At 37.0% G+C, this 72,089-nt stretch overlaps 3 protein-coding genes and 1 pseudogene across 5 annotated transcripts; 3 read left to right on the forward strand and 1 right to left on the reverse strand.

The window, feature by feature from the left end:
* Positions 1-6,356: 6,356 nt before the first annotated feature.
* On the forward strand, positions 6,357-7,641 carry LOC142525367 (aspartic proteinase CDR1-like). Its single transcript, XM_075629642.1, has one exon. The coding sequence runs from the start codon at positions 6,573-6,575 to the stop codon at positions 7,602-7,604; it is 1,032 nt and encodes a 343-aa protein (XP_075485757.1). The 5' UTR covers positions 6,357-6,572; the 3' UTR covers positions 7,605-7,641.
* A 759-nt stretch (positions 7,642-8,400) lies between these two features.
* LOC142525574 (LRR receptor-like serine/threonine-protein kinase FEI 1) lies at positions 8,401-23,923 on the reverse strand. Of its 3 annotated transcripts, none has more exons than XM_075629888.1 (15): positions 23,646-23,923; positions 23,471-23,558; positions 22,774-22,989; positions 22,208-22,343; positions 20,910-20,981; positions 20,768-20,839; positions 14,543-14,614; positions 13,266-13,337; positions 13,106-13,177; positions 12,083-12,174; positions 11,341-11,508; positions 10,896-11,225; positions 10,264-10,509; positions 9,756-9,889; positions 8,401-9,028 (listed from the first exon to the last, which is right to left on the reverse strand). In XM_075629888.1, the coding sequence occupies exons 3-15, from the start codon at positions 22,865-22,867 to the stop codon at positions 8,810-8,812; spliced, it is 1,779 nt and encodes a 592-aa protein (XP_075486003.1). In that variant the 5' UTR covers positions 22,868-22,989; positions 23,471-23,558; positions 23,646-23,923; the 3' UTR covers positions 8,401-8,809. The 3 variants fall into 3 exon arrangements, with proteins under 3 accessions (XP_075486003.1, XP_075486001.1, XP_075486002.1); XM_075629886.1 differs by having other exon boundaries at positions 10,896-11,228; positions 11,344-11,508; positions 23,646-23,920; XM_075629887.1 differs by having other exon boundaries at positions 10,896-11,228; positions 11,344-11,508; positions 22,774-23,005; positions 23,646-23,920.
* Positions 23,924-54,572: 30,649 nt separating this feature from the next.
* On the forward strand, positions 54,573-56,631 carry LOC142523671 (xyloglucan endotransglucosylase/hydrolase protein 3-like). The gene is made up of 4 exons (XM_075627394.1): positions 54,573-54,665; positions 55,313-55,413; positions 55,872-56,071; positions 56,170-56,631. The coding sequence occupies exons 1-4, from the start codon at positions 54,650-54,652 to the stop codon at positions 56,534-56,536; spliced, it is 684 nt and encodes a 227-aa protein (XP_075483509.1). The 5' UTR covers positions 54,573-54,649; the 3' UTR covers positions 56,537-56,631.
* A 13,570-nt stretch (positions 56,632-70,201) lies between these two features.
* On the forward strand, positions 70,202-71,643 carry LOC142525639 (xyloglucan endotransglucosylase/hydrolase protein 3-like; annotated as a pseudogene).
* The last annotated feature ends 446 nt before the right edge of the window (positions 71,644-72,089 follow it).

Here is a 72,089-nt window from a genome sequence, read left to right on the forward strand (position 1 = left end):
TCATTGACGTCGTTGCGAAATTCTGCATTGCTTTTACCACGGGTGTCCATGATGGGGACGTCGTGTAACCTGGCTCTGATACCAATTGATAAGCTAGAATTTGATATAGAAAGAAAAGAAACAATTTAGGAAGAGATGAGTGATTTTTTCTGAACAACCGATTCCCTTTCCTTAAAAACAAGTACAATTATTTATAGACATCAGGAATTCTAAATGATAATAACTACCCACTAAACCACTAAGCCAATTATAAAACTAATATAATTTGATCCTCAATTCCCACTACTCCAGTTGACCTATTCTTCAGCAAGTCACTACCATTACGTGTCTATGGCATGAGTTGTAATGTATGAAGATTGACACGTAACATCTTATCGTAGCTTGGGAGCTCAGAAGCCTTGCTAAAATTTTCATTCTCGATATCATTCAAGTTGGGGTTAACCACTTCAAACCCCCAAAAAAGAAGTGATAAAAATCAAGTAATCCAATGATGAATCAAGAAATTCATGTAATTATCACATAAAATGACAATGGAAAGTATATTATCAATTTCTTATTTACTAAATGTATAATTTTTAAATTGATTTATGTTAAAATATTTAAAATTATATAGGATCTAAATATGAAATTAATTTAACGTTAATTTATTTCTTGAAATTTAAATCATTATGAATCCCATTATAACCTCGTTATGTTTTCACTTTTCAATAGTTTCAGTAGTAAGACGAATCCCCATCAAAAGTCAAATTTTAACTTTTGACTAAGAACCCTTATTTTCAAATTAAACTCTAAGTTTGAGCACAGCATAAATAAGTGCTATACCTAAGGAAATTATATATATTTCCACTAAAATTATTTATTCAGTCTTAATTCACTGTTTTGCCTTATTTCTTGAAATTTTAGAAAATTCATTTGATGAAATAAAAGAATTCACACACGCCATTTTAGGTTAATTGTTAAATTGCTTCTACCTTTGTTCAAGTTTTGAAATTTTTGTTAGTATTTATGACCCTATGTATTACACCATTACAAATGATTAATTAAAATAATTAATAATAATTGATAGTGTTAGTCATGTTTTTAGGTGTTGGCTTGTTTTGATTTTCTTAGATTGTTGATAGGTTGATTAGTAGATATGGTTGTGGAGTTTTATTTGATATTATCTTTTGAATATTGATAAGATCGGTTGGTTTATCTTTTGGAAAGTGATAAAATATGATTGAGAGATATCATTCAAATTATATCGATATTGATAAAACTTATGAAAACTCTTATTGAAACGTCCACCGCTAATTTTTTTTAATATAAATCATAAACTCGAAAATTAACAAATAAAACCACTTAATCTTTCCATTAGTCAAACTAATTTAACAATTTGAATCTCAAGTGCATAACAATCCCTAAATCGTCAATTAACAAAAAATCCTACGTCGACCATTAAAAAGATCAAGTAAAAATAAACTAAAATAAAGCAATAAATGTCTCTAAGAAAATCATTAACAATAATCTTTTAAATCTTTTATCTATCAATCTAATGCAAAAAATAAATGTCCCTCGGGTGTGTATTGTCGCACTCGATTCACTCAATCGTTAGCGTCTCCTCATACCATCAAATCCTGCAACATTCAAACCTAGTGAGTCTAATGACTCAGCACGTTCTAAATATAAGTAGCAAATAATACATATACAATCACATGCATTAAGAATCATATTTTTATTTAAAATAATTTTTATGCATAAATAAATCGTAAATCGTAAAATCATTTGATCGTAAAGCTTTCAATCTTTTATCATTTTGGGCGAAGTTTGATAATTGAAAGTGACTAGCATTTTATCCTTTGGTCGACTGATCAGTCTTCAGCTCCACATGGCCCGTGGGGACGGGTACTAGGCATCGCCATGAAAATACGATCGGTGGGCTCCCTTTAGGGCCTTTTCCCGTAAACTGGCTCCCTCTGGAGCCATTTCACTCATGACATTCCCATAAAATTGTAAGTTTACCGTTCCTTATTAAAACGGATCCCCACATATCCTCTATCCTTTGTCACAGTCAATTCACATCTCTCAAAATATTTTTCATTTTCTTTTTAAAGTATAAAATATCATAACTTTCAAAAATAACATTTTTAACAGTAAAAATTGCACATCCTTACCATAAAATATCATATTTCCATAAAAGTCATCATAATAAATCATTTCGCATGCGTTATGACCCTTCGGGAAGGTGCCAACCTATTTCGTATTACCCACGTGTAAAATGATTGTTTTGCCAATAGACGTATAATTTCTCGATTTTGACATTTTCTTAATTTTATTGACATGGGCTTATCCCAAATAATTATTTAAGCCCAAATAATTATTTTAAATCTTTCTTAATTTTTACTGAACCAGACCCGAGCCGCGAGCCCCTTGGCTGCTGCTGCCTTACCCGAGCATTGGGGAAGAGTTCCAACTCACGTGGACTTCTTCCCATGCGCCTGAACTCGAGTCCTAGCCCTGCTAGGACTCTTCCCCACCCTTGACCACGTCCAGCTCAGCCACCTAACCGAGCCTTGTGCAGCCATGCACCGAGCCACCCCATTGAATCGTGTGTGAACCATCCCAAAACCCTAGGATTCTCCTTGCAACTCACGTACATCACTTAGCTTATTGTCCAGCCCTCTTTCCTTTTAAATAGTTCATATTCTATCCATCAATCATTCTATGTTGGCAGCATACTAGTTGGAAATCATATGACGTTCATATATACTTAAAAATATTCCAAAACTTTGAGAATAATTGGCAAAACGTTTAGCGATTTAAACTCCAATATTTTCCAAAGAAACAAATTGAAGACACGTTTGATGTCATTAAACGCTTGAAGCGTGGAAAGACAATCGGTTCCAAGGATAAAAATCCTCGAAAAAGAAAAAGCATAGAAAAACACGATGATCACGAAATAGAGAATGATATTCTGGCAGAAATACATGATGATGAAAATGTTTTGTTAGAACCACAAACTGATGAGAATCGTGATCTATCAATTATATTAATATTGGAAAAATATGGAACCGATAAGATATAAAAGAAATTGATGAAATATTTTCTTACAATACGGCATTTGACATCATAAATGACAATGAAGATCATGAATCAAAATCTTTTGATGAATGTAAAAATTGACAGAACTGGATAAAATGGAAAGACGTCATCCAGATTGAATTGGATTCACTGAATAAACGTAACGTTTTTGGACTTATAGTCCTTAAACATGAAGGTGTAAAACATGTTGGGTACAAATGTGTTTTTATTCGAAAGCGAAATGAGAAAAATGAAATAGTAAGATATAAAGCTCGACTTGTTGCACAAGATTTTTCTCAAAGGCCTGGAATTGATTATGAAGAAATGTATTATCCTATTATGGATGCAAATACGTTTCTGTTTTTGATTAGTTTTGCGGTATCTGAAAATTTAGAAATGCGTCTTATGGATGTTTTCAAAGCTTACTTATATATATATATATATATATATAAATTCTTGAAAGATTTAAGATGCCTGAAACACAAAGTTCAAAACCCATATAATATTATTCTGTGAAACTGCAAAGATCATTATATGGGTTAAAGCAATCCGGTCGAATGTGGTATAATCGGCTAAGTGAACACTTAATGAAAAAGAAATATGTTAACAATTCAATATACCGTTGCGTTTTCATTAAGAAAACAACATCCTAGATGCGTAATTATTGATGTATATGTTGATGATTTAAAATCATTGGAACGAATAAAGAAATTCAAGAAGTTGTGTCACACTTGAAGGAAGAATTTGAAATGAAGGACCTTGAAAAAACAAAGTATTGTTTGGGTTTGCAAATTGAACAGAAAGAATGTTGAATATTTATTCATCAGTCAAATTATACAGAAAATGTCCTTAAACGTTTTAATATAGATAAATCAAATCCTTTAAGTACTTCAATGGTTGTTAGATCATTAAACATAGAAAATGATCCATTCCGTCCATGTGAAGATGATGAAGTTATTCTTTGTCCAGAAGTATCATATCTAAGTGCTATTTGTGCCCTTATGTATCTTGCAAATTGTACAAGACCTGATACTCTTTTACTGTAAATTTATTGGCAAGATTTAGCTCATATCCAACAAAAAGACACTGGAACGGAATTAAAGATATATTCCGTTATCTACAAGGAACGACATACTTGGGACTTTTGTATTCAAAAGATACCAATCAAAGCATAACTGGTTATGCTGATGCTGGGTATTTATCTGATCCACTCAAGGCACGTTCTCAAACCTGATATGTATTTACTCGCGGAGGCATTGCAATTTCTTGGCGTTCACAGAAAAAAAACATTCACAACAACTTCATCAAGTCACGCCGAGATTATTGTATTACATGACGCAAGCCGTGAATGTGTGTGGCTAAATTCAATGACCGAACATATCCAAATCTCATGCGGATTATCATTCGACAAGAAGTCTATGACAATATATGAAGATAATGCTACATGTGTTACTCAAATGAATAAAAATATATAAAAAACGATAGAACTATACATATTCCCCCTAAGTTCTTCGCATTCATCCAAGAGCTTGAGAAGAATAAAGATATTGATATTCGTCACATTCAGTCAAGGGAAAACTCATCAGATCTCTTCACAAAGGCACTTCCTACGACAATATTCGGAAAGCATATATATAATATTGAATACACAATCTATGAAATTTTTGGAGAATAGTTCGTGTTAACATGAGGGAGATTTCACGTGACTGCACTCGTTTTTCCTTACTATGGTTTTTATCCCAATGGATTTTTCCTAGTAAGATTTTTAAAGAGACAATATAAAAATATGTAATGAAGACAATCATTGTATCATGATCATTATCACAAGGGGAGTGTCGAAAATAAGAGTTGAATTATTGAACGTTGAAAATAAGAGTTGTAAATATTGAAAATTAGCGTGTGATGATGTATGTAATAATATATTTATTTTGAATTATTTTCAAATATATTCTATAAATAGATCTCTCAATTTGTGACGAAGAACACAATTAAGTGGAGAAAATTTTATAAAGTATGTAGTTTAATATATTTTGTGAGTTTGAGATTTTTAATTTACCGTAAATTTTTAGTTTTAACACAAATCTTATTTTATACATACATGCATATATATACATACGTACACATATAATATAATATGCAGCAAAGAAAAAAAAAATCTATTGTAAATGTAAAATTATGTCAGAAAATATTAACATGATACGAATATTATTTTGAGAAATGATCATATTATTGTTTCGTTTTTAAAACAATTATAATTAGTTTATATTAAGATATGTGAAAATATGAGAAAATATTTTGGAAAAAGAGAATAAAAATAAGCAAGAGTTCTGTTCATTTTTGTTTTGTGAGATAGGTACGATTGTCCATGAGAAACAAACACATTCACGAATCCAAAAAGGAGAGGATATACGTGTGAATGGTATATATTTTCTCAATTTTACAAATGTCAAACTAATTTAACATAATATAATATGTTATATCATACATATATTAATTTCCATTATTGATATATTATTATGAACAATATATTCGTCTTTTTTTTTATTTTGATATTTTAAATTATCGAATTTAAGTTTTAGTCCAGAATCATTGTATTTTTTTATTTGGTCATTTTCTTGATGTGACCCTAATGTGAGTATTGTCAAGTTAGCATTCCCAATAAAAAAATGTTAAATTTGTCAGATATTGAAATTTAAAAACGTAAAAAATCAAAATCGCAAAAAATAATAATACATTATCAAAATTGCAAAATTTTCCTATGATAGTTTTCACTCGTATGTATATATGTATGAATTACACACACACACACATATATTCACACACAAACACACACAAACAATATATATATATATATATATATATATTCTTTACATGCAGAGAATAGGATTACTGAAATATTAATATATTAATATTATAAGCACGATTACGTTGTAAATGGTAACTAAAAGGTCACATTAACGCGTGATTTCATGATAAATGCTTTCTGATACAAAATCAAATCATGGATTTAAGTACTGTATCAAAAATATACATGAATTTGAATTTTAAGGATTGATGTATGGAATATTAATTTCGGTTTCTTCTTCCAACTGTGATTACATGCAATTAACCCATTAATTAAATATGTAAAGGGAAATAATTCCATTTCTAAAAAATCACCCAATATTTGCCTATAAATTTAATCTTGGTTTCTTGCAAAATCTTCATTGCTCATATATAGATAGATATCAATGGCTTTTTCTTCCAAAGTAGCCTTGTTCCTTCTTGCCTGCATTTTCTTGATTTCTGGAATTGAATCGAACAAACATGGTGGGATCACTCTTGATTTGATACACCGGGACTCCCCCGATTCCCCCCTCTACCGTTCCTCGTACACACGTTACGAACGTCTAACAAATGCGTTCCAACGTTCGTTTTCACGTAAATCTTCTCTCCATAGGACGTACAAGGTAACAAACTCGGGCTCGGGGTCGTTTGAGTCAACCCTCACTTCCGTTGGCGGGGAGTACCTGATGAAGATACGCATCGGGACGCCACCCGTGGAGATCCTGGGCATAGCTGACACCGGAAGTGATTTGACATGGACTCAGTGCAAGCCATGTGCATCGTGTTTCAAACAGAAGTTCCCACTTTTTGATCCAAACAACACCAAAACATACCGAAAGTTGTCGTGTGAAGCCGAGCTATGTTCCGTGGTCGGTCAATCAGGTTGCGACGGCGAAAACAAGTGCAACTATGAGGTGTCCTACGGCGATAGGTCGTACAGCACCGGCGAAATGGGAACCGAGACGTTTGTCTTAGGGAACGCCACGTTTCCTAAGGTGGCATTTGGTTGCGGGCACGATAACAGTGGCACGTTCAACGAGACAGCAACCGGGATCGTCGGACTCGGGGGTGGGGACATATCGATAGTCAAGCAGCTAGACAAGTCGATCGGGGGTCGGTTCTCGTACTGTCTGACGTTTCTTGACTCGAATGTTTCTAGCAAGATAAGTTTCGGGGCCAATGCGGTAGTCACGGGGCCTAAAGTGGTGTCGACTCCAATAGTTCAAAAATCACCTAGCACCTTCTACTTCCTAACTCTAGAGGGAGTCAGCGTGGGGAAGAAGAGGTTGGAGTACGTTTCTGACGTATCCGATTACAACCAACAGGCTGCTGGTGGTAACATCATTATCGACTCCGGGACAACGTTAACGTTTCTCCCCGAGGGACTATTCTTCGATCTGGAGGCGGCTCTAGTCAAAGTTATCAAGGGCAACCGTGTCCAAGACCCTCAAGGCGTTTTCCAGCTATGCTACGAGTTGCCTAGCACCGGTGAATTCGACATCCCGCCCATAGTTGTACACTTTTCGGGGGCAGATTTGGAGGTGACGCCGGGGAGCACGTTCATCGAGGTGAATCCCGGCGTGGTTTGTTTGACGTTCGTGCCGTCGAACGATTTCTCCATCTTCGGCAACTTGCACCAAATGAATTTTAATATAGGGTATGATCTTGTGAACAACGAAGTCAGTTTCTTGCCAACTGATTGTAGCAAGTTCGAGTAAGGAAACTACAGTGTGACTATTTGTTTATTTCTCAAGTTTGGCTCAATACATTTATTTTTATTTGGACGTTCGAATTCCGTTCGAAAAAAAAAATTAATGGAAAGTTTCTCTCTTCCAAGTAAATTAAACTTCGAATATCACAATTTCAAAACCTTGGACCAAGACTTAAAATAGATGTCGAATAATTAAAAACAAAAGACGATCTTTTCTGTTTATGAAAAATAAAATAAAATAGGAATATTAAATCAAAATCTTTTCAATAAAGCTATTACAAAAATTTGCTCGAAGTTTATAGATGGGAGCAATTATCCACCTTTTTTTTATATGGAAAAATATCTTTTCATTTTTAAAAAAGGAAAATGTATTTAGCTTTCGTAAAAAGTAAAAACTATGTTTGAGAATTTTATAATTTCAAAATTAAAATTTTCATTATTAGTCCACTTCCATGGATGGAAACCACTATACAAACACATCACTAATCCTAAATTGTAATTGCATGATATGCTTTGGTGCCACACACATTATAGATATTAACCTAACAATAGTCTTTTCCGATGTCTAGTTTTTGCAATATCGAATTTTCAAAGAGAACACCGATACTATGATACAACCAAAAGACAGGTGATTAAGTGGTAAAAGTCTCCCAAACTCGATACTCACTCCGCAATTCTTTCTACAGCAACGAGAAAACAAAACATACCAGAACCCAAAAATAAAAGATCTAAAAGACCACGTATGATCATTAGATATATGCACGCATACAAGTTTGAAGTTGTGTGTTGCAAGAACAGGGATGTAAAATGTTCCACAAAAATCCAATCATTAGGGATCCTTTGTTAGAAGGCAAATATGAAGCAATTTAACATTTTCATATACAGATGAAAACTACCAGGAAAGCAAATACAGAGGCAGACAAATAGCTGGTAACGAAAAAAAAAGAGAGAACTTGTTATACGTGGGGGCAAACATGCGACAACAAAGTCCAAGAAAGAACCAAGAACCTGATCCGAAGGCAGATAAATTGCTCTAGTTTTGATGATAATGAACAAAGAACAAGCCTTTTCAATCATGGTTTCGCAGAAAGAATGAATAAATTTAGCTCGAGATACGTTGGAGCAGATCGCATCCCCGTTCTGTGCTAGTTTGCTTCTGAACTTTTGATGCGTGATGCAACAGATGATGATAGGAATCGCTTCTTTCAAGGTTCAATCAGAACTTGAGTCGTAGAAATCGCTGGGGCAGGGTGTTAATATCTCAGATTCGAGTATTTGGACAACTTTGTGCATGGTGGGGCGATCCTCGGGGATTGAAGAAACACATTGGATAGCAATTGACAGTATGGCATCGAGGCTTTCAATTTGCACTCCTTCGCTGTGTGGATCGACTATTTCTTGCTGTCTGTTTTCTGAAACTAGATAGTTTAACTGCAGAAAATGAAAACGTTTAACTTAATTCGATAAACACGCGGATAAAAAATTCAACACATACCATCAGGTTGACATATAAGCTTAGTTATTGAGAAACCAAATGCGTTGGAATCTCCAAAGAAAACAGACTAATTTGATTTTCAATGGAAGCTTGTTGGGTGGAAACTGGTTAAGAAATGGAGGTCATAAGCGGGAAAAATGAGAGTAAAAAAAATGGTATTCCAACATAACTTTCTCCCCCAGATTGATACAAATTACAAGTTGGATTATTAAAATTGGAGTATCATGCCTTATCCTGTCTTCTAATCCTCATATTAATTGGTGCAACTTTCATACTAATTTCTACGCATGCACTTTATCTCAATTACTAGATACAAGACCACCAAAGAGTAAACCATGGTAATACTTTAATTAAATTACAAATAAATTTATATCTCAAAAGTGCAAATTCTTAAACTTTCATATTAATTATTTCAATATCACATATGCTATCATTATTTCTACCATTGTCATGTCAATTAATATGAAAATTATTTTTTCCCAAATTTACACGACAAATATCATGTTTGCCCCATTCGACTACTATTTTGATTAACTCACAAATTAATTAAAAGTTCTTTATAAAATATTTTCAGAAAATCATATGACAGATTCATATGCATTGTGTATGTCCATAGCAGTAAGATGACAATTTGACAGCTATAGTTGTATAAAAGAACTTTACCCATCCAACAATGTTGAGACCCTTCTCAATGAAGGAGGCATCAGTTGGCCGCTTTCCACTCAGAATTTCAAGCACCAGGACACCAAAACTATAAACATCAGTCTTTTCAGTAGCCCTGCCACTCTGCATATACTCTGCACAATAAGATACCATGGAATACAGAGCATTAAAAGAGTTTAACCTCAAGCCATAAAAATCTAGACTAAGAACACAAACAAACAAAGAAAGACCAATGAAGGTAGGCTAGAAATGACATAGTACACTGAATGATATAAATGATCAATAATAAAAGTGATATTGAATCTGGGTGATATCAGAGACATGATACGGCTTTCTAATCATCGTTTTGAAAGTTCACGTTATCCCCAAGGAGATCACCAATAAAATAATATTCAAATCTTCAAGTTAAACATTTGAAAATCATTCAATGTGTCATTGCCTTGTATCTACATGCAGAGACGTCGAAAGAAAAAGAAAGCAATAAATAATTCATAGTTTATGTGCCTACCTGGCGCCAGATATCCAAATGTGCCAGCAACAATGGTAGTAATGTGTGATTCATCATCCTTCAATAACTTAGCCAGTCCAAAGTCAGAGACTCGAGCTCCAAAATTCCCATCAAGTAAAATGTTGCTCGACTTGATATCACGGTGGATAATTCGAGGAGAACAATCATGATGCAGATAGGCAAGGCCTTTTGAAGCTCCCACAATGATATTCAAACGAGCAACCCAATCTAGTTGCTCAGCCCTCTCTGTGCCAAATATATGCGACGTTACTAAATTGCAAAAAAAAAAATGAAATATCTAACCTTGAATAGATTGACGAGCAAACAAAAAGTGCCCAAGTCCAAAATATTTAAATGCCTTTTTATTCAATATCATTGAAGAAACAAGAATGCAGCAACATTAGCAATTCTACACCAGAACATTGCATTCAATTTCTATGTGCATTAAGTATTTACTGATGAAAAATTACACTTATTGTGATTTTAACATGCACAAAATAAGATCACTTCATATTACTGTTTAATTATTCCTTGAGCTATAAGCAAAAGTAAGACGAACTTCACAAAATTTGTTCAATCATAAATGCATGTTTTCAGATTCAGGTGAAAGGAGTCCTAAGTTACTAACATACCATGAAGAGCTTCATCTAGGCTGCCTCCAGATAGGAAATCATATATTAGCAATTTGGATGTCGGAGAATTGCAATATCCTCGAAGGTTCACAAGATACCTATGTTTGATGCTTCCAAGAATTTCAAGTTCCCGTTCAAAAAAGCGATCAAACCCCTCGTTTATCTTCACAATTCTTTTCAAAGCAAATACATTGCCATCATCCATTACAAGCTTGTACACAGTTCCAAAACCCCCCGCCCCTATTATATGCTCTTCATTCAAGTTCTCTAGCTTTTTGATGATCTCCTTTGAAGTGTAAGGCAGATCTCCATGGAACATCACAATTGATGCTCCTGAAACCATGACATAGAAAAAGAGGATACAATTTAAAAAAACGAAAGACCAAGAGTTGCACATATCAAAAGAAAATGTATTTTAAGTTTTTGTGCATAGGTTTCAGATCACCACCTCCACTAACATCCATAGCAAGACCTTTCCCTTGGTTTTTACCAAGTCTCTTATACAGAAAACAACCCCAGAAGCACATAAGTGCTACCAGAAGCAAGGCACCAACAGTGGCCAGTGCACTTATAAGAAGCCGCCCTGAATACTTCTTCTTGGCTTGGGTTTGGGCTGAAAAACCACAAAGAAAAAGGTCAAATGCTACTTTGAAATATATAAAATAGAAAACCCAGTATGGTACAAATGTAAATTTTAAGATAAATGAAAAGGAAAAAAGCATCAAAAGCAAAAGCTTCTCCATGAACATTCTCTATCCCATTGTGCATGTCGCAAATGATATAAGATTACTACGTACTCCCAAAATTCTTGTTAAGTGCTGAATAGATAAAATACTTTTCAGTATAATTCCCCTGATTTACGCCTTACTTAAATTCTTGGCAGCATGAAAGGCAAAATAAAATTTTTGATAGAAGAACAATCTCCATTGGATATCAAAACCAGTTTTTGAGAGTTAGCGAGTTATCCATGTGGTAGACCGTCTTAGACTATTGGATTGAAAGGTTAGATTTACATTTCTTAATAGATGTTCAAATTCAGGAAAAACATGCATGCCGAGGATGTCAGGTCCTAACTATCTAAACCAGATGATGATTGTAGAAAAACTATAAGAACATTCTCCCAAGCAATATGTCAACAAAATGATTAGCAAAATAGAAGCAGAACAGTTTCCAAGAAAATACTTTACCTGAAGTTGTAGGCTGAGGCAATTCGGTAGACCCACCACTGTTCTTACATATTTGAATTTGCTTGCCGCATAATTCGAGGTTCCCGACAAATCTGCCAAGAAGAGCATGAAATGAGCATTGCAGAAGGCCAGTTGAAAGGAAAATTACAAAAAGAAAAAAATATATTCCATTATTAGAACCACAATGAAAAACAAAGTATTTTGTAAATCAAAAAGGATGTATGTAATTAGATATGTAGGACGCCAAAATTATTATTACACAGCCCAACAACAATTCTAATTCTTAGTTAAGCCACGATTCAAAGAGCGCCTAAACTGAAAAGGGTAGCCTTCTGGATAAAAAAAAATCTCTCAAACTTATGAGTCAATCATGGCCGATATGAAATCATAATGTTGCCTATACCTTGAGATCCACGACAACCCACTTTAGACCGCTTTCATTAATCTAAATTATTACTATTATATTACCGCTTGGTCTTTTTGTATGGTCATTTTTTCAAACAATACTACCCAAAAAAAAACAAAAAACTAACCCATACATTTATAGAATTGATAAATTATTTTCATAAAAAGTCGCACACTATCCACACAAATTACAAACATTTCTAGTATAGCTTGTCTGTTACTTTTTTTAAAAAAGGTACACGTTATCCAAACAATAATTACACACTACCACAAAACAATTACAAGTGTGTTAAATATATTTGCTTGTATTTTAATATAAACATAGACGCAACTCCAAGAATAATTATCAACAAAATGCCTACTGTACAAGCACATAATATATGCATAGGGGCGCTAGTTTATCACTATTCATCCATACATCTCAATCGAGCCAATGATATGAAGATAGGTCAAACTATCGATATTTAACTCATGATAGCCCTATGCATATCAAACAATTAGTAGAACGGACGGAATAATATGGAAATATTTACACTAGTAAAACATAACTGAGAACTAAATACATATATAGCTTCCAAAAGAAGTACAGATCCCATAATAACAACATTTAGCACTTACGAATCGTTCTGAAAGTTGGCAAGTACGCCGTCAGAGGGGATAAGTCCCACCAGAAAGTTTGTTGATACATTGCTTCAATCATCACATGAGATCAAAATTAAAAATTTAGACCAAGAAAAACCATATAAAATTCACGCAACTCAGAGTTCAGGTCACTCACAATGTTGAAAGCTTGCCTAAATTCCCGAGCGAAGAAGGAATACCTCCGCTAAGAGAGTTGCTAGAAAGATCCCTGCAAAAATGGAGAATGATGTACTAACCTAATAGTGAATTTCTTTAGATGTGACCAGAAACTCCATTTGATAAGAATTAAGGTAATCACAAGTAAATGAGCATATGCTCAAAATGTAAAATGAAATGACTAAAACTTTCTCCCGGAATCTCAACAGCGTAAACAAGCACCATGGTTATAAGATAAATAGCCTAGACAATCTTGACATTCACAGATACAGAAAAAAAGGGAAGCAGGACTAGGGTGGAGGATAGAAGTGATTTCTATATTATGCCTCATTCAACCACTAATTAGGCTTAGCTCGAGCAGGACCCAACAATTCAAGGAGAATTATCAAGTGCTCAAGAATCTTATTCATGCCTGATATTTTACTCTCTTGACATCGTGTACGATTCTTATTAGCTACTCACCGATGAATGTATGAATCACTCCAGCATGCTACTTTAAACCCAACGTCTCCTTTACAGTTAGCAGGCAAACCTTAATCATAGTTCGATTGATGGATGTTGCTACTAGACTTTACTGAATATAGGAGTAAAGCATTTTACGTAGTCAAAACAAAGTTCAAATACACTTAACCAAATAAACAGTACAAAAAAATGATAATTCTAACTCATTCTAGAAAGTCAGATTTGACACAGTTTAGGTTACTACTAACTGCAGACAAGACTGATTAACAATCCAGTACAACATGCATAAATATTAAACATAATTTAATAGACAAGATATACGCGGTGTGGCTTCTGCTTAGTCGATGAGAGTTAACCATAAACGCAGGAATTGGAAATTACTTGAACTAGCTCTAGACAAAGTATGTGTAGTGCAACTTGGGCATAGTTGACAAAAATTAAGCATGACCACATAAATTAGAATTTAAATTTAAACTAGTTCTAGACCGAGCAACCTATCCAGGATATTTCATGTTAAAGAGTGAAACATTTCTGCATTCATGATTCAGAACCCAGTACATGCACTGAGAAATAGAGGGGCGTTTTCATGAATTAGTTGTAATCAAACCCTTTACTCTCAGGATGATATGATGCAGTCATCATGATCCAAATTATCTTCATAGAAAAAGTTCTCTCCTACCAAGAATTTTTAAGACCATGGAATCTTCTATAACAAGATGTTAAAACTAAAGACTCAAGAATCACAGACAAGAATCACAGAATCAATATTCAGAAATTTGAAGATAGTTTACTTACAAGCTTTGAAGCTGAGAAAGGTTTCCCAACTCAGAGGGAATCGATCCACTTAAATAGTTTCCCTGCAAATATCTGTGAATAATATAATCAAGATCATCACGCATTATTCAAACAAAAGAAAAGCTGGCTGGTCCAATAACAAAAAAGAAAATTGTAGTGATGCAGCAAAATTGCAGTGAATTTTCATCCTTTGCTTATCACTTGGGTCTCACTCGATGTAATGCAAAAAAAGAAAAAGTAAACAAATACAGCAGAGGATTTGGTGTGATGTTAGTACATATTTCAGAGAACAATCGTTTACATTCAACCACATGTTACAACTTTTCTTTTGTACTCACCCCGTGTGGGTCTCTTTTTGTTAAAACAGATGATAGGTCACTGCAGGAAGGATCTAGATGATGTTGAGATATTGGAGGCCTTGCAAGTTAAAATATAGTATGATAACCACTAATATCAACAAAATGTATATTATGATATTGGCTCATCTCTAAGTCTAGATGTTTGTTGTATAAGGCATGTATTTATGTTCTGATGGTTCTCCCATTTTGATTATGATGCCAAAAATTGTGTGCACATATATTGGAGGTTTATATATTTACTTTCAACGGAATATATGTATTGAATATGTATATCATTCTTGTTGGGTCGGTAGAAACGATTTATGAGGAGATTGTGTATTTATAGATTATCATGCCATCAATTATTATACGTTGGTGAGCGTTATCACACTCAAGGACTTGTGAAGCTAAAAACGTAGGACAAAGAATCGGTGGAAGGCACCGTGTGCTTCTTCTATTCCAAAATGATTAGGTTACAAGGATTTAAATAAAGAAAACAAAACAAAGCGATAAGATAATAAAATCTAATCCTAGGAAATCAAAAACAAACAAAAGATAAACGAAGATAAGAGAATAAAGATCCTATCAACTAAAGATCCTATCAACTAACTAAAGATCCTATCAACTAAGTAAAGATAAGATAGAGAATCTAACACTCCCCCTCAAGGTGGGTCGTAGAGATTAATCATGCCCAGCTTGGAAGATAATTCAGCAAATGTGGGGCGAAATAGAGCTTTTGTAAGAATGTCAGCTAACTGAAGTTGAGAAGGAACGTAGGTGACAGTAATAATCCCATCTTCAATTTTCTCGCTGATGAAGTGACGGTCAACTTCAACATGTTTCGTCCTATCATGGTGAACCGGATTCTTTGATATGCTGATGACTGCTTGATTGTCACACAATACTTCAACTTGAGAATTTTCTTCAACCTTCAACTCTGTTAACAATCTTCTAAGCCACATTCCCTCACATATCCCAAGGGCCAATGCTCGAAATTCGGCTTCGGCGCTACTGCGGGCAACGACAGATTGCTTCTTACTCCTCCATGTTACCAGGTTCGCCCAAACAAATGTACAATACCCTGATGTCGACCGTCGGTCTGTAGTGGATCCAGCCCAATCAGCGTCACTGTATACTCTAGTTCTTCGATCTGTAGTCTTTCTAAATAGGATGCCTTTACCAATGGACCCTTTGAGGTACCTCAACACCCGATATGTAGCAGCCATATGTTCCTCGGTCGGATTGTTCATGAACTGACTGATAACACTTACCACAAATCCAATGTCTGGTCGAGTATGTGACAGGTATATTAATTTCCCCACTAATCTTTGATATCTCCCCTTGTCTACTAAAGGATGGTCCCCTTTCTCCCAAAATTTGATATTTGGATCCATTGGAGTGTCTGTAGGCTTACACCCTAACATCCCTGTTTCTTGCAGAAGATCAGTAACATATTTACGTTGAGAAATAAATATGCCACTAGACGATCTGGCTACTTCCATTCCCTAGAAAATACCTTAGATGTCCGAGATCTTTCATCTCAAATTCCTGACCAAGAAGAAGTTTCACATGCTCGATTTCTTCTTTGTGATTCCCTGTGAGAACAATGTCATCCACATAAACAATAAGGATTGCACTTTTATCGTCTTCAGAGTGTTTCATGAATAATGTATGATCGGTCTGACATTGGGCATAGCCATCGTTCTTTAATACTTTCATGAATCGATAAAACCAAGCCCTAGGGGATTGTTTAAGCCCATACAAGGACTTCCGCAACCTGCACACCTTGGTAATTGGTATTTCAGAATCAAACCCAGGAGGTATTTTCATGAAGACTTCTTCCTCAAGATCACCATTAAGAAATGCATTTTTGACATCAAGTTGGTACAGTGGCCAGTCGAGATTAACAGCAAGAGACAGAAGAACTCGGATAGTGTTAAGTCTAGCAACAGGAGCAAACGTTTCTTGGTAATCAATGCCGTATGATTGAGTATATCCCCTGGCTACAAGTCTAGCTTTTAGTCGTTCTATACTCCCATCAGACTTATGTTCTACTGTAAAAATCCACTTGCACCCGACCGGTTTCTTACCTGATGGAAGATCAGTGATGTCCCATGTATTGTTCCTTTCCAATGCCTTTATTTCATCAAAGACAGCTATTTTCCAATTTGGATCATTTAAGGCATCTTCGATAGTGGAGGGAATCTGGACCTGATCAAGATTAGAAAGGAACGCACAATATGTAGGTGAAAAACGTTTAAATGAGACAAAGTTTCCTATCGGGTGTTGTGTGCAAGATCGAGTTCCCTTCCGTAGTGCAATAGGCCTTTCATCAAGATTATCATCAAGCTCACTGTTGTTAATCACATGAGTATCAGTAATGGTCAAATCGTGAGGGTGAGTACCTGGATTTGTCCTCGGGAAGATGTCATTGACAGCCTGAATTTCTGCGGGCATTGGTATAGTCTCTTGATGATGATGCTTCCTACGAGAATATGTATGAATTGGCTCATGGAGGTTGAGTTTTCTATGATCTGGAGAAGAGTCTATTGGCGTAGTAGTAGATATAAGAGGCTCTATATGTGGGATGGATGGGGTTGTGGATTCCAGACTGTTTGGTTCATTGATGGATGACTCCCCCTGAAGGGAAGACCCTGGGTAGAACGGCTGAAATTCAGAGAACGTGACATCCATAGAAGTGTAGTATTGTTTTGTGGTGGGAGAATAGCATTTGTACCCTTTCTGGCGTGGAGAATAGCCGAGAAAGATGCACTTGACAGCACGAGGTTCGAGTTTGTTGCGGTGATGCGAGGGTATGTGGACAAAGGAGGAACAACCAAACACTTTAAGTGGAAGGTCATGAAGTAAATGAGGAGAAGGATGAGTTTCCAGGAGGGTCTGAATAGGAGTTTTAAATTGCAGTATTCTTGAGGGCATTCTATTTATTAGGTACGTAGCAGTTAATATTGCATCACCCCAATAGTAGTGAGGAACATTTGAGGTAAGGAGTAATGCACGAGCAACCTCAAGAAGATGGCGATTTTTGCGCTCAGAGACTCCGTTTTGTTGAGGGGTATACACACATGAGCTTTGGTGAATAATCCCATGTGATTGCAGATAACTCCCCAACTCAGAATTGAAATAATCACGGGCCCTATCAGTGCGTAGCACACGAATATGAGAAGAAAATTGGGTTTTAATCATTGAATGAAAATGTTTAAAGATTTGAGTACTTTCTGATTTATTTTTCATGAGAAAAACCCAAGATAGTCGAGTGTGGTCATCGATGAATAAGATAAACCAGCGAGTTCCATTGAGGTTGGGGGTATTAGATGGCCCCCAAATATCACTATGGATAAGGGAAAATGGCGTAGATGGTTTATAACAATTGGGTCTAAACGTAGTACGAGTGTGTTTTGAAAATTGACATATATCACAATTAAATGGAATGGAAATTTTATTGCGAAATAAGTCAGGAAACAATTTCTGAAGATATAATGGATTTGGATGACCTAAACGATAGTGCCATAAAACAATATACTTGATCTTATTAGAGCTTAAAGCAGAGGCAGAGTGAGGTACTGATTTTGGGGCAGAAGATGAGTCCAAGGCATCATCTGTCTTGAGAATATATAATCCAGTTGAAAGTTCAGCACTGCCAATCGTCCTCCCCGATGCCACATCCTGGAAAACACACGAATTACCCAAAAACTTAGTTAGGCAGCCAAGCTCATGATTCAGTTTACTAACAGACAGTATGTTACAAGCAAGTTCTGGCACAAACAGGACAGAATGAAGACAAATATCCTTAGTTAACCGAATGGAGCCACAACCAGTCACGGTGGATAGAGAACCATTGGCTATTCGAACTGTGTTAGGGGCATTGCACTGCTGAAAACTATGAAAGTAGTTGAGGCATCCAGTCATATGGTTGGATGCGCCTGAGTCGATTATCCAATAGGATGACATATCATTCTGTGAAGATGTAAATGAGGCAATACCTGAATGAGCCATATTACCGATGCTGCTGAGAGATGGAGAGGGAGTGACAGTAGGCTGTCCAAACAATTTCTGGAGAGCATCGAGTTGTTCCTTCGTGAAGGGTGGCTGTTCAGAATTTGGAGAATCAATAGTAGCTGTGTTTGCACGTCGCTCCCTTGCTGGTTTCCAATCAGCAGGCTTCCCGTGAACTTTCCAGCAAGTATCTAGTGTATGTGAAGACTTGCGACATTTTGGACACCACGGACGGCTTTGCTTGTTTTGGCCAGGACTGGGTAAATTTGAGATCATGCGCATACTCCCATTAGAGTCATCGCTTGATAATGTGAGACGATGTTGGGCGGCCAAGGTGGATACATCGACAGAGGGATGCAAATCTGTCGTTGCTAACATAATACGGCTCTCTTCATGGCGAACAGCAGAAAATACAACCCGAAGGCTTGGTAAAGGTTTAGTGCCCAGAATTCTACCCCGTACATCGTCGAGTGATGGGTTGAGGCCTGATAGGAATCTGAATATCCTCCGCTGCTCCACAATCCCCCGAAATCTGTCACCATCTGCTAGGCACTCCCAGTCATAAACTTCGAATAGATCTAATTGTTGCCATAGACGGGTAAGTGCATTGAAGAAATCGGTGACCGAGGACTCTCCTTGGCGGAGATCCTGTAATTGGCATTCGATAGCAAACAATTCGGAGGTGTTATCTTTGCTGGAGTATGTATCCTTAGCGGCTTCCCAAATTTCCTTGGCACTGCGATATAGGAGGAAATTCTCTCCTATTTCGGTTGTCATGGAATTTATTAACCACGACATAACCATGCAATTCTCTGAATTCCACGTCCGAGATCTTGGATCCTCGGAAGTTGGACATATCGCTTCACCGGACAGGAAACCATCTTTCCCACGGCCACAGATAAAAAGCTTGACAGATTGAGACCACTGCAAATAATTCTTGCCATTCAATCGATGACAAGTGATGGGTACGGACGAGAAATCAATAGCCGAGGGGTTGGTTTCTGGAGGAAGGGATATTTTCGGTGTTGCCATGCCGTGTTTGGTCATGAATATCCCGTAGGCTCTGATACCATGAAGCTAAAAACGTGGGACAAAGAATCTGTGGAAGGCACCGTGTGCTTCTTCTATTCCAAAATGATTAGGTTACAAGGATTTAAATAAAGAAAACAAAACAAAGCGATAAGATAATAAAATCTAATCCTAGGAAATCAAAAACAAACAAAAGATAAACGAAGATAAGAGAATAAAGATCCTATCAACTAAAGATCCTATCAACTAACTAAAGATCCTATCAACTAAGTAAAGATAAGATAGAGAATCCAACAACTTGTACGAAATAATTGGTAAGTTTCTGAAAATTCTACCAAACTTCATAACTTTTGGCGAACTACAGAACTTCTGTTCTAGAAAAATGTAGATACCACTCCCAGAGCCCAGTGGAACATCCTCCATCAGATTTGAGACATTTCATATTGGAGTAAGTTTTGAGAAATTCAAATAATTTTCCTCTCTAGTATGGACTAAGGATGGAACATTTATTACTTTGATCATGTGGAAATTTAGTTTGAAATGCTTCTGATTTATGTTCTACTTTCAAACATTTAATCACTAACCATCTGCACACCAATCACAATGATTCAGGAAATCTCAGTCTTCATCAAAATAAGCAACTTTCATAGTTACATCTCTTTTTGCAAATTGCTTAGGCAAAATAACTTTTAAAAAATCAAGCAGTGAATCATCCATCAAAGACTCAAAGTTCAAATGAACACATTCTGAATTTTACAATCCGAATTTAATTATTGAAATTAACCTATCGGATATGTAGATAAGAGGGTAAACCAAATGACATAAACTAATGTTGTTCACTTACACTGTTTGCAACTGTGTACAGTTTCCAAGTTCTGCAGGAATTGCCCCGTACAAATTGTTGTCATGAAGAGCTCTGTTAAGATGCATAAATTTAATAGCTGATGTAATAAAATGATGAAATGGATGAATCAAAAGGTACTTACAGAAACAGCAGGTTCTCTAACTTTCCAATATCTGATGCTATGGGTCCATTCAACTTGTGGTTAGAGAGGTTCCTGTTCCATTAAAATACGAAGAACACACAGTACTACCATTATGCATAAATGTGACCTTCTGTTAAATTTGGAAGTGAATTTTGCACGATATAAATACAAAAATGTTTGCTTCATAGCTGCGTTGATAATAAGTAATAACAAAATACCTTGAATCCTAACTAAGGTAGAGAAATAGAACCTACATTGTCGTGCGTATAAATGGGAAAAAAGATTATAACAATTCATAGGCACGATAGCAAAATTCAGTATTCTAACCGATAAAAGATGCTGGCAACCACTGAAGTTTTATAAAGATATTACACTTAAGCTAAATATTATGATTGCTAGAGAAATCGACCTTGCCAAGTTTCTGACGGACAGATTAAAATGTAAATTTTGATGCTATAGATGTAGCTAATCTAATAAGGTTCAAATCAACTGAATTATAATATGTAAATGTTACGAGTCAGAATCCTTAAGTACAGACCCTAAAGAGTAAAGAATCAGGCAATATGTAGTAGATTCTGAGATAGATAGTCTGTCACCAGTTGAGTAGAGCTTTCTTAATTGATATAAGCAAGATATTTACTTCACATTAAATCTCCTACAACATGCATACATATATCAGTATGACTAAAAACATAGACCCAGGAAGATAAAATGAAAAATGAAATACAAGAAAACTGTTGACGATTAACATGGATAAACAAAAAGATCGAAGACAATTTAATAAATATTCCTACATACCTAGTGATCCAGATTCATTGTAGTAATTGACTAATTTCAGTAGAATGAAGCGAAAAAAATTTATGCAATTATAACAAATATATACCAAAAGCCATAATTGCTCCATAGTCCCTCTCCAAACAATTTGTTTAACTAAGCACATTTCAAGGAGTTGGAAAACTCAAGATTCTTGTAGTTCTTTAATTAGCTTTCCAGGCGCTTGCATAAAGTGGTGCATGTTTAGACAGGTTCATAAGCCACTCATTTTAATATTGATTGGTATACCAACCATAGTTAAATATTCAAACAAGTTTTTATATTGAACGAAGTGCATTTATTTAGACATGTTGCATTAAAAAGGTCCAGAAAAATATGACAGTACAGTGCAATATGAAAGAAAGTGGTCAACTGATCAACACAGGAAGAATGACAGCATATTTTGCATATTTTAGGCATCCTGTGTACACAGTAAGACACCCAAAAAAATACACTCCAACATTCTAAAGTGGTATGGAACTTACAAGGCTATAACTCTTTTCGACTTGAGATCGCATGTTACTCCCTTCCACCCGCATGGGTCATCATCCTCTGGTCTCCATTGCAACAGAACATTATCTGAACTAATTATGGCTGTCCTAAAGTTGACAAGCGCCTGACCTAAAAATTAAATAGCTTTTATAGAAATAGAAAAACAGACACGCCATTTGTGAGGCTATAGCATATGCAGATGTCGTAAGTTGGGATGTTTCATGCAAATTTAACAAAAAACAATTCCAACATTTAGATATCCAAATGCAAAAATCTGACCAGGGTATGAGATATTAATACACGCTTTACCTGCTTGGTAACAGTAAGTATGATTGATACAATCGTTCAACCACAATCAGATATCAAACAAAGTACATAAACATTGTAAAGACCTACAGACCCTTATTCAAAACATAATTGAAGGGGGCAAGTATGTGAAAACAAATATAAAACATCCAATTTGAATTTATATGCATATATCATTCGATTTCAATCAAACTAAACAGTACCCAACAAAGCAAATACCCTCAGCAGAACTACAAGAGAATAACCGGCATACCATCAGGACTGAGTGCTCCAATTTCTATGGCCAGACTGTAAAGTAACAGGATGCATATATGGTGCAACAGGAACTTTGCAGGGAACTTTCCCATTGAGACTGGTTGGGCATAATAAAGTTTGTCAAATCATCAGATGAATGAAGGTGTATAACGATTCCCCTGGACATGCAATAATGCAACAGAGCATCCACTTTAAGAAAGTCCGGAAATTACCCCTGTAAAACAAAATTACTAATATTTACATAATTAAAACAAATGAATTCAGCTTATGAAACTTCCTCAATTCTACGAGCACGTCATGCAAATTTTGTAATAGAAATATTGAATAGCAAATGGATGCATTGTACCGAAGAAGAGATGATACAAAATGCAAAGAATGTTTTATCAAGTCAAGACTGACGGGAGTTTTCAAATAATTGAGGCCCGCATCACCCCTACACCAGTAATTATTAGAATTGTAATGTCTACATCAACCAAAATTATACCACAACCAAAGAATCAAAAACTACAATCACCCTATGCCCTTCAAATCACAAGTTACAATCAGCTTAAAGAGCAGTTTCACAATGCAGCTTTTCTTTCTATAATTTTGAGTGCGCGAAATCTACTAGCACACTTAATAACATGTGATCACGGTTTGAAATTCCCAATAAAAATTATTCACTGACTAATTTAGGGGGAAAAAAAGAAAAATACCTTGGGGTAGCAGGAGAAGCAGCAGATTTGGGCGTGTCACAGCGCAATATTTTCCCAGAATTTTGGGGCGAGAAAAGCCAACGCCACACTGCGTTGCGTAACACTTCCATTCAAAATGCCAAACAAGAAACTCTTTCACGCCAAAAAAAAATCGAAGAAAGAGCTACGAAAATACCTTGCGGGGGCACCAGATTTGATCCGAGCAAACAAAGCTCACCTCAGTTAGAGTGCGAGAATCAACAAAATCAATGATTGAGCTGGAAAGTGTGCGATTGGAACAAAAAAAATCAAAGGGGTTTTTCCGATTCTCTCTCTAGAATCATCTCATCCAGTATAAATGTGGAGTGTCGGATTTGTGAGAGAGAGAGAGAGGGAACTACGAGTGGTACTGATTAAGAACCAATCAGAGAAGAGTCGATGGCAGTGTGACCGCGACGAATCGCACGTGCGGCCGACGCCTACATTGCTGCTCACCAATCATCCCTTATTATCATCTCGGTAATTAAAAATATATAAATAAAATTATTATATAAAAAATTATTCTCCTATTCTTCACCTACTATTTATTTATCAGTTTTCTAAAAAAAACAAATTAACTTAACATTTGGGATTTAATTTTGTGGGATCAAGATCATATTTCGATTACTCTATTTAAAATGATCCATTATTTATCCTCAATAATCTATACCTTATGAATTGGAGTCTTTGCAATCCATAAGAATCACACTTCTTGTAATATATGACAATTAAACTCGTGAACTTCACTCTGATATCAATTGTAAGTGTAACATCCGAAAAACCAAACATACGTAAATTATATGCATGCAAATTACTTGAATTGATTAATTGTTTTATTTAATTGATTTTAAATTATTGCATTATATTTATTAAAGAATTAAATGTATGATTGCATGATTATATGACATGATTACATCAAATTAAAGGATTTTAGCCGAATATTCGATAATAGGCAGGGGAAAGGAGATCGGGGACGACCAAGACAAGAATATTTATTTTTCATTAAATAATTACAAGGTTTCCTAATATAATTAAAAATGATTTAATTTTTCTAAAAATGTTAGAGTTCGAATTATTTTACGAGTCGAGCTCGATTTTTTCCCAGGAAGCCGGTTTTGGGCAAACGATGAGTTTTTAAAAGATCAAAAATATTATTTTTGGGAAAATAATTTTTTAAACTTTTATGTTTTAATTCAATATTGGGCTCAATTTAACCAAATTGAGTAGACTCAATTGCTCATATACTTGGAGGCCCAAAACCAAAGCTCATTAACTTGCAATTAAATCTATAAATATGTTACCTAGACTTGCAAAACATCATAATCAGCCTTGATTCAGCCGAAACACATAGCGCGCACAGCACATTAAAATCGAGATTTTGAGGAGGAAGAAAAGCTAGGATTCTTCGTCGTCCGATCGTCCAATTTCGCTACACTCACCGACTATTGAATATTCGATCGTTTTAAACGCAAAAACACATTTTCTAAACTCTTTTAACAATCATACGAATAATAATATGCATGATTTAATTGTTTATGCATGAAAAATATGGGTGTTCGACTATTTTTACGGTAGAACAATTATTTTCAAAAATATGATGAATTTACGCTTATTTTGAAAACGTTATGATTACAAGGGATAGGCTGCCAACTAGGGATGATTTTTGATTAAAACATGAACAAAATTAAAAGGAAAAACAAAGATGGAAATCGAGGGGAATGCTAAAGAGAGGAACTTAGGGTTTTTGAGTCATCCATGTGCACTAGGAGGTTGAGGGATCGGCTGTTGTGCATGGGCTGTTGGGGCTCGGCCAAGGCTGGTTCAGGGGCTGTGTTGGTCTCGTTCGAGGGATGGGTTGGGTCCTAGGGTGGCTAGGGTTCGAGGTAGTGGCTAGGGAAGAGTCCTAGTGAACTAAGACTCCCCCCCCCCCCCCCCCACGCACGTGCAAAGCAGCAGCGGCCAAGGAGGCTGGGTGGCTCAGGGTTGGTCCATCAGGATCCCAGGGAAGTGGTCAGGGTTCGTGTCATGGGTTGGTGCAGGGTGGCTCGACGTGGACTCGAGCTTAGCGTGGAAGAACATCATGAAGCGTGCGGCTGCTGTTCTTGCTTCAGGAGGCTCGCGGCGCTGGTCAGGAGTCTAGGCTGGGCTTGGTTGGGTCTGGGCGTGGTTCAGGGTCGGTGAGGGTCAGGTGGGCTTGGTGGTGGCTCGGGTAGGAGAGCCCTAGTTAGCCAAGAGTCCTAACATAGGAGGGAAGTTCACGCGCAGCTTGCATCTTCTGTCCAGGAGAGTTTGCACGAGTTGGGTTTAGGTTCTAAGGGTCAGTGTTGGTCAGCAGGGTGCCTAGGTGTGTTAGCTCGGGTTTGGCTTCGAGGTGGCTCGACCAGTGGCTCAGCTAAATTGGGAGATGGCTCGGATTGTTCAAGTAAGGGTCTAAAAGATTTATAGAATAAAAAGTGGAACCATGAGTCCACGGGTGTGGTTCATGACTCACAAGGGTATTTATGTATAAAAAGTTTACGTTTAAAGTTGGGAAGAAAATATTAAGTTTTGAATTTGTTCGGGAATTAAACGCCTCACGAATAGATAACTAAAGAATTAATTAGAACACCTCGAATGAAGCCGAATAAAATTATGAAAAATTAGATTTAAGCTTAAATAATTATTTGGGATAAGCTCATGTCATTAAAAGTAAGGAAAAGTTAAAATCGAGAAATTTTACGTCTAGGGGCAAAACGATCATTTTACACTTGGGAATTATGTAAAATCTTGGCAGCATCCCGAAGGATCATATTGCATGTTAAATGATATTTTATTATTTTAAATGATGATTTTTATGAAAATATGAGATTTTATGATTTATGGTAAACTGTGCAATTTTACTGATAAAATACTATTTTTGGAAAGTTATGATATTTATGCTTTTAAAGGAAAACTGAAAAATATTTTAAGAGATGTGTATCGACTGTGACAAATGATATATGATATGTGAGAGATCTGTTTTAAGAAGGAACGATGAACTTATGATTTTGTGGGGATATCGTGAGGGACAAGGTCCCAAGGGGACAAGGCCCTAGAGGGACCTCGACGATCGTATTTCCATGGTGGAGCCTAGTGCCCACCCACTTGGGCCATGTGGATCTGAAGACTGATCAGTCGATCAAAGGATAAAAGCTAGTCACTTTCAAGGATCAAATTTCACCAAAAACGATGAAGGATTGAAGGATTTACGATTAAATGATTTTTACGATTTATGATTTATTTTGCCTAAAATTTTTTTAAATGGTTTATTTATGTCTAAAAGCTATTTTAAATAAAAATATGATTTTTAAATGCATGAATTTTATATGTATTATTTGCTATTAACGTATAGAATGTGCTGAATTATTAGACTCGTTAGGTTTGTATGATGCAAGATTTGATTATATTAGGGGAAGTGCTGACGATTGAGTGGATTGAGTGCTGCAGTACACTCCCGAGAGACCTTTATTTTCCGCACTAGTTTGATAGATAAAATATTTGAAATATTTGTGTTAATGACTTTATTAGAGATTTTTAAGCTTTATGTTATTGTTAGTTGATCTTTTTAAAGGTCGACGTAGGATTTTTGGTTAGTTGACGATTTAGAGATTTATTTTATGCAATTGAAGTTTAAAATATTAAGCTATTTTGGTCAATGAAAATGTTAATTTAGTTTGAATGGTGATTTTCGAATTTTATGTTTTTTTTAGGGTCGAGGTCGTTTCAGTAAGTCTGACCGTTTTACCAAAATTTGGTAGGGATTTCTCAAGAACGCCTTCACGGATTTGCAACCTGAAGATAACGAAACTCGAGAAATTATGTTAGCAAATTCGAAGTCGAGGCGAGAGAGAACTCTTTGTCCTTAAGACGAAGTTGCCTCCCACATGGTGCTCACATGATATGACAATCTTCTCCCATAATACAGTGAATTCCAACTTGTGATAGTAACACTACAAATCACGAGTTACATGAACAGAAATTGAAGCAAACTCTATTTTTAGAATAAAAAAAAGAAGAAATTCAATATAAATGAAAATGTTTTTCTTTTGTTTGATCCTCTCAAATTTGATGTTATTTTATCTATAAATTGTTTAATTCTTTAATAAAGAATGAAATATAAGTCACAAATCTCAAAAATGTGACTGAAAACATCTTTTGGAAGCAAAGATCCTTGAAAACTCGCAACTCTTATCAAACAAAGTCGCCAGACGCCTAGGCGAACGGCCCTGGAAAAATTCCAATACACAAAAGGCTCTTAGGTGCCTCCCATGTGGCTTGGATTGTTCTAGACCGCATTTGGGGCGCCTCAACGCTTCCCCTGACTCATGGAAAATCAGTTTTGAGTTTTATATAATTCTTAGCTTAATTTCCATTAATTAAACTTTAAATTTATTCACAAAAGTATAATTGATGGTAACACTACAATTCAACTATTTTAAACTATAATGCAGCTTGACACATCATGTGTCAATAGATCTCATAGTCGGGGCAATTATTATAGCCTAAAAAAAATTCACGTTTTCCGATAAAAGTGTAATAATTTTAAGTTTATTTTGATTGATTGAACTAAAAATCAAAATATAAGAGAATTGTATAAATATTAAACATTTCATAATTATTCACCTAGCGACTTTCTCGGGTCATATGTGAATTTTTGAACTTCAGTTGCATATGCTCTTGTTGCATGATATAATATTGGATTTCGAAATTATTTTATTTCAACCTAGGCTTATTCACAATATTTTGTTAGGATCGAATATTGATTTAAAGAGGGTTAAATAAATATTATCAATAAATTTTATAAGCATGTCGGTTAAGTTAACAACATTAAAATGGAATTATTGTCAGTTGGGTTCTCAGTAAATTAACGGTTGAAACTGCGGGGAAATGGGCTAATTGAAATGGTTTGAGCACGAAATAGCTTAAAACAAAAATTATTTGGGCTATGAAATGAAAAGTAAAAATAGGCTCACTGAAATGTAAATGACACGAGTTTGTTTCTGGATGTTTGGAGACTTCAATACTCTTACATCACATCTTCTTCTTTGCATAAAGATTGCAATAAAAGACTTTGATAATTACAATAGTTTGAAATCGGGCTTACCACTGCTTAACCGAAACTCTTAATATACCTCACTCTTTAAATAAATGAGTAATAAGACTTCTTACTCTCAATTAAAAATATTTCACAAAGAATTCTAAGCATGAATTGATAATTAAATGATTAATTTTTAAATTATCGACGTGTGCTTGCTTCGATCACTTTATCTCTTCGAAAAGAATATTGAACTCGAAAAGCTTTGATTGAATAGAAGGATTTTTCCAGAGAGATTCAGAGAGGTTTTAAATTTGCCTATTTAAAGGTTTTTTTTTTTGCAATGATCACCTTTTTGAATATTGTATCCATTTCAAAATAAAGACGTCATTGTTGTCGTGTCATCGTACTTTATGATATATAGTATATTTATGGGTAGTGCCATTGACTCTGACATTCTGTTGAGAATTGGTGAGTGTTAGTACAAAAAACTTTATCTTATAATTATGTTAGACTCTGATTCTTAATCACCGAGTAAGCTAAGAAAATTCAGATAATATTTGTAGATTTGGGTTGACTGATCTACTTAGATAAACTACTATCAGTTGGGCTCCATCAATTATTTTTTGATCAGTTTGGCTCTCGATACATTTTGGCCTTTGAATAATGAATTATCAATTTGGCTAAACATTCAGTCTGGCTCTGATAAACTTTGAAAACATTTGCTCCTGAATATTTTTTAGTTATTCATTGGCACTATCTTCTTTGATAATCTTTATGAGATCAAGAGTGCTTAATGTTAGAGTTACTTGGCTTCTTGGAATGATCAGTTGGCTTCGGTTATTCTCTCTAGTGAGCCTGACTGGAAAAATATCTAACTGATCACGAACTTCATCAATCTTCTCGTTAAAATTAACATGAACTTCCTCCATCTTGGTGCAAATTTGAAATTATTATATGTGTTTTTCCACCAAGATGAGTAGTAGTAACCGCGTGAGTCTTCTTGATTTGCTCCAAGCGAGTGAAAATATCGATTATGCTTCTTGACAAATCAGATACCTCCTTGAGCATTTTATCTTTAAAAGAATTCAGAGCTTCATCAATGTTCAAATTGCTTCTCTTCAGAATTGTGATTGATGAAGAATAGTCGTTTGGCTCGAGTGAATCATGTCCAACGTATTCTCATCAGAAAGATCTTGGATAATAGGTCTCAATCTTGGGAGGTTATTTTGAAATAGAATGAGTCAGATCAAGATCCTGGCTGCTCTATCATCACTATTCCTGAATCAGTCTGGTTGACTAATGTTTCAATTTGAGTTTCTCCAACCTGACTGACTGGCTTTATCATATCTGCATCAACTTCAAGATGATCTTGACCAGCCATTGCTATCTCAACCACTTCATTTTCAATGATTTGAACAAAAACGGCTCCATCAGACTATGTCACAAGTACATCCTCAGATGGGATGACTTTATATGTGGAAATCACTCCTATTTGGATCCAAAGAGGATTAGTCAATAAGAACCGACACTTGGATCAGCCTAACAGTCCGACCAATCTGTTTGTTCAATAAAGGTTGTGCAAAATTATGTGTGTGCAATACTTGGGGTGTGTGTGTGTGTGATGCTCTGTGTTATTAGAAACAAAATTTTGTTTGGCTCTTTTGTCATCATTGGTCTATCTGTATCTCTTCTGAACAAACGTGCAGTTATAACATCCATAGGGCTTAGCTTTAATAGAATTCTGTCTTGCCCGACTGAATATGTGACTGGACTAGTTGGGCTTGATAGAGAAACTCTTTGGTATATACCAAATACCAAACTTTCAGTCTTTATTCATCAGTTCGATAGGCTTCTCAACTTGATTAGTAGGCTTTTATATTAATGTATCATAGTGGACTTCACAAAGTGAATATTTTCTTTTGCACATGTTCAGTTTCGAATGAATACTGCTGTCAGTGAGGTTGCTATCATTACTGCTAAAGCCGAAACTAGTTTTGTCTCCCGAGTGCTTTTCCAGCTCTTGAATCTTCTCAAGACTCACTGAAGACTTGTTCCAAATGCTAATCAATTCAGGTAATTTTTTATCTCACATATAAGCTGTTAATGCTCAATCAGTAATCTCTCATTCTCAGTCTTAAGCTTTGTAACTTTTGCCTTAAGACATTACACTTCACCCAATTGTTCCCAGTTAGGCTCGGTATCATGTCAAGTAGGCTTGCTTGCTTTACTTTTATTTTTTCGAATGATTGAGAAAGTCTTATGTACTCTATTATCATGTATTGAGTGTCGTGATGAGATCATCTCGTGCAAAATCAGTTGAGCTAAAGTCAAATATATCATAATAGATAGATTCCAGCTCAGCATCATCAGTGAGGCACTGCACCACATCTTCATGACTCTCACTGGTGGAACACTCTGACTCGGATGAACCAGTTTCAGAATCAGCCCACTTGGATTTATTGTCGTCAGACCCCAGTACCTTCTAGTCTCTTCTTTTTCTGAATGACCTCATATCATGTAATCCTTGGACTTCTTCTTCTTGTCATGTGATATGGTTTTTTTGTCAGTTAGTATTCTCTCATCCTTCTTTGCTTAGAGCAGTTGGCTATGAAATGCCCAACTTTCCCATAGTTGAAACATGTGTTGTCCTCATTAGTGGACTTTTTCTTGTATTGATTGTGTCTGCTTGGGCTTTGGAAATTGCATTTGGTTTTTCATCAAAAAATTGTCAAATTTCTTCATGAACAGGGACAAATCATCACCGCTCATCTGACTTCTCTTTCGAGACAATTTGTTTAGTGGTTGCAGCAGCTAGAGCTTTCGTCAGTTTGGTCGATGACTTACCATCGGTCTTTTTTTCAATTTCAAACTCATATACCTTAAGGTTTACAAACAAATTGTGCATTTCAAGCTTGTTAAGATCTTTTGATTAGAGCATATCCATTGTTTTGACATCTCATTCTCTTGAGAGTACTCTTATTACTTTCAATGATATTTTACGATTGCCATATTCTTTGCCAAGGCCAGCCAGCTCGATAAGATAATGATGACTCTCTCATCAAAGTCTGATATAGACTTCTTTGGCTTTATCTTGATTCTGTTAAATTTCTGTATTGCAACATACAACTTGTTTTATTTTTTTTATCATGCTGGAAGTATTTTGTCTAGTATTTTGTCTAGTATTTTGTACAAAATATCATTAGCCATATTATATGGGTTGGCTTTCTTCTTGTCTTCATAGGTCAATCCATTCCAGGCTTTTCAATCATTTGTGGAGCTTCGTCATCATGATCTTCATTGGCTATTTGTGATGACAAACAACATGCCATAATATTGTGAAGCTAAATAAGTCTACATTCTGATCATCAAAATTCTCTTTGGAAAATATTGAAATTTTGCTAAATTAGGTCATTTGTTTGAATAATGTTCAGATAACAGTATTAATCCATTCTGATACCACTTGTTAGGATCAAATATTGATTTAAAGGTTGTGAATAAATAATCTTAAAATTTTTTACAAAAATAGTAAACTAACTGAAACGATTTGAACACGAAATGAATTAAAATAAAAATCAATTGGGCTATCAAATAGAAAGTAAAAATAGCCTGACTGAATTGTAAATGACATAAGTTTGTTCCTGTATATTTGGAGACTTCAATACTCATGCATCGCCCTTTTTCCTTGCGAAAAGATTGCACTAAAATATTTTGGTAATTACAATAGTTTGAAATCAATAACTTCAGTAGGACTTACCATTGCCTAACTTAAAATCTTAGTTTACTTCAATCTTTGAACAAATGAGTAGTAAGGCTTCTTACTCTCAACTATATGTATTTCATAAAAAATTTCCATAATATGGAATACTTTTATTAGCAATAAGTATGTTGGAACATTTCATGTTCGCAATCTTAATTGATTTTGATGTTAACAAAACTTGTTATTTTGTTTCTAATGATTTTACCTAAGTGCGTAGAAACTAAAACTGATCAGGATTCGAACTAATCAGTTATCAAGCCAAAACTGAAGCTATCGAAGAATGAAAACTGAAAGTGTCAACTGATTAATCGAACTGAACCAGTTCAACCGATAAATCATAAATCAGTTCAACTGATTGTCCAGCTAAAAGGTGGTTCAGCAGAAGACCTTCAGAAGCCCGACCAGCTGATGAAGAGCGCAACTGATGAAGAGCAAAGCTGACTAGTTCAACTGAAAGAGTGAAATCAGTTCAACTGACGAGTCAACTGATTTCAACAGCCCAACTGAAAATCAGTTCAACGAACCAGTTCAGAACATCAGTTAGAACCAATCAGTTGCAGAACTCGACAAGATTATTCAATGGGATCCAGCTGTGCAGAAATTTACTAAAGCATCTGTACTATCAATAGTACAATAATGAACGTTGCAGCAAAGCTTAAAGATAAAATGTTCCAGAATTGCTCTCGGAAAAGTCGAGACACAAATTTCAAGGAACGCATTCAAGCTGCAACGATCACATGTGATGCGTCTTGATGTACGGTCGCATTACTGATATAAATATAGAACAAGACAATCAACATATAAAAATAACGAGAGGTGAAAAACAAGAGAGAAAAGAAAGGACACGCTTATTGCATATCAGCTTACAAGAAGCAATCAGCCCAATCGAGGGAACACTTCGAGATATATCAGCTTAGGGTAGAAGCCTATTTACATTAGTGTGTGAGAACACCTTTCGTGTTGTTTTCATATATCAGTTCTCACACACACGTACACACCTCCACTCAAATTCTGTCTTGCACAAAGATGTAAAACTTGTGGATGTAGTCTTTGACACAGAGACGTTAAACAAGTGTTGATTAGAAGGTGATGCCTTCAGTCTAGACTAGGAGTTCAGTTAGGCACTGGGTAAGTCCTAAGCTGGGTAGGTTTGTACAAAGTGTTGTATAAACAAAGTCTTCTAGTGGATCCTACCCGAGATAATAGAAGGGGTGACGTAGGAACAATTGAAGTCTCCGAACATCCATAAACATACCTTGTATATTAACTATTTAACTGTGTTTTAAACTGATTTGATCAGTTCAGCTGATATCAGTTCAGTTAAGTCCATATCTGAACTGATAGAAGCCACAACTGACTCCCCGTATTTCAGTCGACCAGTTTACACAAGCTAAAAGTCCTTTTAAAATCTATCATTTTTTCTTAAAGAATGATTACTTCGAGTGTTTTCCGCTTGGTTTCAAACCAAACTCAATATAATTCATCGATGTATAAATTTTTAGAACAAGAGCTATTGCAGCTCATTCAGAATATCGTGTTTGAAGCACCCTCGTAGGTGCCCGAACCGATCCATCAAAGTAGTTACATTTAGGAAAAATAATATTTATTTTTGATGTTTTTAGTATAAAATCTATTCCAATCGAAGACATAAAAATATTATATAACTTTTAATCAATGTTCAATTTTGGAATATGCCTGATCAGGTCTGCAGGTTCAACCGTGAACCAACCACGAGTCCAGTCCAAACCTATTTTAAAATCGTTTTTATGCACACACAAAAAGGCAGCGGTAAAAGTCGTCCCTAATTTCATTAGGTACAGTTGTCGTTAACTAATAGCGGCAGATTTTCAACAATTGTTACAAATTTAACGACAATTTTGGACAAGTTGTCGCTATTTTTAGGGAAGGAATTAGTAACCATCACAATTAACGACAGTTTTTTAGACAAACCGTCGCTAAATATTGCGACGATTTTGTGAAAAAACCATCAGTAATGTAAGCGACATAAATAAAAGCAGTCGTTGAATTATTTATTTTTAATAAAATAATAATATTTTAAAAAATTAATTTAAAAAGTAAAAAAAATTTATATTTAGAATTTTAATTATTAATATCTTCTTATTTTTTTAAAAATTATTAATCCATTTGAATATTTATCGAACATAATAAATTAAGTTAAATTTTTTTTTAAAAAAACATTAAACTATTATATATCAAACAAAATCCGACTAATATTATATATATAAATATTTCAAATCCTAATGACATATAAACTAAAGTGTGTAATAAATATCATCAACAAAATATAATAAAATCCTATGGTAGCTCGGTCCCGTCATCATCGTAATTTTTGTTGTTAGATCTAAATTTATTGTGGCGATGAAAATCAAAACCAGTAGATCACTCGTTAAAACAATAGATAACTAAAAAGCAGAATCAGTAGCGTAGAAAAGCAGAAGAAGTACCTAAACGGATATAGAATCAGAAGCAGAAGAAAGGACTTTATTAGACATCTTAACGTTATCAGCTTTAAATGTTACCGTTACCTTTTTCTAGTACAAGTATTAATTGCAGCATTAATCACTGTACGAAGTCATTTATTTCACTTTGCCGATTTTAGTATAAAACAGGACTGATTGTTTTATAGCTTTTCTGCAGGAACCTATTTCGGTAATAAAGCTGATTCTATCAGAAGTCAGAAGACAGTTTTTGATTAAAGACGTTGAACTCAGTCACCTATATATATGGAACAAACCCATATAGAAGACAATGCGAAATATCTCTAAAAATCAATCTGTATTTCACGAAACGAGAAAAATCACGAATCCTTGATATCTTCGAGTTCAACATAAAGAAAAGTAGCACACGCTTCATAGCAGATATCTGATCTATTGAGATCATTTTGTGCTACTGTTTCTTACACTTTTCACAATTATTCACTGCACACATATTTTAATCAGAAGAGTTTGTAATCTGAAAAGAGTCTTTTCAGAACTTTGTTATATCGTATTTTCACTGTGTTGAGTAACTAAGAGTTTCAGTAGGCAAAGGGTAAGCCCTACTGAAGTGGGTGTGTACAAGAGTTGTACTGTAAAATCCAAAGTCTTTTAGTGATACCTTCTGGAAACAAAAGAAGGGGAGACGTAGAAGACTTTATCTTCGAACTTCCATAAACAACTGCTGTCTACTGATATTACTATTTTCTTTCACTCCACCAGATTGTTTCCGCACTTAATATTGTAATCTGTTGGAAGTATTCACGACAAGATAAGCTACTATTCCTAACAGGATTTTAGCACCTTTTTTATCCAAGAAAGAAAAGAAGAAATTGGAGAAGAGTTCATTCACCCCCCCTCTAAACTCTTCCTCGATCCCCAACAATTGGTATCAGAGCAGGTTATTCTTGTCCCTGAAAATACATACAGATGGCACACTTCAGCAAGATTCCCATGTTCTCGAAAGAAGATTTTGATGATTCGAAGATCCGTATGCAAGCTCACCTTGCAGCGCAGGATGATGACATGTGGTATGTCATCACAGACGGACCATTAAAGATCTTAAAGCCAAATACAGCTATTGATGTTACTGAAGGTGCACCTCAAATGGTTGAAAAACCACGAAACGAATGGACTGGCGAAGATAAGAAGAAAGCCAATCTTGATAATGTCGCTAAGGACATTCTTTACAAAACTCTTGATAAGAACACATTCAGCAAAATCAAGATGTGTTCTACTTCTAAAGAGATCTGGGAAAAGCTCATTCAGATATGTGAAGGAAATGAGCAAACAAAAGAAAATAAACTGTCTGTAGCAATGCAGAAGTTTGAAAATTTAAAGATGAAGGCTGGTGAAACTCTAAATGAATTTGATGAACGTTTTAGTAGCCTAGTCAATGAGCTAGCAGCTCTGGGCAAAGAGCACGGCAATCGAGAAATAGCGCTCAAAGTAATGAGAGTATTACCCAGAGAATGGGACGTAAAAACAATGGCTATGAGAGTCTCTAAAGATCTAAACAAGTTGGAATTACATGACTTATTTGCTGACTTAAAAGCATACGAGTTCGAACTAGAAGTAAGAGGTGGAGAAGAGTCCTCAACAAATCTGCCAACCAAAGCCCTTGCTGCTACTACTGCTATTACTTCTACTGCTACTGCTGCAGTCATTCCACAAGCAGTACTTGTTACCCTTACTGAAAGTACTTCTGAAAAGACTGCTGAAAAAATCAGCAATGAAGCTATGTCCTTATTTGTGAAAAAGTTCTCTAGATTCATGAGAAAGAATCACCGAACCTACCAAAACCCTAATCGCAACTTCAAGAAAGATTCGCCATCTGGTGATATGGCATGCTTCAATTGTGGAAAGATTGGTCACTTTATTGCTGACTGTCCAAAGCCCAAGAAAGATGACCAGAAGAAGAAAGAGTACAAAAGAAATGACAAAAAGTTCAGAAAAGACCGCAAAGCAATGATTGCTGAAGAAAGCAAATCTAAATGGGTGGATTCCAGCTCTGAGTCATCTGACTCAGAAAGTCATTCTAGTGAAAGTGATGTAGAAGAGATTAAATGTCTTATGGCAGATGTTGAATCAAACTCAACATCTGAAGAGGTATTCGACTTCGACTCTGACGAATTTACACGAACTGATTTAATTAAGGCATTACATGACATGGTAAGTGAGTACTCAAGACTTTCTCAATCATTCGAGGAAGTTAAGATTGAAAATCTAAACTTAAGAAATCAAGTCAGTAAGTTCACTTGCTTGCAAGAGAATAGCTATGATGATTTGAAAGTGGAGATGAGTAAGTTGAAAACCGAGAATGAGAAAGTAAAAGCAGATTACCAGACAATGAAATCTGAAAATCAGAAGCTGTCTGTTCTGGTAAATGCTTGGAATAAGTCTTCTATTTCATTGGAAAAGATGCAAGAATTGCAGAAGCAATCTGGAGATAGAAGTGGTCTCGGATTCAGCAATGATGAAAGCACTTCTGAAATCAGTACTCAGCCAGGATTGGATACCAGCAAAACAAAATACATTCGATTTGTTAAATCCAGTGTGGCATATGAACCGGAAGTACCGACTGTTCAAGTTGAAAGAAATATAAATCAGATGAACAGAAGAAAGAATTATGGTCTTGGTTATATTGAACCTAAGGGAAGAATTGACCAAAGTTCTGGATCCAGTAGAGGATTCAACTCAGGAAGACAACCACCCATGAAGGTTAAAAACTACCTGTACTATAATTCTAGACCTGTTCAGAAGAGATACAGGCTAGACAATAGGAACAGAAAGGAAGAACAACATTTTGAGATGCATAGAAATAATAGACCCTCTACTGCACACACCTCCTTGGATACCCGAAGTACAAAATCACCAAAAATTGTACAAATGTGGGTCCCTAAGGGACTAATAAGGTTGGACCCAAGTAGATTGGGTACCAGACACTAAAATTTGTGTTTGCAGGAACATGAAAAGAAAGCTAAAGTAAGCAGCTCCATATGGTATCTGGACAGTGGATGTTCCAGACACATGACTGGACAGAAAAATCTACTTTCAGAAGTAATGAGTTGTAATTGACCAAAAATAACGTTTGGGGATAACTCAAAAGGTAAAACCGTGGGTAAGGGTAAGATTATCCATGGTAACATAACTATCAATGACGTACTATTGGTTGAGAATCTCTGTTATAATTTAATCAGCATTAGTCAACTGTGTGATAATGGTTATTCTGTAATTTTTCAGAAGCACACATGCATAGTTAAAGATTCTGTTTAATCTACTGTATTAACTGGAAAGAGAGAGGGCAACACCTACAGAGTTTCTTGGAAATTAGATCATGTTAATGCTCCTACATGTTTAGTTGCCTCTCTTAGTGAGAAACATTGGCTCTGACACAAGAGATTAAATCATCTGAATTTCAAATCTATCAACAATCTCAAAAAGCATAATATAGTCGATGACTTACCTGATATTAAATTTGTTAAGAATCATGTTTGTTCTGCTTGTCAGCTTGGGAAACAGATAAGATCCAGCTTCAAGAACAAAGGCAGCAAATCGACTTCAAGATGTTTGGAATTGCTGCACATGGACTTATTTGGTCCAATCCCTATCATGAGCTTAGGAGGAATGAAATATACCCATGTTGTTATTGATGATTTTTCTAGATTTACTTGGGTAATATTTCTTGCTGGAAAAGATCAAACCAGTAGCCTCCTGATCAAGCTTCTGAAAAAGATTCAAAATGAAAAATCCTCTTCTATAATTAAAATCAGAAGTGATCGGGGTACTGAGTTCACTAACAGAATTCTTGAGTTGTACTTAGATGAACAGGGGATTCATCATGAATATTCAGCTGACAGAACGCCTCAACAAAATGGAATAGCTGAGAGGAGAAACAGAACCCTCAAGGAAGCTGCTAGAACAATGCTAGCAGATGCAGACATTTCTCAGCGCTTCTGGGCAGAAGCAATCAACACTGCATGCTATACGCAAAACAGAACAATGATCAACAAAAGGCATAACCAGACTTCTTATGAGATATGGAAAGGGAGTAAGCCTAATATATCTTATTTTCATGTTTTCGGCTGCAAATCCTTTGTGCTCAATAATGGCAAAAACTATTTAACTGCATTTGATTCAAAATCAAATGCTGGACTTTTCCTTGGTTACTCTGCTGTGAGCAAAGCCTTCAGAATCTTCAATAACAGAACTCTTACTGTTGAAGAATCGATTCATGTTGTCTTTGACGAGGACAGCAGTGCTCCTGAAATATCTAATATGTCAAATTTGAGTAACAGGTTAGACAAAATTCACTTGGAACTGGATAGTGAAGATGATACAGAAGCTAGTATAAAAGATGTTCAAAATCCAGAACCAGACATTCCATTAGCAGAACCAGAAGTACAAATATTAGACATACCAGTACTAGCAGCTGATAATCCAGAACCTGCTACTGGTTCAGATGAGATCGATCCAAATATATCAAATCAGGAAGAAATTCCTTTAAACCCTTTTATTTGGAGAAAATCTCATCCTCCCTCTTTGGTTATTGGAAATACAGCAGCGTCTTTGAGAACCAGCAGGCAAATGATTAATGAATATATGCACGCTGCTTTCATTTCTCAGGATGAACCAAAGAAAATTGAAGAAGCGGTTCTGGATCCTAGTTGGATTGAAGCTATGCAAGAAGAGCTGAATCAATTCAAAAGAAACGAAGTTTTGTTTCTAGTACCTAGACCATCTCACCAAGCTGTCATTAGAACCCGGTGGGTATTCAGAAACAAACTAAATGAAGAAGAGACAGTGATCAGAAATAAAGCAAGACTGGTGGCTCAAGGCTTTAGACAAGAAGAAGGAATAGACTATGATGAAACCTACGCACCAGTAGCAAGGCTTGAAGCTACTAGAATATTTTTGGCCTTTGCTGCTTTCAAAAATTTCAAAGTCTATCAAATGGACGTGAAGAGTGCTTTTCTAAATGGTCTACTACAAGAACAGGTCTACGTCGAACAACCTCCAGGTTTTATTGATCATTTCTTACCTCATCATGTATTCAAATTACACAAAGCCTTGTATGGTCTAAAACAGGCACCTAGAGCATGGTATGATACTCTATCACAATTCTTGTCAATCATGATTTTACAATTGGGACAATAGACAAAACTCTGTTCACTCTAATCAAGAATAAACATATCCTATTAGTACAGATTTACGTTGACGATATTATTTTTGGGTCAACTAACCCCAAACTATGTGCAAAGTTTGCTAAGTTGATGCAGGATCAATTCGAAATGAGCATGATGGGAGAATTAACATTCTTCCTAGGATTACAGATCAAACAACTTGATACTGGAATTTTCATAAATCAAGCCAAGTATACTAAGGAACTTCTGAAAAAGTTTGGTATGAGCATGCTTCCACTCCAATGAGCTCATCTATCAAACTTGATAAAGATAAAAGTGGGATTCCAGTAGAGGTAACTCAGTATCGTGGTCTTATTGGCTCATTGTTATATCTTACTGCCAATAGACCAGATATTATGCTTGCTGTTTGTATTAGTGCGAGATTTCAATCTAACCCTAAACAATCTCATTATATTGCTGCTAAACGTATTTTGAAGAACTTGAAAGGAACTCAAAATGTCGGTTTATGGTATCCTAATGATTCATCGTTCAATCTTATTGGATATTCAGATGCTGATTATGCAGGTTGCAAATTAGACAGGAAAATCACAAGTGGTTTCTGTCAATTCCTTGGTGATAGGCTGATCTCCTGGTTTAGTAAAAAGCAGACTTCTATAGCCACATCTACTGCATAAGCAGAATATCTGGCTACTGGAAGCTGCTGTTCTCAAATACTATGATTACAACAACAATTAAAAGACTACGGAATTCAGGCCTCCGAATCACCTATCTTTTGTGACAATACCAGTGCTATTGCAATTACACAAAATCCAGTACTTCATTCCAGAACGAAGCACATAGATATCAGACATCATTTCATCAGAGATCACGTGCAGAAGAAGGACATTCGTCTGGAATATGTCCCTACTGATCAACAAACAGCAGACATCTTTACGAAACCTTTGCCTGAGAATAAGTTTTCTTATTTTCGAAATACACTTGGATTGATAGACTTAAATTAATTGTTTGTTATCTTCATTCCATTGATATATTGTGACTTAATCTTCTCTTGTGATTGTTCAGTTTGCAGAAAATAAAAGCTGAGCGAAAGAGACAATCAGTAAACAAAATATAAAAACTTCATTAATGATAGAAGCGGGGGCATACAATCTTTATTTCTTTTTTAACGTACTCTCTCCAGATTGCCAACCAGGTGGTCAGCTCTCCAGTGGAGGTACGCAAAAACTCCTCTGAAAAAGCAATCTTTTTCAGAGTCCTCTGTTCCTTTAAGAGCATGAGGAGGTAGACGCCATCTTCAGAGAAGACGTCTGCGCTATCAGCACTATGGAGACGTCGATAATACTTCTCCATTGCTGACAGCTCCTTGGAAGAAGACACCAGCCAACCTTCAAAGGCGGACTGAAGCTCCTGGACCTTAGTCCAGGTAGCAAGTGCCTTCTCCAGCATCTTGTCTTCCATTGCCTCCTTCCTTGCAGCTATCACTTCCTTCATGAACTCCTCAGCCAAATCAGGACTATTCTTTCCTGCCATATTCTTTTTGTTTAAAAGTGACTATATGGCTAACCTCTATGCCTGTATTTATAGATGACAAACCAGGTACCAAAGATCGAGGTAATCATGAATGCAATAAAGAATGTGAAGCGTTCTGTGTCAAGCTATCGACGGTTCATTTACCAAGAATTATCATTTAATAATTGCATTAATTTAGGGGGAACTTTATTCTGATTATACTTGATTTTATGTCAGATGCAGAAAGCGATTTGTCTTTTTGATAAAACAAGGCATTCTTTATCTTCCAGTAGAAGCTATCATAAGACGACAAACTCCCTTCTGAATCTCCTTTATCATTTATCAGTTATATATATTATTCAGTTGACATTGAGTTATTTGCAGAAAAATAAAGAAACACCAAGTACTTCAACTGAAATTTTATTAAGGAACCATTTCATTACATTAAACGATGAAGAAGTGGAAAAGTCTCAAGTCAACCGAAACGTCTTCTGATTTACCAGACTAAGCTTTTCTTACTCAAACTATTTTATTTTTCAATAAAAGCAGTAGATAAAAAATGTCAAAATATTCTTTAACCAGAAGCTTTACATTGAGTTTGTCTACTACATTTGTTGATATCAGCAGCTTGAAGTACTTTCCTTGTTGCAAAGTACTTCAACAAGAAAAGGATGGTCTTCTCCGAAAAGATTCCAGCAAGCTTGGGTCTTGTAAGACTCTGGCAAGCTTGGGTCTTGTCAGCACTAATGTATTAGAAAAAGATGTCTTCAAACATCTGCTTACGAGAGACTGAAAATTGTCTTTGGAATTCCTTTGCTGATTCTGACTCTGGAGAAGACTCCGAGATATCATTTGCACATATCATGTGTATTGGTTTGATAAAAGAACTCTTGAATGAATTAGTTTGTTAACTTGCAGGCACTTATATAGAGTCTCAGGAAGCTGAAGAGACGGCAATTTGGTTAAACGGATACCAAGATTCATCCCTCTTGTCCTCAGATATCACATCTCTGCATTTATTGGCTGCATTTATCGAGGGGGAACAGTCTTTTAGTCAGACTAAGATTTTCGTATCTTTTTCCGAAAACAGATAGAATGTCTGTCCTTTTGATAAAACAACAAGTCTACTGGTTTTATCAAAGTCCTCAATTATTTCAGTACTTTAAAACTTCCGGTAGACATTATCATAAAACGACAACTTCTCTTCTGATTATTTCAAAAGTAACCACTTGGACAGCCCGCTCTTATCACTAAATTTCAAAATTTAAAATCATTGGTCTATCTGACACGTTCTGAATTTTTTTTAACTCAACCGTAAACATATTGACACGTGTCCTTGTGTTTACAAGGACGGCTGTAAATTTTCTTTTGAATATTAACTGCCTTTGTTTCTTCTATTCATTTTTTTACGTTTTCAGAATCTTATTCTCTAACTACTGTTTTCTTTTGAAATCGTGCTTACTCAATCTCTTTGAAGTTACTTTCTTTACAAGAAACAAATGGCCGGAGCTTACACCCTGAATGCTTACCAGGTTAACTTCTCCTATGTCCTTACCATCAAGGATGAGAATCTTCTGAAGATGTTTCAAGCCCTAGAAAAATCAGGACTCCGAAAATTCTTGGAAGCACCTGCTACGATATACAAAACTGCTCTTCTGGATTTCTATGCTAGGGCAACTATTCAAGAAGGAAAGATCATTCACTCTCAAGGAGACGCGTCCATCTCCATTGATGCAGCACTATTGGGATCAACCTTCTTCATCCCATGTTCAGGTATTTCTGAACTCTCCGATATTTCTAAGCAAGAGATGTCTACTGCTCTCAGCACCTTCTCAGCTTCTGGAGAAGAATTGTCTCCATCTTGCTTCAAAAAGCTTCTCAAAATAGAGTATCAAGTACTTGCTGACATTGTGGCAAAGGCCTTATTGGTCAAAGCTGGCACGTTTGATAAAATGACTAAGGAGAAAGTCCAAGTGATGGTTGCCATCACTTCAGGAATTAAAATGGATTGGAGTCATTTCTTATTTCGAATAATGAAAGATATGGTTACAAGGAAAAGTTCTGGATTTGCTGTTCAGATCAGCACAATGCTAAAAGATGCTGGTTTTGCCCTCACTTCTGAATCGGACGCATCATATGTCACTATGACAGACGCTGCCAACGTGCTTGCTCTTCGACCTAAGCCAACTGTGGCTGAGCTTATTTCTATGAAAAAGGAAGAAGACGATGCTCAAACTAAGGCTGTGGCACTTCAGAAGAAAGATAAAAGAAAGAGAGTGGTCATCTCTACTGAATCTGACAAAACAGTATCCGAGGAGTCTGCTGCTCCTACCAAACCCTCTCAGCCACCCACTCCCCTCAAAAAGAAAGCTCGAACAGTTCTTCGTATCAAGAAGACAACAGCCCTCTCTGATCTGGAAACTGTTCCTTTGGGGCAAGTGTTCCCAAAAGTTGTTCCCTCTGCTCGACCAACTGTCTCTGCCTCTACACCAACCACTACTGTTGTTATTCCAACAACATCTACTGCGTCAACTTTTAGACCCGTGTCTGGAATTGTCTTTCAAGAATCTACTGCAGGGTCTTCTGCGTTTCGACCGGTGCCGACTGTATCTGTTTCAGAAAAGGGAAAAGAGAAACTTGTGGAACAACCAAATTTTCAAACTAACCAATCATCTGTCTCGACTGGTGTTGCTCTTCATCTCGAAGAAATCGAAAATTTTGCAAATGATGAAATGGAGTTCTTTGATGAATGGCACAAGGTCAGGGTATTTCATCCTCTCACCTTTTTCAAAACTAAGGGTTCGTTTGGACGACTAGTAAGGCATAAGTTAAAGGTCTTTGATCTTGCAAAGATAGAGAATGTGATTGAAGCGATGCGCCGTCGGAGCTTCATTGTTGAGCAGATTAAACGAAACAAACTGGACTCAATCTTAAAGACTCTTAAGTCCAATTTTGATGCATTAATCCCAACTGCTGCTCACGATCAAGAAGTGATCCTTGTACTGACAGAACGTCTGAGAATAATGGATGAGCAACTCAGTGCTCAAGAACAAAAGTTTGGAGAGACTGAACCGTATTCAATAGGCTTATTCCGGATCTTGCTCAGATTCAGTCAGTTGAGGAACAATCTATAGCTATTCCAGAAGCTATAATTTCCAGTACTCCTGCATTTTCCAAGATGCCTATTCCGTCCTCTTCACTTGTATCTGTTCGTGAATTGGCTTCAGTAGAGGAAGTCATTCAATCTATCACTCGGGACTCCCCTGCGGTATCGGATACCGTTCCAGCTGATGATTTCGGCCACCCAACAGTCCAACCCAACTCAGGAAGAATCGCATGCTGACCAGTCTCCTTCCTTGCCGAATTTGGCGATTTTCTCTACTGAACATCAAAAGGAGATGGTCCTGATTTTGAATGATTCGATTCAACCCGATCAACAATTGAACGCCATGGCAGTAGTTCAATCAGCAGAAAGCACACTTCCTACACCTTCTACTGTTTTTGAACCTGCTGATGTTGAACCCATGGCTGTTGAACAATCTGCTGGTCAGGAAGGCCTCACTACTGCATTATCTACTGCTCTCGTTCCCACTTTTTCTGCTCAAGCAGATGCTCAATCCTCTACTGCTTTGGCTTTATCCACAATTGCCCAAACTGCTCGTGATGATCGAATTGAAGAAATGAGGCGTCGTATGCGTGAAAGAACTCCATCACCAGAACCATTCGATATCGAACATGAGATAGATATTTTACAGAAAAATCTCAACAATCTCTCCGATATAGTTCGGAAGCTATCTCATGAACATGCTGCAGAAGTCAGTGGTTCTAAGTTCTTTCAAGACCGCATTACAAGGGAAATCTTCAACACGGCAGAATCTATGAGCAGGATGCATGCTGAAACCATTGCCTTCAGACAAACAATTTCCAAAGGATACGGTACCTTAGTGCTTGGTCAGAATGATATTTTGCAACGTCTCACTGATCATGATGCACTTATCCGTTCCTTCTCTAACACCATGGAATCTTTGGATACCAAGATTGAGTCCCAATCTCAATCTCTCACTACTCTTCATGACCGAGTTTCTACTCTGGCTCCTTATCTAGAAATAGTTACAAATGGGCTTCAAAACTTGTCTGGAAGCATGGATGACTTAATTGCTCGGGTCATTGCAAATGATGCCAAAAAGGGGGAAGAAGAACAAAGAGAAAGAGTTCTAACAGAAGAAGAACAAAGGAGAAACAGAGATAACGCAGAATCCTCAGTCAGACAAAGAGACCAAGATGACCAGAATGAAGAAATCATTTACAGGGATATTGAAACCAATAATTAAAATTCGTGTTAAAACTCTTACTGATTTCTTATATTTATGTTTTGCATTTATCTTATCTTTATTGTCGTTTTAACATTATCTAGGTTTTGGCATCACCACAAAGGAGGAAATTTTTAGATCTAAATTTATTGTGGCGATGAAAATCAAAACCAGTAGATCACTCGTTAAAACAGTAGATAACTAAAAAGCAGAATCAGTAGCGTAGAAAAGCAGAAGAAGTACCTAAACGGATATAGAATCAGAAGCAGAAGAAAGGACTTTATTAAACTCGACATCTTAACATTATCAGCTTTAAATATTATCGTTATCTTTTTCTAGTACAAGTATTAATTGCAGCATTAATCACTGTACGAAGTCATTTAATTCACTTTGCCGATTTTAGTATAAAACAGGACTGATTGTTTTATAGCTTTTCTGCAGGAATCTATTTCGGTAATAAAGCTGATTCTATCAGAAGTCAGAAGACAGTTTCTGATTAAAGACGTTGAACTCAGTCACCTATATATATGGAACAAACCCATATAGAAGAAAATGCGAAATATCTCTAAAAATCAATCTGTATTTCACGAAACGAGAAAAATCACGAATCCTTGATATCTTCGAGTTCAACATAAAGAAAAGTAGCACACGCTTCATAGCAGATATCTGATCTATTGAGATCATTTTGTGCTACTGTTTCTTACACTCTTCACAATTATTCACTGCACTCATATTTTAATCAGAAGAGTTTGTAATCTGAAAAGAGTCTTTTCAGAACTTTGTTGTATCGTATTTTCACTGTGTTGAGTAACTAAGAGTTTCAGTAGGCAAAGGGTAAGCCCTACTGAAGTAGGGTGTGTACAAGAGTTGTACTGTAAAATCCAAAGTCTTTTAGTGATACCTTCTGGAAACAAAAGAAGGGGAGACGTAGAAGACTTTATCTTCGAACTTTCATAAACAACTGTTGTCTACTGATATTGCTATTTTCATTCACTCCATCAGATTGTTTCCGCACTTAATATTGTAATCTGTTGGAAGTATTCACGATAAGATCAGCTACTATTCCTAACAGGATTTTAGCACCTTCTTTATCCAAGAAAGAAAAGAAGAAATTGGAGAAGAGTTCATTCACCCCCCCTCTAAACTCTTCCTCGATCCCCAACAGTCGTGGTCATCACATCACCATCCTCGTGTCCATCGTCATCGTCATCGTCGTAGCTCAAGTTATGTGATGACCGATATATTGTTGTGAGTAACCACGTCCATATAAGGATCTACGCACGAGTGATGGTTCAGCAGCGAAGCGGCCGCCGTGTGATCCTTCCGTTGTGAGAAGAGCTGCATTGGTGGAATGCACTGTCGTACGGCTGCAAAGGTGGCGGCATAAATGTTATTTGAGATATGCCATCAACCAGAAGACATACTTGCTCTTCAAAAGAGGACATCCAAGTCCTCAACAACTTGTGCTCCTTCTTCGACTCCTAAACCTCCATCTCGAGTATATCAAGACATGTATTTACTGTAGCTAAATCTTCCCTCAATTTTTGGGTCTCCTCAGTCGTAGCTACCTTTGAATTTCTAGTGCTACTAGAACCTCTACGTCGACATGGAGTCATCTCCTTACGATAAATCATGGAAGCCATTGATCCACAACCACACATCTGCATTTTTTGAGTCAATCTATCACCAACTTGAACATAGTGTTGACCTCATATGTACTAGGAGCTTCCGGAATCTTTCCATCCTCATAGGACGTTAATAACTCAGCCATATATGTCTACATTGCTTCCTGTAAGGAAGAATATAATTTGTATTACTTATTTGAACTATTATTATTTTTACATTTATTTCATAAAATTACTTCAATAATTTCGAATATAAAACTTACATTCACATGTCGTGACTGTTCATCAACGAACGTTCCATCTCCTTGACTATGTGTGTGTATGTAGAGCTCTTATTATGTATGGTCTCGCCCATGTCGTGGACGTTGCATTCAAAATTAAATAACAATAACAATAATAATATTACTTACTGTAATGAGTATGATTATAAGAAATATGTACGATAGAAAATGTTGAGAATAAACAAGTTAATTATTAGAGTAGCTCCATGTTCACCATATGAATTTGATCCTACAATATGCTTGGTCATGCCATTCCCTGGGCCAGCAGGCTCGCTGTTTCTGTTGTCCTTGTTCTTTGAAGTCCCTTCCCTTCCAACCTTGACTTTGCCAAACAACATTTCAACTAGCACATTGTTCCTAGCTTATTGTTTGAGGATACCACCCAGAATTTTTCTACGAGTGTGTGGTGGCGAGGTAAAGGTTATCACATTGCCTAAATACATATTTCTGATCAACTCATCATCTTCTTCAGTACATTGATATTTTTCTGCAAATTTTGAAGTAACATTTAAAATTCATTTAAATTAAAATCAGCAAAATTTAACGTTTAAAAAACAAAGTAAAGATTCAGTATTATAGTAATTATGATTAAGTTTCTTTGTAGCATAAAACTCTCAGAAATATTGTATCAGCAAGACATAACTCTGAGATTAATTGACACATGTCATTGAAATTCCTTTCAGACATATTATGCTCATGTTTCATATTTAACAACCTCGCCAAAACTGACAACAAAGAGTGACCATGTAGATTTCCATCCAATATCTCCTTCTCGGCTGATTTGATTATCTCATACAATGATTTTACGTAGCTGTTAGGACTTTCTGATGCCTCATCAAAATGGTTTGATGATGGGTGTCCTTAATCTAATGTTCCATTTTCATTTTCATTTTTAAAATTTTCTTCTAAATAAAAAATTTGCAAGAAAATTTTTATCGAGCGCAGCATAATCATCATGCTCAATCATTTGTGGTTCACTTACTACGTTCAAAACACGGTACGAAGGAGATAGAACAACTAAATTAATATTTTGGTGTGACGGACGAACGTACTCCTCCTCGTGATAATACCATCAATAATAATCAACTACAAATCCATATCGTCCTAAGTGTACTTAAATGTATCACCATCTAAATAAGTTTTGTTTTGATTTTTTGCGGTTGCACGGAAAACGTACTTTTCCATATAATAAGCACTCTAGGCGAATCAAGACAAACACAACAAATGGCTCTACACCATTATAATACTAATGGGCTAAGAACTCATTCTCCAATCTATGGTACATTCAACATCTATCGTTATCCATTTTAATTAGGATGTAAATGAACTAAATTGTTTGTGAACTATTTGAAACTCGATTCGATAAATATTTGTTTGAGCTCGTTTGAAAACTCGTTAAGATAAACAAATCAAGCTCAAACTTTACAATATTCAGCTCGTTAACTCGTGAACATGTTCATTGATAAGTTCATGAGTCATCTTTTAGATGAAAAAATAATAATTTTGATATTTGATTTATTGATTTTGCACATTACTTATGAAATATATAGAAAATATATTAAATATATTTATTATAATAAATTTACAAATTTTAATAAGAATGTTATATTTTTCTCTAAATATATAATTTACTTTTTAATGAATTTAATGAAAATTTAAATGTATAAGTCATATTTATTAGGCTCGATAAAAGCTTAAATAAACTCGTGAGCCATGAATATATTCGTTAAATAAAGTTCGAGCTTGGCTCGATTATAAACGAGTCAAACTCAAACATTCAAGAGTTTGTTTCAGCTCGATTCGATTACATTCCTAATTTTAACATACAATATATTGACAACTGAATTGGTGATTTCGACTTAAATTTTATGGTTATTTTTCTAAAAAATATTTATAATATACACTAATTACCTACAAAATAAATTGTCTTTAATAATAATACACATAGTATCGATATTAATTTATAATAAATATTGTAGTAAACAAAATATTTTAAGATATATACATGTATTTACATTACTTAAAAATATTAAAAACTAAGCATAATATTGCATTAAATAATTAAAGTTATAAGTTAAATTAAATATTACATATTAATAGTAAATATTGTAAAAATAGTAATGTTAATAATAGATATTATAATATTTTAAATGATATTTGAATAAATATTCAAGTTCATGGATAATGTATTTGAAATGCACATAATTATATATATCTTGCTATATATGTAGCAAATGTAAATTTATATAATTATTATCAAATTAACATACATAAAGAAATACACTATAGCACATGTATCTATCTATAGATAATAGTTAGATCTACCATACAATTAAATAATACATGAATTAAATAAACTAAGATAAATTATTTTTCACATGTATGTTAACGATAAAATATATATATGACACGGAAGTTTATTATACTACATATACACATCTAACATAAATATAAAATTTTTATACTAAAGATATACATCTAGCACATATATCTATCTATATATTTTCATAACATATACATATGTTAAATTGAAAAAAACATGTTTGAAGTGTTGACTTATAAAGTTCAAGCCGAGAACCAAATCTGCAAAATTAAACAAAAACACAAGTTATGTTAATTAAAAAACATGAAATTTGGAGAAAAAAGACAAGACGTCGCCTATATCAGAGAGAAAGGGTGATAATCGCCGAAAAAAATGAAGAAAAAGATATATATATTATATCTATATATAATTATATGTATATATATATATAATTATTATATATATATAGCCGATTAACAGCGGATTTTTCAAAATCGATGCTAATTTGAATCTTATTTTCAAAATTCAAAATTACAAAGACGTTTAATTTTAAAAAATTCGTCGCAATTAGCAACGAGTTCGATTCCCATTTATTGCAATGAGTGCAATTATTGGGAGGGAGATTGTTGGGTGCAATAATGTCCCTGCTTGGTAGAGCGATCGAAACCGTGGTGCTTGAGCTACTATGCAGGTTTAAAAAGATTTGAGTTGCACCATTACCACCAGGTACTAACGCAAATTCAATTTCGCGACAATTTTGAAAATCATCACTAGAAACACGTTTCTTTTTGTAGTGATGGTCAAACCAGTCAAAACCATTCAAGAATCGGTCAAACCAGTCAAGAAATTAAAAAGCGATCTGATAGGTTCACCAATTTTTTATTTTAAATTTTTTTTTTAGAATTTGATTATTTTATTTTATTTCTTTTTAAAGATATTATTTCTTGTTTTTTAAATTTTATTTTTAGTTATTTATATGATCATTTAGATTTTAATTTTTAAAAAAATTTATTTTAATAATATCAGAGCTTATTATTATTAATTTTTTTAAAAATATAGAGGTAATTAAATTTTATTAAATGTATGTTGTTTATATTTTAAACTTTGATAAATAAACTATTTTATTATTTATAAATATATTTAAGATATTTAGAATGTAAAATATATATTTTATTATATTATATTTGTAACGTCCCGAAAATTTGAAGGTTCACGCGAACCACATGTGTACAAGTTATTAATTTCCTTGTGTATTTCAATTAATTGTTTTAATTGCATAAATTAATTATGTTATGCATATTGACATGTTTAAAATATATTTTTCTACATTGTTGCATTAAAATGTATTTTTAAAGGTTATTCGAGTTGCGATCGAGGAACGGAGACCGATGGATGAAAAATAGAAAATGTTTTTTATTCGTTTAATTGTTTATAATTATTTAAATATGATTGATGGTTTTTATTATTTTTGAAAATAAGGAGTTTTGAGGTGATTTTATAAGAACTCCACCCGAGAAGCATAGAAGTGCAGGAGCTGGTTGTGCAGCTTGCGCAGGGTTAAGGGGCTCGGCCATGGGCTTTGGAATGGGCTGGGCTAGGTCCTTAGGGTCCTCAGAGGGTGCACAAGGGCCTGGGCAGGGGCTGGTGCTGCTTGGTTGGCTGCCGGCTCGAGAGGAAACGTGAGGGAAGCACCATGGAGTCACGTGCAGGCTGTTGCTTTCTTCAGGTGGCTTGTGCGCTGGTTCATGGGCTTGTGCTAGTCTGGGTTGGGTCTTGGCGTGGTTCAGGGATGGTCAGGTTCAGGTGGGCTTGGTGGTAGCTCGGCTGGAAGAGGCCTCGGCTAGCTAGTTGTCCTAGTGCAACTAGAACAACTCATAAGCACACATGTATGCAATTGGGTCAGTTTCTAGCAGGGTTTGAGCGAGCTAGGTCTAGGTTTTATGGGTCAAGGTTGGTCAGGAGGGTTCCTAGGTGGGTTGGCTCGGGTTTGGATCGAGGGGGCTCTACCATGGTTCGAGTATTTTGGGAGATGGCTCGAGTGGTTCTATAATGGGTCAAAAACGAGATTTTAAAGATTAAAATTGGAACCATGGGTCCACGGATGTGGTTCATGGCTCACAAGAGTAGTTTAGGTAATAAAAATGTTATGTTTAAAATTTGGGATCAAGATAATGAGTTTGAATTTATTCGGGATTTAATCGCCCCACGAAACGTTAATTAAATAATTAATTGGAACACCTAGATTTAAGCTTAATAAAATTATGAAAATTATATTTAAGCTCAAATAATTATTAAAAGTTTAAGTTTTTATTTGGGCATTTTATATTAAGGTTTGGTTTAATTCGTGATTAAAACGCATTAATATGTTATATTTAAAGATTAATTTAAAATCCCTCGATTTAGGACTAAATAAAAATATGAGAAAATTCATGTAAGCTTAAATAATTATTTGGGACATGTTAGAGTTAATGAAAATAAGAAAAAGTCAAATTCGAGGATTTTTACCTCTAAGGGTAAAACGATAATTTTACACCTAGAAAATTAATAAACATCATGACAGTGTCCTGAATGCTGTTTTACATGCTAATATAATTATTTTAAATGTTTATATGATTTAATATGTGAAATTGTTTATGGATTTTTATATGTCAAAATGTTATTTTAAATGTTTATGATTTATTATGTCAAAATGTTATTTTAAATGTTTATGATTTAATATGTTAAAATATTTATTTTAAATGTTTTTGGATTTTACATATTAAAGGGTTTATTTTAAAATGTTTATGGATTTTTATGAGAAAACGATAACGTTAAAAGATATGTTGCATGCTTGTTTTTAAAAGAAAAATGATATTAAATGCAATGTTTTATAAAGTGATGAAAATGTGAAACATTGGAGAGGTGAAATAATTATGACTATTATGATGATATGATGATATGAATGGGGATGTCGTGAGGGAAAAGGCCTCAGAGGGAGTCCATTTACGGGAGGAGGCTCCAGAGGGAGCCCATTAATGTGAGAAGGCCCCAGAGGAAGCTCGTCTATGGGAGAAGGCCCCAGAGAGAGCCCGACGATCGTATTTCCATATGATGAGGATAGACCAAGGCTTAGTTGATGGGTGAGAGTGTCGCTGATGTCCCCGCCATCCAGTACTGTGATTACATGATAGATGAATCCATCAACTTTATGATGATACGAAAGTCATAATTAACGATCCAAATTCAATAAAAGGAAAACGTATATGCTTATGATGAAAAAGGAAGATATTTATGATAAAATGATGAAAGGATATATGATATGAAATGATATAAAGAAAAATATTGATGTTTAAGTTATGCATGTTCGTATGGATATGTTTATGATGATATGAAAACGTTTACGGAAATGTTTACGAAAATATTTATAAAAATATTATGGAAAAGTTTACGTTTAAATTCGATGCATCATTATGAAAAATGTTTTTGTTTAAAGTTTATGCATCATGAAAATGTTTACGAAAATGTTCATGTTTAAAGGCTATGCATCTTCATGAAAACGATATTTTAAGTACAAGTATTTTCACCGTTGTATGTGATCTGTATACGTATTACTTGTTATCAAGATTATGGTGTGTTAAGTCTTTAAACTCACTAGGTGTGATAGATGCATGTGATTATGATGTTAATGTTACTGGAGGTCTTGATGGTTGACCTGATTGGACTGAAGGTGCACATAACCCGAGGACCATCGCTTCTAGCTTTTCCGCATTTATGTTTATGCTTATGTCAAAAGATTTTATAAATTTATTTTATGCTTTAAGTGGTTTTTGAGAGGTTGTAGTATGTGCTATATTTTTCAAATTATTGTTTTCTAGGTTTAGTAAAACATTTGACAATTTCATGTTTTGACTATTCCTTTTGATTTTTTCAAATATTAGTTGGCCGATTTATTTTAAAATGGTTCAAAAATATTTTATATATTTTGTACAAGGGATTCGGCCGAAATCTTGGTATAATTAAAAAAAAAAGATTCTAGTACTTTTCAAGCAAAACGATTAGTAGATGTTTCAATATTTTTATTTTACATCCCGTCCGACCTTCAGTTGAAAGTCCGATTGGTTAATCGTTTTTATAAAATAGACTCTTTCGATTATCGGTTCAATCATGAAAACATTGGCTAGAAGTATTGTAAAACGTTTGAGATGAAACTCAACATCAATTACACAATTCTCGAAATAATAATTGTAATTAAGAAATCTTTGTTTTTGTTGTACATTCCCTTTGCTTATTAGGTATACGTGCCTATCAGGTTTTAACATGAGATTTTTTTAATATTATTATAAGATTATGATTATAACTAAAAGGGGAAATTTTAAAAACTTTAATACCAAATCAATGAGAGATTTATATAATATAAATCAATGAGAGATTTATATAATACTAAATTTAATCTATGTATGGAAAATTATTTTAATTAATGTGTGTATAAATACCACACATAAGGCATCGAATTATTATATCAACATTACTGGATAAATTTACTTAATAATTATTTAATATTTATGGATTTAATTATTATTTTAACCATTATTATTGGCCTTCTTCCAATGTGTTCAAATGGAAGTTTTGATCAAAATTATGCTTATTTATGGGGCACTGATCATTTCTCGGTTAACCCTCAAGGAACTGATGTGCAACTTAAGATGGATAAATCCTCAGGTTAACTAATATAATTTTTTGTTAATATCTCATCATTTCATTAACTAGTTTTGAAATTTTTGTTTTCAGGTTTTGTGTTTCATTTTTACATTTTTTAAGCCAATTATTTTTCTAGTATATATACATATTATTTTTACCAAAAGTCGTAGGTTATATTATGGTGCAATAATTGCTCTTGCTAGAGAATAATCGAAACACGACGTTTGTGTTACCCTATGATCTAAAAGATTATAGTTGCTGCTTTACAACAAGTTATATATAAAAATTTTCATAAAACAACAAACGGTCGGTCATACATTCGGTAATAAAGTCAATGTAACAAGTTCGATTCTCATTGATGACAAAGAGTTCAATTATTGAGATGATGATAATTGGGCTGCAATAATTGTCCATGCTGGAAGAGTAATTGAAATGCAACGATAGATATGTTGTACGATTTAAAATATTAGAGTCGCACCGTTACCACAAGTTATGACTTTTGGTAAAATGGTAGCTGTCGGTCCTACACATTAAAATTAAGATGCACTTATTTTGTAAGGAACATAATTGCTCATTTGCTTGAATATTGAACTATTGAAATGAATGTTAGAACTTGTTGTTAATTATTTTTATTTTTGTCTTACATTTATTTTGTGCTTGTTTTACAGGTGCTGGATTTATATCCAAATCAAATTTCGGATCTGGGTTGTTCCATATACGGATGAAGATCCCAGAAAAGAAAACTGGAGGAATTGTTACTTGCTTTTATGTAAAATATACCCTAATCTTTTCTCTCTAAAAAATAATAAATAAAACAGGTTTTTTCAAATTTTTTACAACAATATATATATATATATATATATATATATATATATATTAATTATATTAAAATATAAAACGGACGATTGTCCTCACTCCCAAAAAAAAATAAAAATACAATTTTATGTTTATTTTAAAAAAAATTTAAAAGTATTGTTCTTAGAGTATGTTTTTTGTGAGACGGTCTCACGAATCTTTATCTGGAAGACGGGTCAACTCTATCGATATTCACAATAAAAAGTAATACTCTTAGCATAAAAAGTAATACTTTTTCATGATGATCCAAATAAAATATCTGTCTCACAAAATACGACCATGAGACTGTCTCACACAAATTTTTACCTTGTTCTTATGAAACATTTAAAAACTGGTTATTTATGTTATTTGTATTATCTTATGAATATGTAGTTAACAGCAGTAGTACCCGACGGCCGGGATCCTGGGGATCATTTCGAGGTCGATTACGAGTTCTTGGGCACGAACGGCACGGTGCAGACGAATGTTTACGACAACGATCGGGGCCATAGGGAACAAAGTTTTAAACTCTGGTTTAATCCCTCTCAGGATTTTCACAGCTACGACATCCTATGGAACACACACCAAATCGTGTAAGACTTGATTATTAATTTGGAGTCAAAATTACTACAACTTGCATGGATACCTTATACAACCCATGATTTATATATATATATATATATATATCCAGATTCTTTGTGGACAAAATTCCCGTAAGAGTGTTCAAGAATAACATGGCAAAAGGAGTGGCGTATCCAACCATGTCAATGCATGTAGAGGCAACCATATGGAATGCGGACTGGGCCGGAGTCGTCGACTGGAGCCAAGCCCCCTTCGTCGCTCACTACCAAGATTTCAACATCGACGCGTGTTCCGCTCCGGCACAGTCCACCGACATCGCCCATTGTGCGTCTCCACAATATTTTTGGAACAAGCCAGAATACTGGGAACTAAATGCTGAACAGAAACAACTAATGGAACGCTACCGGAAATCTTATATGGTGTACGACTATTGTTCCAAACCAACTACTAGGAAACCCGAATGCTTGCTCAATTAATCGAGTTCTATGTTTAGGGGGACAAAATTGTGATAATAAATTATTATTACATAAAAACAATGAGGTTTACAGGGTTAGCAGTTTCATTTATTCATTAATCAATAAAACACTTGTTTAATTATTATGATTTTGGAGTGAGTTTATTAAATTAATTTAACTTTGGATGAAATATATATAGCAAGAGATTAAATTATTTTTTAATTAGCGGTCTTCCAATAGACATGCATGTCAAAACAGGCTAGCAGAGCATGAAATTACCAACCCAACATGGTCATTTTAGGTGACGGGGTGGGCTGACACATCAAACCTAACTAATTTTGTGTGAATTTATCGTGTTAGAAAGTTATCAACTCAACACACCTATTTTACGGGACGAGCTTAGACCTTTTTGATTTACCCATTGACTGGATTAACTGAACTACTGATCACAGCCGAGTTCTAAATCAGCCTCGGGTTATTTAACTGTAAGCCATTTATACCTCAATATATAGGTTGAGGTGAGCTATTCGACAAGGCACCGTTTGGTGCTATTGACAAAACTCCACGTCCTTGTTTTATCAATCGTTTGACTCAATTTCTATAATAATTTTTATAAATGTAAAAATAATTTTGTTATTCATATTTTTAAATTTATTTTATCATCTCATCATACAAATCAATTAAACAGTGCCCGAAAGTAATAGTTTTCACTTCAAACTTCAAAATTTAATTGATAGAGTTACAAAAACTTTCCATTAATATTATACAATAACAAGAAGTATAGAGTAGGTCTTTTGTGAGACGGTCTCACGATTATTTATCTGTGAGACAGGTCAACTACTAACGATATTCACAATAAAAAGTAATACTCTTAGCATAAAAAAATAATATTTTTCATGGATGACCAAATAAGAGATCGTCTCACAAATACGACCCGTGACACCGTCTCACACATTTTTTTGCCAGAAGTATAATATAAGTGAAGATTGGTTAGATTTATAATCCTAGTCAAACAATTTTTCTGATCAATAAAATTTAAATATTATATAGAGTAGGTCATATTTTACACATAGACAATGTTTAAATATCGAGTAGTTCGTATAAATACATGGTAGTATTAGAAATTATATGCATGTACTCTACTTAATAAATATCATCTACTTTATGTTAGTATTTTTACATGTATCTTCTTACCTAATTTATTATTCGGACTTAGAATATTAGTATTTTAATGCATGATACATTTAAAAATGAAATAATTTTAAGATTAACATATTACTGCTAATTAACATTAAAATACATGCTTGTATCATTTAATTACAAATATATATATATATATATATATATATATATACCTAAGTTGATCTTCATAGTTTCTAAAAAAATGTATTGATGAAATATACAATAAATATTTTTTGAACATGAATTTATCATACATTGAAACGGTATAAACATCAATGTTCTATCAAGAAAGCACAAATTAAATAATTTCTGAGCAAGATTATGAACAATATTTATGTAGGTTTTGAAACTATTATATTAATTTAAATTTTTTTTTGATTTAAAATACAAGTCAGATGTGCATATTAAAAGACTACCACATACAATTCTAAAGAAATTTCAACTTTAAGGAAAAAAATGTCTTATTTGCTCAATGTACAAAATTAGGCGAAAATACTTTTGAAATTTTAGGAGAAATAAAGTTTAAAAGTTATCAAAAAAATTGTAATATTAATTTTTTTGAAATTGCATAATACTAATATATATCTCCTTTAGCAAGTCGGAATTATTTAATAAAACAGAGTATATTTTCATAACCCTGATAATATATAAAATTAAATAAATCGAAATAGCTCTTGTGAACAAAATATAAAAATCCATTGTATAAAATAACGAGTAAGCATATTAATTAATATCAACTCCATTATAAAAATTTGATGAATTTGTCTTTTAAATATTATATATATTTGATCAATAGTGCTGTAATTTAATATCTTTCATGATTTTTCAAGCAAACACATCTCTCATATGCTAATATTTATCGGATAAATAATAGTCAAAGTATATTAAATTCTGCCTAGAGACATGGATTTTAACATTTCGAACTCCAAATTAAGCAGGACAAAAAAAAAACTATAATCAGAAAAAATATTAAATAATAGTAATTATAAACTCAAAATTATTGAATGGAAGAACATATTCCTTTTTAAAAAAATCATATTGACTTCACCACAATGCTTTTTCTATAATTTTTTTATAGATTTTATATATCTCTTTTGAAATAAAGGGTGATACCCCATAGATGGGTCTAGACCAGATGGAAGACTTGGATGGGCCCTACTACTCTTGGCTCATCCCTAGCCCAAGTGGAAAACAAGCCCACCAAGGGCCCAGGTATTCTCCTATAAATACCAGGATTTGATTGTTCAGTTAAGCTATTCATTATATTGTTTTCAGCAGCGCCCTTAGCTGCTCCCCCCATATATCCTCAGTCTCTGACTTGAGCGTCGGAGGGGCTACGCCAGGATACTCTCCTGGCCCCCTCCTAACGGTCTTATTTGTGATTTCAGGCCCAGGGTAATTTTGAAGCCCGTGTCTGGATTAGTGACGCTTGCGTGGATCGGACCCTAAATTTCCCGTGAGTATCACTTGGCGTCGTCTGTGGGAATATCTGAGTTGAGACGTAGAGATGGTAGGGAGGCGAGGGAGTGGAAGAGCCACCTCAGCATCATCGCGTCCTCGGAGGGGACCCGAACCATCTCGCGCTGAGGTGGGACAGGAACAACCGTCTCTTGAGACGAGACATGAACAACCTCGTCAAGAGGCCAGAACTGAGCAGCCCATCCACGAGACGAGGGTCGAGCAAACCCGTCCCAATGAGAATGTGGGAAACTTGACCCTGGAACAGCTGGGCCAATTTATCACCCGAACAGTGGATGAGGCCATGAAGAGGAATCAAGAGTCTATGTTTGTAGAGGAACAGGCCGCCCATCAGGAGCGGGAGGAAAATATTGAGGTCCATCATAGCATGGTTGAAGAGACGCAACCCCTCCAGAGTGGGGAGATTAGTGAGATGTGAGAGATGTGGAAAGAGATAAGGAGGTTGAGGGAGCAGGTGGGAAGCAGGGCGCCGGTACCTAAGAGAGGAAGCCCTTTTTCACTAGCCATCTTGGAGGAAGGGCTTCCTCCGAATTTCCGACAATCAAACGTTGGAGAGTATGACGGACATACAGACCCTGAGGAACACTTGGGGAGATTTGAGAATGCGGCTCTGTTACACCAATATTCGGACGGAGTCAGGTGCAGGGTGTTTCTGGGCACGTTGGTGAGGTCAGCCCAGCAATGGTTTAATACCCTGCAGCCCAACTCCATACAATCGTTCGAGGATTTCTCTGCAGCCTTCTTGCACCGATTTGCCAGCAGCAAGAGGCATCAAAAGAACTATTTGAGTCTGTTTGTGATGAAACAGCAAGAGGCTGAAACGTTGCGGGAGTTTGTCCAGCGCTTCAACACTGCAGCGCTAGAAATACCAGCGGCTACCCCTGACATCATGATAAGTGCCTTTACACAAGGACTAAGGGGAGGAGAGTTTTTTAAGTCGTTGGTCAAGAAGCCTCCGTCGAGCTATGATGATTTGTTGGCTCGAGCTGAGAAATATGTAAACTTGGAGGATGCTCAACGATACAGGAGGATGGAAAACCGGCCCGGAGGAAGTAGGGTGGAGGGAGCCGAGAGAGGTGGAAAGAAGAGGGGTGCAGGGGAAAGAGATGAGGACAGAACCTAAGGTAGAAGACAATTCTCATCACATGTTCCTCTGAATAGGAGTCGGAATAAGGTGATGGAGGTGAGGGAGTCGGGGGAGAGGGGGGAGAAGTCGCAGAGGGTTGAGAGCAGTGCTCGACCTCCGCCACAGGGTAGACAAGAAGGGTCCTCGTCCGGGAGTGAGCTGAGATCTCGCCCGTCTTCTAGGCGGGGTCGAGGCCCTCCATGGATACATCCGAGGATCGAAGAGCCGAGGAGAGAGGGTCGAGGTCAGGATGTCCCTCGGGAGCCCGCTGAACCGAGGAGGAGAACGAATGAGGATAATCACCCGACGAGAGGAATGATTCATATGATCTCGGGGGGTGCTACTGATGGGGATTCCGGGCGAGCGCGGAAGGCGCATGGGAGGAGGTTGGAGAATTTTGAAATATCGAGGAGTGCGAACTTACCCCCATGATCATGTCATCAGTTTTGGGCCATAGGATCTCCGAGGCATTGTGGCTCCTCATAACGATGCCTTGGTGGTGACGACCACCGTTGCCAGTTACGATGTGGCACGAATCTTTATTGATAATGGAAGCTCTGTTAATATCCTGTTCAAGAGTACTCTGGATCAGATGAAGGTGGAAGGATTTGAGTTTGAGCCAATCTCCACTCCTCTATATGGGTTCGCAGGACATGCCATCCCGCCGCTGGGTCAAATTGTCCTTCCTTTATCTTTGGGGCATGAGCCTCGGCGGGTGACCAAGATGACGACATTTACTGTGGTGGACACCTCATCCGCTTACAATGGAATTCTGGGGCGACCAGCCCTAAAGGATTTCAGAGCTGTAGCGTCCACGTATCATCAGAAGTTGAAGTTTCCTGTGGGGAGGGAGGTTGGAGTCTTATGTGGGGACCAGAAAGTCGCTCGTCGGTGTTATGAGGGGATAGTGAAAGAAGAGGGGAAGAGGGCACGTGTGGAGGTCAATATGATTAGAAGGGGGCGAAGCGGGTTGCCCGTGGTAAGGAGAGAGGTTCATGAGGTGATGGATGAGAAGCCGGAGATCGTGACATTGGGGCCTGACAAGAAAACTCTAAGAATAGCCCCTGACCTTGACCCAGAGGTAAGGGAAAAACTTATTACTTGTTTACAATGCTAATCTCAACAGGTTCGCTTGGTCAGCCCAAGAGCTCACAGGGACGAGTTCAGATGTAGCAGAACATCGGTTAAACATCTTGCCGAATTCTCGTCCCGTGAAGCAGAAGAAAAGACACTTCGGGCCCGAGAAAGATATAGTTATAAAAAAGAAGGTGGGAGAGTTGCTCAGTGCTCGGCACATTCGAGAGGTACAATTTCCTACTTGGCTCTCGAATGTCGTTCTTGTTCCGAAAAGTTCGGAAAAATGGAGGATGTGTGTGGACTTCAGAGATCTCAACAAGGCATGACCTAAAGATTGTTATCCCTTGCCGCGGATAGATCAGTTGGTGGACTCCACAGCCGGACACCAGTATTTGTGCATGCTGGACGCTTATCAGGGGTACCATCAAATCCCCTTGGCCGTGGAGGATCAAGATAAAGTAAGTTTCATCACCTCTGAAGGAACTTTCTGTTACGTGGTCATGCCCTTCGGACTAAAAAATGCCGGAGCCACGTATCAGCGGTTGATGTATAAAGTCTTTTCTAAGCAGGTGGGGAGGAATGTGGAAGTGTATGTGGATGACATCATGGTAAAGTCTAAGGCTTCAGCCCTGCTCATACCTGACTTAGTGGAGACCTTTTCCACCCTCAGGTCCTATGGGCTGAAGTTGAACCCTCAGAAGTGTATATTTGGGGTGAAGAGTGGGAAGTTTCTGGGTTATATGGTGACGGAGAGGGGAATTGAGGCTAACCCTGAGAAAGTTCAAGCTATCCAAAATATGGTCTCTCCTCAGGGGCCCAAAGATGTTCAGCAGTTGGCAGGGAGGATTGCTGCGCTGGCACGTTTTATCTCGAGATCCGCCCATAGAAGTTTACCTTTTTTTCGGACCCTGCGAAAGGCGAAAAAATTTGAGTGGGGGCCGGATTGCGAGAAGGCTTTCACAGAACTGAAGGAGTACCTTGCCGAGCTTCCTGTTCTAGCCAAACCGACAGCGGGGGAGCCTTTGTGGGTATATTTATCTGCCACTGAAGGGGCCGTGAGTTCGGTCCTTGTCAAGCTTGATGGATCAGTTCAACAGCCGGTGTACTATGTTTCGCATGCAGTCAAGGGGGCAGAGATCCGATACTCGGGGTTGGAAAAGTTGGCTTTGGCGTTGGTAATGACAGCCAGACGCTTGAGGCCTTACTTCTTTTCTCATCCGATTGTGGTGCTCACTAACAGTCCATTAGGCAGAATTCTCACTCATTCTGATATGTCCGGCCGCCTGGTTAAGTGGACTACGGAGTTGGGAGAATATGACATCCAGTATGAGCCGAGAACAGCTATTAAAGCACAAGCGTTAGCCGATTTTCTGGCTGAGACTGTACATCAGGAGAATGAGGACCCTTGGAAGGTGTATGTGGATGGTTCCTCGTCGAAGGACGGAAGTGGGGTGGGAGTAGTACTGATTTCACCAGCTGGGGAAGAAGTGAAGTTGGCTGTAAGGTTGAACTTTCGAGCATCCAATAATGAGGCAGAGTATGAGGCTGTGTTGGCAGGACTTCGAGCAGCCATAAATGTGGGAGCTACCCGGGTACTTATTTTTTCTGACTCACAGTTGGTAGCGCAACAGATGAAGGGGATGTATGATGTGAAAGATGAGAAACTTATTGAGTATGCTCGAGAAGCGAACAGAATCAAAGAGAAATTCACAGAGATTACATTTGAACAGATTCCCAGGAAAGAAAATGAAAAGGCAGACACTCTAGCCAAAATGGCTGGAACGATGGGAAGTTGGAAGAATAGAGATGTGGTATTTCAAATCGAACTCACACCTCACACGAGTTCACCTGCAGTTGAGCAAGAAGAAGAGGATTGGAGGACTGACATAATTGATTACCTGAAAGAGGGAAAGCTTCCTGATAACCCTCGCGAAGCTCGTAAATTGAAGATAAAATGTTCACGCTATGTAATGGTTGGGGACGTGTTGTTTAGAACGTCTTTTGCAGGGCCACTTCTTCGGTGCTTAAGTTACAAAGAGGCTGATTATGTGCTCCGAGAAGTTCACGAGGGGTGTTGTGGAAATCATTTAGGGGCTTATGCATTAGCAATAAAAGTACTGATCGCCGGTTATTCTTGGCCCTCAGTGCTGCATGATGCTCAAGAGTTGGTAATGTCTTGTGATAGTTGTCAACGTCATGCGCGGTTGAATCACCGGCCGGCCGCGATGATGAAGGCTGTCACGGCCGCCTGTCCCTTTGACCAGTGGGGAATGGATATCGTGGGACCTTTTCCTATAGCTCCTGCTCAGAAAAAATTCCTACTGGTAGCAGTTGATTATTTTTCAAAGTGGGTGGAAGCAGAGCCTTTGGCCAGAATCACTGAGAACGACGTCCTGAAATTCTTGTGGAAGAGTATAGTATGCAGGTACGGGGTACCTAGGAGGCTGATATCCGATAATGGGAGACAGTTCCAAGGGGCCAAAATCGAAGCTTGGTGTAAAGAGATGAAGATCCAACAAGTCTTTACCTCTGTAGCTTACCCGCAGAGTAATGGCCAGGTGGAGGTGACTAATCGGACGCTGGTACAGGGTTTGAAAGTTCGACTGGGCAAGGCCAAAGGCAATTGGGTGGATGAGCTACCAAGTGTCTTATGGGCATACCGAACCACTCCGAGAGAGGGAACCAAAGAAACTCCTTTTAGTTTGGTCTACGGTAATGAAGCAGTGCTCCCGGCTGAGATCGGGTTGGAATCGACAAGGGTGATGTTTTATGACGAGGACAATGGGGCGAGACGCGCTACTGACCTTGATCTTTTGGAAGGAAAGAGGGAGGCTGCCAGCATTCAATTGGAAGCTTATAAGAACCGCATTGCACAGTCTTATAATCGGAGAGTCGTGCAAAAAAACTTTCAGGTGGGTGATTTGGTCCTGAGGAAGGTGTCAGAAGAGCAGAGGGGAAAATTGGACCCAAAGTGGGAGGGTCCCTTCAAGGTGGTCGAGAGGTTGAGCTCTGGAGCCTATTACTTAGAGAATGCGCAAGGCAAAGCTTTGAAGAGGCCTTGGAATGCTTATCACCTTAGGAAGTATTATTCTTGATTCTGTCATTGATGTATTTTATTTCCTGAATTTTCTTGTGTAATCCATCGGAATTCAATAAAATCAAGTTCTTCCTGTTATTTCATGAATGCTGTGTTATCGTGAGAGTGATAACATGATTTTATTTTCCTACTAAGGTATCGCCTAGTAGAGGAGCAGCGTGAAAAATGTTATTTTCCTACTAAGGCATCGCTTAGTAGAGGAGCAACGTGAAAAATTTTATTTTCCTACTAAGACATCGCCTAGTAGAGGAGCAGAGTGAGGAAGAAAAAATTTATATTTTCCTACTAAGGCATCGCCTAGTAGATGAGCAGAGGGTGGAGGTGGTACATTTCTATTTTCCTGCTAAGGTGTCACCTAGCAGAGGAGTTAGAGGGTGATGGTGTTGATTTTTATTTTCCTGCTAAGGTATGACCTAGTAGAGGAGTTAGAGGGTGATGGTGTTGATTTTTATTTTCCTGCTAAGGTGTCACCTAGCAAAGGAGTTAGAGGGGGAGGTGGTTGATTTTTATTTTCCTCCTAAGGTGTCACCTAGCAGAGGAGTTAGAGGGTGATGGTGTTGATTTCTATTTTCCTGCTAATGCATCGCCTAGTAGAGGAGTTAGAGGGTGATGATGTTGATTTCTATTTTCCTGCTAAGGCATCGCCTAGTAGAGGAGTAGAGGGTGATGGTGTTCATTTCTATTTTCCTGTTAAGGCATCGCCTAGTAGAAGAGTAGAGGGTGATGGTGTTGATTTTTATTTTCCTTCTAAGGTATGATCTAGGAGAGGAGTTAGAGGGTGATGGTGTTGATTTTTATTTTCCTGCTAAGGTATCGCCTAGTAGAGGAGTAGAGGGTGATGATGTTGATTTTTATTTTCCTGTTAAGGTATGACCTAGCAGAGGAGTTAGAGGGTGATGGTGTTGATTTTTATTTTCCTGCTAAGGTGTCACCTGGCAGAGGAGTTAGAGGGTGATGGTGTTGATTTCTATTTTCCTGCTAAGGTGTCATCTAGCAGAGGAGTTAGAGGGTGGAGATGGTGAACTTCTATTTTCCTACTAAGGTATCACCTAGCAGAGGAATTAGAGGGGGGAGGTGATTGATTTTTATTTTCCTGCTAAGGTATGACCTAGCAGAAGAATTAGAGGGTGATGGTGTTGATTTCTATTTTCCTGCTAAGGTTTCACCTAGCAGAGGAGTTAGAGGGTGATGGTGTTGATTTCTATTTTCCTGCTAAGGCATCGACTAGCAGAGGAGTTAGAGGGTGGAGATGGTGAATTTCTATTTTCCTGTCACCGAGCAGAGGAGTAAGCAGGGGAAGATGGCTGATTTTTATTTTCCTGCTAAGGTATAATCTAGCAGAGGAGTTAGAGGGTGATGATTTGATTTGCCCTAACAGGTTAATAGTATCAGAGACAAACTCGTGAGAAGCAGTAAATTCAAATGCAAAATACTCAAGGTTGCATAAATAAAACGAGTTCGTACATGTCAAAAGTGCGCAAAAGGAAATAACCAAATGTAAACGTCCCAAAAGTCGCATAATCCTATGGAAAATAAAACAATGCAGAAAATAACATAAATAAAGGGGCTCAATCTAGGAATCGGGGGGGAGACTCGATATGAAGCCCTCGAAGTCGATAAAGTCATTAGGGGCGCCTGGCGGAGGATAGCCCTGAGCATGGAAAAGGCCGACTGCACCCTCGAAACCCATCCCCAGGTAGTGAAAAGCTTTCGGGCCACAGATCTCGACAAATTCTTCGGATTTGAGAAATTCCTCTTTGAAGGAGGAGGCTTCTGCAACATGTCGTGCCTTGGCGTCTTTAAGCTCAGCCTGTGAGTTCTTTAATTCTTTCTTCAGCTTCTTGATCTCTTTAGCTTGATCCTCTATCAGCCGCTGAGACTCCTGCTTCTGTTTTGAGAGCTCGCCGCACTGGATCTGGGACTCCGAAAATTGAGCTTGGGACTCCGACAATTGAGCTTGGGACTCCGAAAGCTCCTCGGCATGCGACACTTTCATCTCATCAATAGGAGCCTGGAGCTGTTCGCGGAGAGCCTGAACCTCGCGTAATTCTTGACAAGAGTCAGATCGAGTGGCGTGAGCGCTCAGCCAACTCCCCGACGTACATCATGCCCTGCATAAGTAGACAAGGGTGAAAAGACGATAAGAAGATCAAATGTATATTAAACATCAATCTAAAGGTTATAAGGAGAAGTATACCTCGATGACACTGCTGCATGTCCGGCGGAGGAGGTCTGACCACCCCTAGTGAACCCATGAACGCTGCATCGGCGTCGGAAGGAATGCTGATACATTATCTTCTGAGCCAGAGGAGTAGGACCCCGCCCCACTGATGGCTGAATCCTGAAGTGTATAGAGGATGCACCACCGATGCGAGGGGAGGCCCATCATCGGGCTCGGACCCCTCTGGAGAAGAGACCGATGCGACAGAAATCTCAGAAATCTTGCGCTTGCCATGCTGAGGGGCTGACAGGGCTAAGATCAGTGGATGCATTTTGCTTACCAGACGGAGGAGGGGACTTGGCGCGAGGAGGTGGCGAGGAGGCTCGCTCTGAGGCGGAGGAGGAGGAGCCTGCTTTCTTCTTCTTCGCAGCAGTAGGGGAGCTAGGGGAGCTAGCAGGCTTCTTCGCGGTAGTAGAACAGGAACCTGTTTTCTTTTTCTCAGCAGCAGAACAATCTCCCTTTGGGCCCATCGTGACTGCCGGGGTAATGGATTTCTGGGAAGCTGATGAAGAACCCCCGGCCTTTGTCTTGGAAAGTTCACGGAGAAATAGGGCGTTCATGACTCTAGTACCTGCAAGCAGAGGCAAGGAACCAAATGAGAATGTTATCAAGTAACATAATAAATAAAAGAAAAACAAGAAGTATGGACAGATGAGAATATCTACCAGCATTCTCCTTCAGCTTAATTTTAGCGGGACTTAACCCGGCATGACATAGGAGATCCTTAGATAGAAGTTTGGGAATGTTAAAGCATCGATCTCCTAGTACACTCATTATCTGCAGGTACTCCTCATCTTTCTTATAACTCTTGGAAAGTTTGGGTTTAGTGAAGACAGGGTACCAATCGGTAAAGCAAGTCAATTCTTTGGGTGGCTGTACAAAGAAGAAGTATTTTTTCCAGTCCTTCACATGACTGGGGGCCCCATCGAACAGTTTGTGGCTAGATCGGGAGGTTACATAGAAAGGTCCATCTTTTGACCTGGACAAAACTAAGAAGTAGGAAAAAGTGGTGCAATTCAAAGGGAGGCCTAAAGCTCTGAATAACACAGCGAAACAGCTTATCAAACGGAAGGCATTAGGTGTGAGTAAACCTAAGTGCACCTGATAGTACTTGCTTAATTCTTGAAAGAAATCACACAGGGGGAAACGAAGGCCGGCATCAAAATGATGCTGAAAAAAGGTATAATAGCCCTTGGGGGCTAGATAAGGTCGGTCCTTTGGGCCAGGAATGATGATCTGGTGGGAGGAAGGAATGTGCCACAGAGTCCTAATTTTCGACTCACTACCAGGAGGAATGTGGGATGACAAGTGACCATACCATAAGTTATCTGCCTCAGATATGTTCATTTATTGGGTCACGTGACGAACTTCCTTACCCGGACGACTATGAGCGGTGACTTCCTCCTCAGGAGGATCAAGGGTAAAATCAGGATCAGCTAAGGAAGTCCTACCCTGGCTAGACTCGCTGGACCTGCTAGACCTGCTAGACTTGCTGGACTCGCTAGACTCGCTAAACCTCTCAGAACCACTCGAAGAACTAGACTCGGAATCGGAATCGGAAGAAGACATAAGTGCTAAGGATAATCAAACAGGAAGAGGAGGGAACTGACCCGGATGAGGCAGGGGAAAATACTCAAAGCAATAGAATCGCAAGGATGGCCGAGCGAGGTGCGTTACGGCACGTGAGGGCTGGCGCGCAAGGGCGACGGGCGAGCTGGTGCTCGGGTGATGGGCGAACGTATGACGCTCGGGCGAGCGTGGCACGGCGTGGGCGAGCACGCGGCGGAGGGCGAGGGTGAGCGTGGCGCTGTCGCTGGGTGAGCGTGTGCGCTGGCGAGCATGCGCGCTGGGCGCTCGGTGAAGGCGATGCGCGGCGGGGGCGCGATGGTGAGGCGTGCTGAGGGCTCGGCAAGCAGGCGTTGGGCGAGCTGGGGGCGCTGGGCGAGCGTGGGCGATCGGGCTGTGCGGGGGCGCTCGGACGAGCGTGGGCGATCGGGCGAACGTGGGTGCTCGGACGCTCGGGCGAACGTGGTGGTGTACGGGCGAGCGTCGGTGCTCGGGTGCTCAGACGCGGGGGCGGGCGTGGCGATGCGCAGGCGAGCGTGGATGCTTGGACGCTCGGGCGAGCAGGCGTTGGGCGAGCTGGGGGCGCTGTGCGAACGTGGGCGATCGGGCTGTGCGGGGGCGCTCGGGCGAGCGTGGGCGATCGGGCGACCGTGGGTGCTCGGACGCTGGGGCGAACGTGGCGGTGTACGGGCGAGCGTCGGTGCTCGGGTGCTCAGACGCGGGGGCGGGCGTGGCGATGCTCGGGCGAGCGTGGATGGACGCTCGGGCGAGCGTGGCAGTGCGCGGGCGAGCACAGGGATGCTCAGGTACTCGGACGCTGGGGCGTGGCGTGGCGTGGCGCGCTTGGGCGAGCAGACCCGCAGGGGCAGGGCGAGCTCGCGTTGGGGCTAGCGCGCAGATGGTGAGGGCTGGCTTGGCGAGGCGCGCAAGCGAGGCAATGGCTTGCGGCTCGACGAGGACAGCGTGGCGAGCCGGCGTGTGTGCTGGGGCGCGAGCCGGTGTGGGTGCGAGGGCAGAGAAAATTTTGCAGGGAAAAGTGAGGATTGGAGTGCGGAAGGAGCCTATATTTATAGGGGGAGCACAAATCTTACCAAGATTGTGATTTGATTTGATATCTTTTCCTTTCAGAGCAGGATTGCGATTTGATTTGTTTCAAAATCTTGGGAGACTGGAGAACGGCAGGAAAAATGCACGGCATCACCCTTGCGAGTGCTTATTTCTGAAAAAATTATGGGGGCGTTGCCCCCACGACCTGACCGGGCAGGTCGATCCCCGTAATTTTCGCAGCGGCAAGCATCGTTCGTTAACGACAAACGAAATAAATTTTTCTGTTACGGTACGTCCTCGTCGCCGATAAACCAAGGACAACACAACTAATCGAACTTTGAACCTACGATTCAGTTCGACTCGGGAGGGGGAGACTGGTGATACCCCATAGATGGGTCTAGCCCAGATGGAAGACTTGGATGGGCCCACTACTCTTGGTTCATCCCTAACCCAAGTGGAAAACAAGCCCACCAAGGGCCCATGTATTCTCCTATAAATACCAGGTTTGATTGTTCAGTTAAGCTATTCATTATATTGTTTTTAGCAGTGCCCTTAGCTGCTCCCCCCATATATCCTCAGTCTCTGACTTAAGCGTCGGAGGGGCTACGCCAGGATACTCTCCTGGCCCCCTCCTAACGGTCTTATTTGTGATTTCAGGCCCAGGGTAATTTTGAAGCCCGTGTCTGGATTAGTGACGCTTGCGTGGATCGGACCCTAAATTTCCCGTGAATATCAAAGAGAAAAAACTTTAATATAAAACTGAATGGGAGATTTAAACAATATAAATAATTAGCTATTAATTCAAGTCTTAATTCTACTTGCGTGTATAAATATAACATAAAATCTAAACAATATATTTAACAAAATAGTTTTAGATTATTATTCCTTAATAATATTTCTATTTATTAATGGATTTCATAATTATTTTAACCATTATTCTTGGTGTTCTTCCAATGAAATCAAAAGGAGCAAATAATAGTTTTAATCACTATTATACTTATTTATGGGGTAATGATCATTTCTGGGTTAATCCTCAGGGAACTGAAGTGCAACTTAAGCTTGATAAATCCTCAGGTTAGTTAACATATTTTTCACTGTTATTTCTTCATTCCGATTAATCTTTTTTTAGAAAAAATTCTCCGAGTTTGTATTATATATTTTTCGAACAATAATATATATAGAGAGGGAAAATTTTTTTTTCCACATTGTAACATAATAACATGAAAATTATTCTCAACTAATTAATTGTGTCCTTACGTTTATGTATTTTTCATTGTATGCATATATATAGGTGCCGGATTTAGGTCGAAATCGGATTTTGGATCCGGTTCATTCCATATAAAGTTGAAGATACCAAATATGAAAACAAGGGGGGTTATTACATCCTTCTATGTGAGCAATTACATTCACGTGTTATCGTTTTTTAATAATTAAATATATATTAGAATGTATCATTAATATTGACATATGATCACTTGTATATTGAGTTTATGTATATTTTGGTTAATTGGTGCAATATATTTGGCAGTTGACTTCGGTTCCAGATGATGGTAAACCTGCTGGGAACCATTTCGAGCTCGATTTCGAGTTCTGGGGTGTAGATGACATGCTACAAACGAATGTTTTTGATAACGATGGAGGGAACCGAGAGCAACGCTTCCGTCTTTGGTTTGATCCATCCAAAGATTTTCACTCTTACCAAATTCTTTGGAACTCACACCAAATAGTGTAAGGGTTTTTCCCTCACTTTTTATGTTGTACAAGCTCAATTAAATCCAAGAATTTTGATATGCAACTTAGTCGATTTTACAAGAAGAAAACAAATTATTTTATTTTTCAAAAGATAAAACATTTATATTTATCACAGAAATAGTTATTTTGATTCATGGTGGATAACATCCCCATTAGAGTGTTCAAGAACAATGCTGCAAAAAGAGTGGCGTTTCCAAACAAGTCAATGCACGTAGAAGCGAGCATATGGAATGCGTCCTTCGCCGGACCAGTTACATGGAGCCAAGCCCCCTTCATAGCACACTATCGAGATTTCATTTTGGATGCATGTTGGGCACCGGCTGGAAACAAGGACATTTCGCCTTGTTCGTCGCAGCAGTATTTTTGGAACAAGCCTGAGTATTGGGTGTTAAGTGCGTCACAAAGACAACAAATGGATAGATACAGAAGGTCTTATATGTATTATGACTATTGTTCTAGCAAGACTACTAGGAAACCAGAATGCTCACTTAATTAATGAGTAGTTGAACTAGTGTTGGGAGGAAAATAACATGTGATAGAAGTTAATTTTTATTGCAATAAAACCTTTGAACTAATACAAATGTTTCATAATTTAGTTTTACATTAATCCAGAGTTTTTGTTCATATTTTGTCTAAATGCATATCCCTTAAAAGTCCTATTCTAAAATGACAAATTTTCATCAATGAACTCCATTAGTTATATGTCGGCTTTTCGTTGATCAAATCAAAACCAAAGGTCCTAAATGAAGTGAGTTGCACATATGTTATTCTTCTTTAAAAATTAATTAGCCCCCTTTAAATTTAAATACTGTAGTAGGTACGAAGTTTTTTGTTTTTTGTTTCAAATGAAGAAATTCATCATCGAGTTAATATGTAGAACTTTCTACTTAGTATCGCACTATTGACATTCAAAGGGGTAAGTTGAACACAACTTGTAATATTCAAGAAACTTGATCTGGACAAATTAGGTTCAAAAAAACGCCCAACAACAACAGATAAATTGAGAAAAAACTGTTGTTGAAAATAA

Source organism: Primulina tabacum, chromosome 14 (assembly GCF_025594145.1).
Source record: "Primulina tabacum isolate GXHZ01 chromosome 14, ASM2559414v2, whole genome shotgun sequence".
Classification (NCBI taxonomy): Eukaryota; Viridiplantae; Streptophyta; class Magnoliopsida; order Lamiales; family Gesneriaceae; genus Primulina; species Primulina tabacum.

Coding starts and splice junctions, on each gene's coding strand:
- LOC142525367 (XM_075629642.1), top strand. CDS start 6,573: ATGAAGATACGCATCGGGACGCCACCCGTGGAGATCCTGGGCATAGCT.
- LOC142525574 (XM_075629888.1), bottom strand. CDS start 22,867: ATGGGAAAGTTCCCTGCAAAGTTCCTGTTGCACCATATATGCATCCTG. Junction 14,615..20,767: donor TGTACACAGTTGCAAACAGT/GTAAGTGAACAA, acceptor TATTATTCACAG/ATATTTGCAGGGAAACTATT. Junction 10,510..10,895: donor CCTAGATGAAGCTCTTCATG/GTATGTTAGTAA, acceptor TATTTGGCACAG/AGAGGGCTGAGCAACTAGAT.
- LOC142523671 (XM_075627394.1), top strand. Junction 55,414..55,871: donor GAATTGTTACTTGCTTTTAT/GTAAAATATACC, acceptor ATGAATATGTAG/TTAACAGCAGTAGTACCCGA. Junction 56,072..56,169: donor TGGAACACACACCAAATCGT/GTAAGACTTGAT, acceptor ATATATATCCAG/ATTCTTTGTGGACAAAATTC.